This window comes from Gasterosteus aculeatus, chromosome 7 (assembly GCF_964276395.1).
Source record: "Gasterosteus aculeatus chromosome 7, fGasAcu3.hap1.1, whole genome shotgun sequence".
Lineage (NCBI taxonomy): Eukaryota > Metazoa > Chordata > Actinopteri > Perciformes > Gasterosteidae > Gasterosteus > Gasterosteus aculeatus.
The window spans coordinates 29875610-29936557 of NC_135694.1; the positions used below are offsets into that span (position 1 = coordinate 29875610).

General features: G+C 47.2%; 1 protein-coding gene across 4 annotated transcripts; it reads right to left on the minus strand.

The window, feature by feature from the left end:
- Nucleotides 1-26547: 26547 nt before the first annotated feature.
- Nucleotides 26548-58288, minus strand: LOC120822435 (polypeptide N-acetylgalactosaminyltransferase 10). 4 transcript variants are annotated; one of them, XM_040182130.2, is made up of 14 exons: nt 58052-58288; nt 50829-50931; nt 48773-48911; nt 46797-46963; nt 37723-37974; nt 36960-37143; nt 34337-34454; nt 31849-31956; nt 31098-31319; nt 29910-30026; nt 29308-29457; nt 28761-29016; nt 28557-28671; nt 26914-28468 (listed from the first exon to the last, which is right to left on the minus strand). In XM_040182130.2, the coding sequence occupies exons 1-12, from the start codon at nt 58214-58216 to the stop codon at nt 28852-28854; spliced, it is 1890 nt and encodes a 629-aa protein (XP_040038064.1). In that variant the 5' UTR covers nt 58217-58288; the 3' UTR covers nt 26914-28468; nt 28557-28671; nt 28761-28851. The 4 variants fall into 4 exon arrangements, with proteins under 4 accessions (XP_040038065.1, XP_040038063.1, XP_040038064.1 ...); XM_078106904.1 differs by having other exon boundaries at nt 37789-37974; nt 58052-58282; XM_040182131.2 differs by having other exon boundaries at nt 26548-28468; nt 28557-29016; nt 37789-37974; nt 58052-58282.
- Nucleotides 58289-60948: the final 2660 nt, after the last annotated feature.

A 60948-nucleotide genomic window follows, 5' to 3' on the forward strand; every position in this document is an offset into this window, starting at 1 on the left:
AAGCAGATCTAGCTGTGGGAGTGGACCTATTTATGATCTATTAATGTTTTCATATCACATATCACAGAATGAGTTGCCAATTTATTAGATCCAGCTGGCTTTTCATGTCCGTGCTCCCTACTCGGTGGCATCAGTCTCTCTAAGATGTGATTCCCTCTCACATATTAGCATCAGTAAAACAGATAAAAGGGCGCAGACTGATTCTTTGGGCCCCATTTTCTTTATTAATAGATCATAAATGGGCTGCATTTGTTTGGCTCCTCCGCGGCCGTCACCAGCCAAATCATTTGCGATTAGCCTCTCGTTCAGACTTGGACCTTGATTGCGACGGTGGCGCCAAAAAAACTGAATCCAAAAACTAGTTTTACCCACTAAATGCAGCGTGTTGGGGCGCTGGTTTTGTGGTCTTTTTTTGTGAATTTGTATCTGTGCCCACACACACACACACACACACACACACACACACAGAGGAGGCCACTTATCCTCCCGTGCTTCTGTATTATATTCAGACATTCTACATTAAAAGAATTTCAAAAAAGGCTTTCGAATTCAATTCAATCTCTTTCCTGATTTTCAGCAAAGCCCTTTGTCACATCGTCCTCCTGCCCGAGTGGCCGGCGTGCGCTGCTGAGGGCGGCGAGTTTGCACAAAGAAAACGCCCGCTTTCTATTTCGCGCTCGGCGGCACTGAAGAGAATGTCGACGCTGCGGCGACGCGAGGCCTCTGCGACGGCGTGCGCGCCGCTCCCGCGTTATCTGTCCGCTCAGCGGACGGAACAGGAAAAGTGCAGACGCGGCCATTTTCTTTGACTAAATTACGCGTGTTTCAGCCGGCGCTACGGTGGCGCGCGACGCAATGCAGAAATAATCGCGGCGCGTGTCAGAGGATGCAATTAGTGCAATCGATAAGATTGAAATCAGCTTAAACTCCTAATCGCTACGAGTGGAACAATATGAACAATATAAACACAAGCGGCAGGAGTAATTTTACTAAGTCCATTAATTATTAATCGAGCCGTCGGCTCGCAGGCGTTAAATAACGAAGCCGGTCGCCGCAGAAAAAACAGTTGAGTGGGATCACAGCACAGATCTCACACAAACGCACACACGTGGACACAATAAGGGGAGAGACCAATAATTCAGAACAGACGACACCATGAAACTTCCCCAGTAGGTGACCGTTAATGAGATGCATCTGTTTTCGGCGCAGATATCTGAGCATTGGATGAAGACGAAGGTGCATAATTCTTGTTTTATTTGCTTGTAATAGTCAGATTACTTTAAGCAAGACTGATATCTGACATTAGATCAAACCGGAGGGATGAAGGCAGCCTGTCACTGACGCTCACTGATGGATGATATTTAACACTGTAAGAGTATTTAAAGGTGGATTTTATTCCCTTTAAGTAGCCACCAGCCTTTGAGTGTAATTACAACAATTGATGTTGTGCTGACCGACTGTCCACTGAGTCCAGAGGACGTGTTTGCAGCCAATGGAACGATTCTTCTCCTTCGGTTTCCCACTGCACAATTGGTGTGGAAGTGCTGCATTGTGGGACGCGGCGTGGTGCAATTCGGGCATAATCACAACTGATCTGCTGCTCCGCTGGAGGCACTAAATCGTTCTTTTCCACCTTCTTAACATTCAAGGTGCACAAACACGCCATTTGCAAAAAGCCACGCAACTTATTTAGTCTCTTTATCAACTCGATAACAAGCGTCAGGAGAAGCTTCTTAAACCAAGAAGTTAGTCCTGTTGAAACCAAAGAGCAGCTGAGAGGAACAATGAACATCTGGAGGACAGAAATAATTGTAACAATAGACAATCTTTTATTTCAATAGTCGACTCCTGTGAACGTTGCTGCTTCCAATTGAATTCCTGTTTGGGTCCAATTTTTAGTATAAAACAAAAATCAGTTTAAAGTTTCTTGTGGTTTATTGGGAACTAAACATTAAAACCATTTATATAAATCATTTTTTTTCGAGATATGCTCAATGTGTGCTTTTTAAATAATAGTGTATTGTATGATACTGAAACATGCAACACTTCCTCTTGTATTGAGAGAATAGTAACTGGATGCACGTAAAAGATCATGAGTTAGTTCTTAAAATCAATCTTAATCAATCTTTAACTTAAAAGAACTAAATACGCAGAGGACTCATTCAATCAACACTAAATTCAAATTACTCAATCGGTCTTAAACTTGTGTTTGACCCTCTTGGAATGAGAAATTATAAAGCTGATGAAATGCTGACCATATATTTTGCAACCTAAACTAAGTCACTGGGCTCAGTGAGACGACGTCAAGCCAGACGTCTCCTCAGTTTGGTTTCATCTGGTTCCTGACACCGGCTAATGTCAATGTGGAAATTGATTTCCCTGCTGGATCTCTACCTTTTGATAGTTGAACATCGGTGCTGTATAAATAGCTCTGGCTCCAAAAGCTGACATTTATAGATGAAAAACGTCCCGTTATCCAAACTCATTGAGGCTGAAATATAATATGTAAGTTGCTTGAAATCAAATCGGATGTTTTTCCTTCATTCATCCCTTTTCCCCTTTGGGCTGTCTTTTTATTACTGCACACTTCAGTCCTTGGAGGATATTATTTGATATATTGTGAATCACAGCTTATTTGTGCACCATTTGTGTTGTTTGCGTGGATCGTGCGTCGTCCTCAGAGTGTCTTCCAACCGATTTTTGTTCCACAGATATTCAGTTAATCGTGACACAGGTTGAATGCAGAAGTATGTTAAGTACTCCAAATACGATCAGTCCAGCTGCAGGATTTATTTCAAACCTCGCTGGTGAGTTTGAACCTTTCTTCTAGTTTGAGTGGGCGAAGCAGGTGAGCAGATAACAGCAATGAGGTTGAAGCTTACTGTCCCGTCGCTGTTGGAGTCCAATCCGACAGATAAGAAGCGTCGTCTCTCTCGTGTTTTGAGAAATGTGGTGTCAGGAGCCCGTAAGTGTTTTTCCATTAAGTTGAGCGAGTGTCGGGAACTTCTCTGGATCGGAACGGCTACAACCAAACCTGAACGAGTTATTATATTTTCTAACTTAATAAGCTACCTTCCAGATGTTAATGCAGGCGACATTCCTAAAAGATTTTAACAGGTTGGGCTTCATGTAAGTGTTGTATGGCACAACCATGATAAAAAGTCTAATTACAATGGAACTACTTTGTCTATTTGTGATGTCTTTTTAAGCCGAAATGAAGAATTTTGTGAAAGATCCTTTATTAAAGTGAAAGTCTAAAGGATCACGAGTTGTAAAAGGGTCCCGGCCTGGATGTCGGGATCCATTTCTTGGATGTACTGATCCGCAGGATCTGCGACTGTGACAGTCTTTTGACACAATTCTGTGTGATTTACCCTCTAAATAGAAAATGTAGCCACAGTCCTTCTGGTCTCTGTGTTACTGAACCACTGCGGGTCCCATTGTATTTGTCTGTTAACCTGTTGCCTCAGGCAGGAAGCAGCCGGATTAGAAGGCCTGCGTACAACATCAGCGAGGATTGAGAGGAATCGGGAAAAAAAGGCCTTTGGGTTTCTGCATTACAGAGAAGACGCTGATAATAAAAAGACTATATTAAGATGAAATAGTATGAAACATTTGAAACAGTAGCACAAAATAAATTGTGAGATATTACCAAGGTGTCGTAACTTCAGAGAGGTTCCTGCTTTTAAACACTGCAGCGTCGCTGCGTTGATCCAACGCAAGTTTCTGTTCAAACCATAAAATCAAGATTGGGTTTCATTATTAAGCCATTAATTAAAAATCATTTCCCTGCCAAACATCTGACATTTAATTAAGTTGAATTCAGGTTTTTAAAGCAATTCATCTTTCTCTTTGTGCGTGAAGACAGACTGCGGCTGAGGAGTAATCGATGTCACGTTTGATGAATGGGATTCAGTCTACAGAAGAGCCACTTAGGGGGGGGGGGGCGAGGTGGGGCAGGGACCCTTTGTACCCCACTGTTATGAAGTAATGCATATCTGGTCCATCCGTATTTAAGCTTCATATCTGCTTTGAGAAGACGCCCCCTGAACCGATGGATTCCTTTCAGGTTCTGCTGAAGCAGGTATTCAATGATCAACCCGTCGCTCCCTCTGCAGACCGTTGGCCGCGGTTCACTAACAGAAAACTGGGCTTCCACGTTCTCCAGATCATTATCTTCACCTTTCATTTCTCCCCGATCTCCATTTTGTTTCTCTCCCTCTCGTATTACCCCGACCCATCGGCAGCCAGCTCTTATTCATTGATCTCTTAACGGTTCAGACCTGTTGTTCCAGCTGAGGACCTGTGGTCCAGGTCCGTGGCTGCCGGACGGATGGTCGAAGTCGGCTGAGCTGAATCCATCAACGTGGCGTCTGTCGGAGCACAGACATGTTGGAGGAAACCACGGGCCAGAGTTTACTCCGGCCATACAAGACGTCTTCTGCTTCACGGGTTGCTATTCAATGATACGTGTGGAAAAACTAAAACGGTATATTTCCTTTTTTTTGTTTAACGTACGGCCTGCAACAAGCATGAGCCGTTAACGTCTGCATCCCTTCCCAAAGGCGCGTGCATGCGCTCGCTAGCGCTTCGGTTCTTCAGTCCGTGCCTCTCTCTCCTCCCGAGCCTTGTTATCCCGGCCTTTGGTCAGCGGAGGACGTCGGAGGCCCAGAGTGAGAGACTGGGAATAGATCGCCTGTTAACCCTGACTTCAAAACAAACTAACAAGCAACACAATGGAGGCCCAGTGAAATATGAAAGCCTGCTTACTGTGTGGGGGGGGGCAGCAGTCCAGTGACTCATATTTTAATGAGCCGGGGTGGGGGGTTGAATAAAGAAGGAGCTATTGATTTTATTATTCACGCTGACGATGCAATAAACGATTCGCGTTAACCGATAGTCAGTTTGATTCCAGCGATCACAAAGCCTTTGGAGAGAAATAATGAGGCAAAAGTGTTGCTTTATAAGAATCCTCAGAACTCTACATCAAACAAAGTCGATGTACGCGGCTGAATGCGCAATGTTATCATTAGCAACGGCTACACCTCAACTAAAGACTTACTCGTTATGCGGAAGCTCGGGAGGAAGGTGGCCGCCACATGATGAGGATTCCGTGAAAGGTTAACGGGAGAATAGAGGCTGTGTTTCGCCGGCGTTGTTGGTTCACACCAAATCACTGCGGCTCATTGTGCGATGACTGAGCCGGCGCGTTCCCGTCGGCGTTTCTGAAAAGTGTGAATAAAAGCGACGGCGAGAACGTTACGTGAAGTTGGAAAAGGCAACAGCGGGGAAGCAGACAGGGTGAAATTGGCGGCGGGAAAAAAGCCGGTTGGCGTCTTGAGCCATTAGAGTGACGTGGAAGAGATTGCAGGGAGTCACCGGAATGAATCGCTGCTTTTAGCCTTTAAATGTTGCCATTTCTTTTCTTCTTGTCTCGGGTTTTGGAGCTGATGTTGTTTCGTGTTTGTAGAACAACGTTCCGGAACATCTGGGCTTGTTGCATGCACCTGTTTGTTTAATTGGGATTTTCCTTTTCACACGATGGACCAAGTTGACTTCTCTGCGCAGCAGATAAAGGTTAAAGGTTAAGGTCAGGCGCTGGTGTCACCGTGGTCCAACAAATAGACAACAATTGGACCAAACTGTAAAGTAAAATATGTTGCTATACAGAGTATAACACCTGCTAAGCATCAGCTGACTACTTGTGCCACTAGGCGATGCAGTAAGTGGAACATCTGGAGGCTAAAGAGGGTTGGAGGGAACAAACTACTTCAAATAAGTCAAGCATGGATACTTGTAATATTGAGTCACACACACACACACACAGACACACACTGCCCTGACTACAAGGCTTTGCAGTGATCCCCCCCACCCCCACCCTAAATCAGCTCATTTGAATGCAAAGCCAGAGTTTTCTTTCCAATTACACACTTGCACCAGAGCAAAGTAAATCTGGGAATGGTTTTAGAAATTACAGTTATTAGATTATGAAGAGCAAAGTTCGGTTGAAAGGCTTAAGCCTCTGCAGCTTGCACGAGAAAGGAAGAGCTCCCCGCAGCACTCGCCATGCGCTTCAGCCAGAAGCACGTGTAATCCCTGCGTGCAGCGCGCGCTGCAAGGCTCGCAGTGGCTCGCGGCATCACCTGCTTTCTGCACGTGCTCTACGGCCACAAAGTACCATTGAGACGCAAAAGGAAATGTATCAAAGTGTCACCAGGAAATAGGAAATGTTTCGTCGCGTCTTCAAATATGTTGATTCACATCTAAATAAAGCACAATCTACAGTTTTCTGTTATCTCGATGACCGCGGTGACAGGTTTGTGGTGCACTTGGGAAACGTGTACTTCCTGCACGTTCTTGGTGGGTGTTTTTGTTCCGTCCGACCTTTTCAGAGGCTGCAGCTTTCATCCTCTGTCTTCTCTTCTGACTGTTTCTTCTTGTGCAGCCCTGCATCATATGACACTTTGATTTCTGCGTGCTGCACGGCTGCTGTTTTACAAGCGGCTTCGTTTTCTTTTGGGTTCTGATCGTTGGCATCCTAACGGAGGACTGTGGTTCCGGGAAGCTGGCGTAAAACAACCCCGGGGGGGCCGGCGTTGCTGATCCGTAAATCGCAGGTGTGACACCCCGGATTCAACCATCACTCAAGTGTAGTTAAGCAAAGCGCTGGATCCAAAGCACTTTGTTCTAAACTGGCTGCACAAATGTAGTCCTTTTATTCTCAATGCTTCTGAGTGGATGGAAACAAGCAGAATGGATGAATTCACACGTTGTTCTCCAAAAAGTGGCTGTAATTGGCACCAGGCAGTCAGAGGTGTCACACTCGTCTCCATCTCCTCCATTATTGCCCCGTTTAAGGATCATTTGCGCGGGTCATGAATCCAGACAAGATGGATTTTTGCAAGCCAGCCGTTTGACATCCAACAAATAAACACGCATTTGGATAAATTGGGCTTTTTACCGCCACACGCATCGCTGTAATTGTGTCACACAATGCATTTGAAGGATAAAAGTGTTGCCACTCCTTACGCCATCCTGTCCTCCACGCACGCTAACAACTACCACTCTCCCCGCCCTCCTACCCGTCCAGCGCTCTGTGCAGCCTGCGTCCACTCGACCATCCGTCCATCAGCCTCCTCCTTTGTCTGCTGCGGTCCCTGCAGATGCTGGTCGCTGCCTCGGGGAGAGATGCTGTCTTTGTGTTGTTTTTTTTCTTCCCTCTTTCCAGTTTGACAGTTCAGAAGACAGAGTGCCCTCGAGGCCGACAGCAGGCCGGTCAGATAGGAACAGGTAAGTGGCACCTTCTGTTCATCGCTGGCAGCAGAGAGCAGGCGGCGAGCACTCTCTCCGCTGCCCGGGATCCTCCGGGCCGCCTCGCTGCGCGGCGGCAATCAGAGGACGGAATGACGCCCCGCCGTCTCCTCCCGTCTCCTGCGTCTCGCCAGGAGACGACCCCTCCTCCCGGCTGTGAGATTCGAGACACTTCAAACGCCGCCTGTCCTCGTGCAGCAGTTCGTGTGAATCGTTTTAATCACATTGTTTACTGGGAAAACTAGCAATTCATGTCACCTTTTGGCACTTCGTGTGCATAATGTTTTTTTTCCAGAATAAACCTCACATCCTGAAACAATGCTGAAAGAAACACTTCGTGATGCTGTTACGGACCTCGATGCGTGTTTTTTGCCGTATCTCTTGAGTTGTGGAGACAACCATGCGGCCAAGCTGGTCACCTATCCAGCTACATGTATTTAATTATCAATTAAATAGTCAATAAACAACCTGACATTTCAGTGTAAGGATGTGGTGTGGATGGAAAAAGGAAGGAAGTAGGAGACTGAGTAAAGTGTGCGACACACAGGGTGCGTTCGAATGGTTACGGTCGAACAAACGCAGGACTTTCCTCCAAGACGCCGCCGTTTGTGTCAATTTCGGCACGTTTCATCCAAATAGGAATAAGTGAAAGTGTGCAGACCTCTTTAATCAGGACGCATTCCTTCTCTCCTTCCCGCCGCATCCCGGACGTCTCGGAACTCGACATGGGCCGCTCTCTCGTGACGCCGAGCTCAGCCGGGCTCAGCTCGTTGGGCCTTTTCTCTCATTTTCAGAGGCCATTCCCTCGCCATCGGCGCCTTAATCAGCCTCCAGGTAGCCGTGATGGCTGCAGCAGATGGTGCTGCTGTCTGAGGATCCTCAGCCTCAATCTCGACCTCAGGTGATTCGCTGAGAGGAACCGCTTCACTAACCGTCTCAGCATCATCAACCGCACAGTATGCACATAGCCGTTGTTTAATTATCTGTGAAAATATAACAACTGATGACGTGTTCTTTTCCACATGCTAGAATAGACGTTTTGGTAATTTGTAGTCACCGTTATTTAGTAGACAAATGCTTGTTTATGTACTGGGTCAATGTTTCAATGATTATTTTACAATAAAAGGCGCCATGCGCGTATTGGAGTCCGTGCAAAGCGTCATTGTGTTGCAGCAGCCACAACCTTTTTTTGATCAATGACTCGGCGCTCGCTGTCCTCGTGGCAGCGGCTCCTCCTCCAGATGAACGAGGAGGCAGAAAAACGCTGAAAAAACGCTATCTTACAATTTAAGAAAATAAAATCAATGGCCGAATTCACCTGCAGGTGGATCATAGACCCCTTAGCTTGTGACGGCGGGTTCAAGCCTTCTGGATGATGTCCAATTCCTGAATGTTTTTTAAATGGATGAAAAATATATGAATGCACTGGCTCCCCCTCCGGAGACCCGGACCGCCCATCCGTAATGCTTTTTCCTGCTTGTGCTGATGCAGGGAATTGGACTTTTCCCTCGGAGGCCTTTCTTCAGGCTATCAGCCTGTGCAAACATCAGCCCGGGGTGATTAATTATGCCCCGCATAGAGACGCAGAGGAACGGGGGGGGGGGGGGAATGGAGAAGAGAAGGGGAATGATATAGATTAGAGTCCCGCGTGTCCTTGACCCCGGCTCTCTTGTGCTGCCTGCTTGTCTTTACAATAGGAGGAGGTATAAATATTTCAAGTCAAATAGAAAGCAGTATAAACTCAGTTTTCATCTTTTATTCATCAAAGCCGAGGGATGTGGATGCACATCCACCAGCCTGACTGCCTGCCGGCAGTGAGCGCGCGTGCGAGCGCACAACTTTGTATGAAGGAAAACTTTGAATGATGAAGGATGAACTCAAGCCTTTTGTCCAGCTGCAGACGTCAGGTGACAGCGTGGATGCTGCGCGCGGTAGAGAACGATAGCACTTATCCTTGGAGCTAAAGGCTGAGGAGACGTGAAACGCTTTCCTGGTGTGAAAGGACGAGGCCGGCGGTATTGTTTTTCTGAGTGGCAACAAATCCTGACCTGAAAAGTGCGGCGTATTCATCCGCTCGCTCAATACTTCATGACTTCTGTACTCAAACACACGGCTGCTACTCAAGTCTTTGAACGCGCCTCACAAATGAACGGACGAATGAAGCTCATCATAGAGGCGTTTGATACCAGGCAGTAATAGAGGATCATCTCATCTCATCTTACTCTGACGAGGCTTCATCATCACACGTATTCCGTTGGTACCAAACACTTGTTTTCTCTTTCACTGGCTTTTTCTTTTGATACAATTAGATGTCGGCACAGTGTTTGAATCAGCTGTGTTATTGTTATTGACATAGTATACTATTCAGAGATGTATATCATCAGGCCAAGTTTCCACATTTTCTATTACTTCCAGGCTGTGTGAAGGAGCAGGTCCTTCCTTCCGTCCTGCTGCTGTCAGGCTGGACATTAAAGCACCGAGACCACCGAAGAACACTAAAATATACGTGCAATAAAGATGACAACGTGCCATAACCACTATGAGCACACATATTTATTTAGTTCCTGGTATATTTAGTTAATGTGGTTTTCTGTCTTGATGTTTTTTCACCGTGTGTCTTGTGTTCACTTTGCTGACGCGATCCTGTGAATTTCTCCATTATGGGAAAAGAATATCTCATCTTATCTTCAGTCTAACACGAGGGTAACATGTCGGTCATTCTACGACGATGACAGGAATAAGAAATTCAAATCAACGTGCATTATGGACTATTATGGAATGTCTTTTCATTATTCGAAATTTCTACTTTCTACATTCAGAGAATAACGAACCCGACACGAGATAACATTGTGGAATATAGATTTAACATTAAACCCTGCGATATGAATATGAAGTGAGTGAGTCACGACTTTTTCACCCTGTTTAAGCTCAAACATCTACTGGAGAGATGATTCGAAATGTTTGAAAAGAATAAACCTCTGCTAGTTTTACGCTGTCAAACTTGCAGGATGTTCAGTGGGCTGCGGTCATCGAAACGAAGCCTGCTGTGCATCCAGCGCGCAGCGTGCAGACACAATCCCACCAGCTGCTCCCAGCGGCCGTCATGTGATATGACCCTCCAAAGAGAACACGCGTGGACTCATGAATAAGTCATTTGTTTTCAGGGCCCAGTGAGTGTGGAGAAAAACGTGATCGCCTTTAGTAAGATCAGACCATCTAATGACCAGTGTGCCTCTCAGCTGGAATATTAACTATTTAACTATCAGTTAATTAAGAGCAATTAACCATTTTGAGTCATTTGCATTTAACATGTAATGTTGCATTCAAAGAACTGTCGCATTCCTCATTTCAATGGACACAAGAAGTAACCAGTAACCAATAATAACCAAATCTAAGAAGGAAATCTGTGCCAGTTTTACACATAATCTCAACACGTTTACCAAGTTAAGAGCTGACTTTAAACAACCCGAAGCATCAGGGGGGGCGATTAATGATTCCTCATTTAAATTTCAAGAGATAGTCAGAGACGTTATTTTTCTTCATAACTTAAAAGCTGGATGAGGTCAAATACTGAAGCTTGGGAAGAGAGCTGGAAGGCAAAAGTCCTCATGTGAATTCACGTTTGTGCAATTTTGCAATATACAATTTTTTACACGTCGATTTCTTTTAAGAATTCATTAACAATGAAGACAATGCAGATAATGCAACAGGCTAAATCTTCAAATTATTATTATTATCATTATGACCCATTGGCTACTTTGATAAGGACGAATTCTGCCAATATGAAACGTAGATGTTTCCCTCGCCTTATTCGGAACAGATGGAATAGGATGCAGCGTAGTTTGTGGAGAGTTTGATCTACGTATTGAATTCTAAAGTTGTTTTTACAAAGTTTCACTTGAACGGAGCGCATCCATCACCGCAGTTTACGCAACCTGAGGCATTTTTTCTGAGCTGTCCGTGTACATAAAGTCAAGAGTAATGCGTTAAGAGGTGTGATGGGACGGAAGCAGCAAACGGTACCAGATCAGCACGGAGGGCGACGCGTTAAAGAACAGCTCTTCTGATGAAAGGAGGCAGAATTAGATATTGATCCTGCGTGGTGTTACAATGAGAAATAGATAACAACACACCTCTCCTTAAAAATAATGGCGCAAGGGTCAAAATACAGAGAAACACAAGGATGAGAATAGATGAGATATGTGCAGTAGGGCCAGTGAGCAGAAACATGGAACAGGACGATTGTGATGATTCAACAATGAGTATTTGTCCAACATTATGGAGCTCATAATTAAAATGCATTCAAAAAACATGAAACTGAAATGATGAGCTCTAAACAAAGAGTAATCAGCTGGTGGTGGAGAGGGCTTCAACGCAGGTCTCCAGGGTTTAGCCGGGTCCGACACGTCAGCCTTCCCTTCTTCATCACTCGCTGTGAAAGCAAAGAGCTCTGAACAGCAGCCATCTTCTCCCAACAGGTGTCTCTGTGCTTTGATCCCTTCAAACTGTTACACTTCTCCTCCAAACGGCTTCAGTCTTTGACCACCTCGCCTTGCATTTATACATGCAAAAATAAAACAGTTATTTTGAATGCATTTTTTATGCATGCGGGTCAGCGTGTGAGCGTCCCGCTCATTGGCAGTGACGCAAACAGAGCTGGGCGCCGCCATGTTGCTACAACCTGTTAGCTCCCGTAAGTTTCTCTACGCAAAATCCCACGTTGAAATGTCTTTTTAGTCTGTGCGGGAGTGAACGGGGTCGACGGCGCCCCGGCTGACGTGGGAAGAGGTGCGCGCGAGCTTTCAAGTCGTCCTCAGTCAGCAGCCTCCGCTCGACGCGGAGCGGCGTGCGTGGGTTCAATGAGCTGCACGCGCGCATGTGGGATCTCAATGACATCGTGGCGTTCTGCCGAAAGAACCGAGCGCAGTGCAGAGGGAGGAACCACGGTAAAAAACGCCAGGTTTGGATCTGTGGATTTTGAAAGAAGATATCAAACACAGACGCCTCATTAGCTCTAGAAGTTGTTTTTTTTCTATAATCGGGTTCTTACATACTTATTTCCTCAATGCTACTTGGACTTAAAGTAAAAAAAAGTAAAGAAACGGCATTTAAATCAAGCAATGTAAAATGTCATTGTAAAAACAGAAACAATACTGCGTTGAGTCTGCGTGGGCGATAAACAGTTAATAATTAAGGAAAAATGTTTAATGAGAGATGATGGTGTCTGTTTTCCTCCTGCAGGTCGCTTTATTAATGTTGACTGACTGACCGCACACAGCGACCCCCCCAGACATCGATACCAGTCCCCAAGAGGACAGAGGGACGCTGGAAGCAACTAGAAGGACTTCATCTTCTTCTGTTTTTCCCTTTTGACTATAAGATTTACCTTCATGCGGGAGACATTTTTAATAACTTGGTATTTCAGACTGCAGTTCGTAATCCAATGTTTCGACTTCTGCTCTGAAAACCCAACTGCATGAAGCCTCGTAATATATGTGCTTCAAAAGAATTCTATTGGTTACACACATGTTTTCAGCCTTAAAGGATTCATCGTTTCAAGTCAGTTTACAAAGTTAAGCTTTGAGAAATAGAAGAAAGACATTATACCTCCGAGAGCATTAGGGTGTAATCACCAGACCGCACACTGCTTTTAATCCCTTTCATTATATTACTGTTCTGGCTTCCGGGACAAAAATAGAAATATTTAAATTCCAAATAAACACTTATTGGCGTAGCTGTCGTTTCCTATCTGCGGGGCTGCAGGTGGGCTGCAGGGGGGGGGGGGGGGGGTCGCCCGGCTCTGTCGGTGGGCACGTGGGCAGCCGCCGTCCTCTGGCTGTCTTTTCGATTGAGTCGAATGTGAAGCGATTCCTTAAGCGACGCTGACTGTTGCACTTTGCGCCGATCTCATCCACGCAAACAGATGCCCGTTAGCCGCGTTGGCATTTTTTCCGTTTTTCCACAAAAACAAGACGACGATGCGAGGAGTGAGTCTGAAGGATCGGAACGCCCTGAAAAGGGCCTGCGCGTTGTGCACATATAACCGGCGTGGGAAGCCTGTGCGGTGCAGGTTCGGTATCCCGAGTGCTTTACCGCCGTGTCATTACACTCCATGCATTTTTAACAGGGAGCGAGCCAGCGGGCCTGCAGCTTTTAACCCTCATCATGGACGAGGAGGACGCAGGACGGAGGCGGATATTCAGTGCAGAAAATATGTCTGCGATGCCTCTTCTGTTCCTGTGTAAAAGTGAGCTTTGTAAATGGAGAGTGACAGGGGAACCGCCTGGGAATCCACGATGCATAATCAGCAACGCGTACAGGTGAGATTGGAACGGATCCTGCTGGCCCCTCGTATGTGGGATTTAAATGCAGCTCAGGTAAAATATCCTGAGGTTTTTGCACCGTACTCACAGAATACGGTGTGAAACATTGAGATGTTTTCAGTGTACATCCAGCACGGTTCCTCGTTGTGTTCAGGAACAGCCCAATAAAACGTGCGGCTCATTTTCCGCCTGGTTTCCGTGACAACAGTTAAACAGGATGGACACCCTGCGAGGAAGGTAAAATGTCAAAAGGAGGAAACAAACAAACAAACGGTGCTACCCCCGGTTTAGTCTGGAGCCAGTGCTGGGAGTTAACCGGATAAAGTGCTATCCGTTTATTGATCAGTGATTTATGCAGCTAACGGCTCGCAGGCCCCGGACAATCTGCACGCGGCGCCTTGCTGCGGAAAGACGATTCAAGTTCAAACAACTGATCTTTTCCACTTTGATTTTCATCACATCAAACCAGCGTCTGATTTGTTTTCTGGCTGATATTTTATTATTGTTGAATATTGATCATACTACTTTTCTACATGACTTCGTGTTGTCTAGCAGTGTGTAATGTCTACAGATGAGTCTCCATTATCGCTACAGTGGATTTCGGGCTCCCTGTCTTCCTCTATACTGAATTCCTAAAGCAATAAAAGCAAAAGCTACAGTGACGTCTGTCGACCTGTAATGTTTAAGACAGTTATTGGTATTGGACCAGAACCAACTGACACCCGGAGTGGAGGCTTTAGAGTCGGTATCTGGAGAACTCGCGTCTAATCCGAGCATCTTGAGCCCCCATTTGCTCAGACGGAGTTGCTCATCGCCGAGCAGACGGAGACTTTGGCTCAACTAAGCAGATCTCCGGGTGTGAGCGTGACTACGTCGAGCAGCCCGCTGCCGAGGAACCGCATCTATAATACGCTGTAAGTACTCTACCCGGGCAGATAAAGGTTAAAAGGAATTTAAAGCCAGCAGCTGCCGGCCAATGGATCTTGAACATGTCCAACGTGCTCGGAGGTAATAGAACAAGCTCTCAGAGCTCCCCAGACTGTGAAATTACCATCAGTGAATGTAGCTTAAGCTATTCTGTCATCTCCACTCAGTCAGGAAGGGAGCACATCTCCTTTCTGCAACGTTACCGACTCTCTTCACGCAGACTTTTCCCTCCGACTCCAAAACTTTTCATAAGACCTTAAAAAAAGCACACTGATTAGCTGCATGTTTAGAGAAGGAGAAAAGCAAACCTAGCTGGTGGAACATCTATAAATAAGCACGATGTAGGTTGCTTTTAAATTTAGGCATCGCAGAATATGATGTAATGCCACTGAAGCGAAAAGGTAACTCCTCTGAAAGGGAGAAAAATGACAATAATAAATAACATTACGTCTTATTTAAAAAAAAAAGCTAAAATAAAAAGGTGATGAACTTGGGAGAAATATAAATAAACTTATTTACGGTAACAGTTATGTCCTGAATCAGCATTCCACATCACAGACGTTAACATGTGTTTCCTTCCGTGTTGTGGAGCATGTATGTTGTACGTCAGGAACGTGTGTATGTATGTGAGTTACAAATACCTCAACATAAAGCTGCAATACAACAGGTCAGAAAGCCCCACAGTGTATCTTTAATTGCAATGGAGGGTGACATTTACAGAATGCACGTTACGCTAATAGGTCGACTGTGGTCAGTGCACATTATTGCCAAGAAAAGTTGCAAAAATATGACTTTCTACTAAATCTGCTAAAAGCAGAAATGAAAAAGAATATTCATTGAAGCTTCTGAACGATGCAAAATAAGGGGGATGAAGCATACCTTTCATTTCATTAAACGGGATATAATTCAGTTTTTACCATCGGTGGTGAACTGAGCCAGCTGAAACAGAGAATCTAACATCTGTGCGTCTTTAATGACGCCATGCGTGATGTCAAGAGAGGATCGAGAGGATGCAGGTTGTCATTCCATTTAATCAAGCACTCTGAAAACGTCCCTAATTGGATCCTCGCTCTCTGGCAGAAGTCGTGCTAATCAGCGGGAGCAACCTGTTTGTCTTAGTTTGAAAGGAAAAGCTGCATGCAGCACATTTTAATAAGTTCGCCTTGGGTACGTATTCAAAATGTAGATCCCACTTTAAATGCAACGCCAATTACAGGACTCATTACAGCGCAGCAGCCTGCGCCGTTCACCCTCTCTGCTCCTTTAATCGCAGTTTAACCGGCAAAGACCCTGGAGGGTCGCGACCTGCGGGGAGGCCCTTTAGGCGGGGGGGAGGTCATTTGTGCAGAGGGCTCGATCTCTGGCGCGCTGGGATGAAACAGCACCTCTCAAACAGTAATGATAATAGTCTGCAGCTCGCAGCCGGGGATGAAATGGAATAAAAGCAGAGAAAAGGAGGAGGAACGCAGGAGGAACGCGGAGCGGCGTGCGCTGCAGCTCTGATGTCCAGCAGATGTTCCCCGACCGCGCGGCGTTCATTTCAAACGCTGTTTGAGCCGTGCAGCTCATTATTGACATCATCTCTCTCTTTCCACCGGTGGGATGCTGCGTGATGACGCCTGCGTTGGTCGAAGCTGCAGAATGATTCTGTGCATTTGAATTAAATTCACTTAACATTTTTCATTATTTCTCTGTTGTGGTTTCTGAAATGCTGCTGTGTTTGGATCCTCATCGACGCCGTAATGTAGGAAAAAAAGATGAATTACGGCTTCAGCTTCTTTATTGTTTTACCAATAGTCCAAAACCCAAATGATGCCATAACATAAAGCAGTAAATCCACACAGAATTGCATTAGTACCACGATACAATGCGCTTGTGTCTACACAATGTAGCTCACAAATATCTGCTTGGTTATTTCTGTACTCGTTTACACGGATCCCGTTAAAGCTGAGATTACACTACATTGTCTTTGCATTGTCAAACAACTACTAATATAAAATATAAAGTACCAGTCAAAAGTTTAAACACACTTTGTGACTGAACTGAATGAGTAAACGTGTCCAGACCTGAATAAACGTAGAATAGATTGTGTTGGAAACAATGTGACACATTTTCAGATCGTGTTAAAATGGATTTGTTATCCCTCACTGACTGCAGTGCAAACAGAAACAATTCCACCTTCCATTGTTGGCAAAATTAAACATTCCAGTCAGAAAGAAACATCTGTTTACTTCAGCGCCCTGAACGCTGGACTTTTTATTTTCTCATTAAGCATCTTGGAACGATCCCAGAGGACGTGAGAGAAAAAATCTTTCCATTTCTCCGGCTGTTGAAACTGTTTTCTAGAGGTTTCTTTTTCCTTTCCGGAGGTATCGGGATACTACAAAGAGTCAGACAACGCGGGAGGAACTTAACTTGATCAACCAGAGGCTTCCCGTCGCAGCGGGAGATGATGGATCTCCCGGTGGCACAGCGGCCCGGTCCTGTAACCGGATTATTACATTACATTCCTAACACAGGTTCTGCTGGGTCCTGATATACACACAGAGCGTCTGTGTGTGTGTGTGTGTGTGTGTGGGGGGGGGCTCAGGTGTAGATCCTCCAGAGACACAATTCCTTTGAAGATAGATAGCGTGTTTGCACTCGCTGCGCTCCAATCGACGGTCGAGATGCGGCGTGACGTGTAGGAAACCGCCTCAAATAACGGTTTGAACTGCGTGTGTTTCTCTCGACGATCGACTGGAAAGCTCTGTATTTAAAAGGACTCTTCCCTGAGATCACTTTTCAAAGCAATTTACGGAATAATTTGCTTTTGTCGAGCAGATGTGACGACGTTAAGACTCAAGGCTTCCTGCAGGAACACGTGTGTTGCTTCTTGTTACCGCGTTTTAAAATATCCCGGACATAACGACGCGCTGCGTCGCCTAGCAACAGAAAGACGCCTCCAGAGTAGACCGGCGTCAGAGCCGAGAGGCCTCGCGGTGAGCCGCCCAGTTTCACTTTGCCCCGACGTTGGTTTCGAGCGCTTAAGGTCGCCGTTTGGGGTCGCCGCCATTTTGTTTGTGTTCTGCAACCAGAGCAGCACATCCTCCCTGCAGAGGGCCGCGCCTTCTTTTCATCAACCCGGTGGAGCTGCCGACCACAAAGTGGAGAAACTAATGACGGCAAGTCCAGCATGCACGCCAGTATCTCCGTGATAAAGGGCTCCGGAGCAGGAACGTTGCATCCATGAGAACATCTCACAGAGGACGAGCAGAGCTGCAGCTCCGCCCGGAGCAGCGGAGGGATCCGTTCCTCTGGAGCTCTGAGATTCGCTTGTTTCACTGTGGTTAAATCAGCGGGGTTAACAAGCACCCCGGGGGTGCCGCTGGAGGACAGGGTGGGGGGCGGGGGGAGGGATCGATAATCTGATAGAAGGGCTTTCAGGGCGAGACAAGGTGTCCTCCGGCTGCGGTGCGGCCGAGCTGATCGAATCCGACATGTTTTATTACGAGTCCCGGCGTGCTGCTTGGTGGTTTACCGCCAATTAAGGCCAGCGGCCCGCTCGCCCCCTCTCGCCTCTGCAGGATGAACACGCTGATTAACGCGGCGGCCTGCATCTGAATGGAGGCGCCGGCGATCGCAGCCCCCCCCCCTCCCCCCGTGCCGTTAAATCCGAGGCTGGGAAAAGCTTGTGGATGGTTTTAGACGTCTCGGAGAAATAATTGTATTTGTAGGAATTTCAATCCCCCGGCCAGCCTGAAAGTGCGTGAACAAGATAATTCAATTTCCACAAACTCTCCACTTGATTTAGATCTGGGTTTGTTTTTAATTGGGTGGAAGTCGGTTGTTTCCTGGCTGTCCTCTGCTGTGAGCCAAAATACATCTAAAGTATTTACTTTTGCTATTCCACTAAAGAATGTCTGAGCAACCTCCTTCGAATTACAGGATGTAAAAGGAATGCGACTGGCATATTTCTCCCATATAGATGAACACGTAGTGATCGTTTTACTCGACTGGAGAGAAAACACCGAGCAGCCATCAAGTTTCTCTGAAAACTCTTCAGGAAATGTTGCTTAAGTAGTTTGACCAAGCCAGGTTGACCAACGGCGATTATTTTTAATTGGACTAAAACATTTCTCATGAGCTGATTTTCACCAACCACTGAATTGTGTACGTTGATACGATGACGTCTGATTTTGAGGAAACCCCGAACGTTTAAACATAAACCGCAGAGCTCATCCGCTCTGCTGCGACCTTCATTATGAATTTGACATTTCAAAATGTATGAAATATTTTTTTTTTTGTGCTGTTCAACTGGTCAGTCTGAATTTAGAGTGAACAAATGTCACACCCTTTGAAACTCCCATCCTGGCATTCTGCAGCGGATGGAGGGCAGAGGCCTCGTTTCGGGCCGCGCTCCTTGATTAATGCGCGCCCTCTTTTACGCATCGGGAATTCTGATGAGACGATCATATTTCCACTGTTACGTTATTCCTGCAGCACGATGAATGAATGCACTTTTCGTGGGGCCCCTTGTTTTAATGATGGATTGCGTGCTGCATCTCGGGAGAATTTCAATACATTAGGGATCAAGTTTCAACGGGAATCATGGGAGTTTTGCAAGCTCTGCTCTTTCGCCAATCTGATGAACGGTGCCAAACCAACGCCGAGCCGACCCGCAGAACCGGACGCTGATATCTGCTTGCTTCTCCTCTGCTGAGGACTCGAGCAGCATCCGCTTCGTGCCACTCACGCGGATCCTCATCAGCTCGGGAAAGAGAGTGACTGAGTCAACTGAGCGGCGGAGTTTGATTAATGAAACTCAGATTCCAGTTGCTGTAAGTTGCACAGAACCTTTCATGCAGGTTGAATCGTAAACCCGCTTGAGGTACGTTTAGTACGTCAGAATGAACTCACGTTCTGAGTGTCGATTACATCCGTTCATCTTTTTTTTATACAATTAGGTTAGTTGATCAAACGTTCATTAAAAAATCTCTGTGCAAATAAATTATTTTATTTCCCCAAACACTCACTGAGAGCTTGTGAAATGAAACACGTCTGCCATCGGATGTGCAGGAAGGGAGTTCTGGATTGAATTCAACGGATGATAAAGTACCGGAGCCTCGGACGTGTTCTCCTCTGTCCTTTGTCCTCCGATCGATGACCAAATATCTTAATTCTCGTTGGGCGTTTTCAGCATTAGAATCGCTTACGTTGTTGGCAAAATTAGCGCTTGTTCTTTTATCATGAAGTCTAATTGATCACACCAATGCTGTTAGTTTGTATGATTAGACGCATGATTGTGCAGACGCACAAAACGCACGAAAGGGCCGGACGCCACCCAAACCCCCACTGTGACCTTTCCGACCTCTGTGTGTTTGCACCACGTGCACACACAGTGAGCATGGAGCGCGATGAGGCTGCGTCGGTCGGCCCCGGAGGCTCCTGCTGCTGCTGCTGCCAGGATTTCTTACTGTAATGTAAATTACTTTCTTCTTCGCCTTCTTCTCTCAGCAGGAGAAAAAAACGATGTTGTATAGAAGCTCGTGCTGCTTCATCACACCACTTCCTGCGGAGGGAGAACAGAAGTCACACAGGCAGATGATCAATGGACTCGGCTGCAAGGTGATTAACTACTTTTTGGGACATTTTCTTTAATATTATTTCACACTCACTCCAGTTGACCTTTTATGTTCATGGTAATTGCCGTGTATCCGTTTTCAATAATGCATTTTCCCGTAAACGTGGTTTTATGTACTTTTTTTTGCAAACTCTATTTTTGGGGGGGGTGTGTGCACAGGTTCCTGATGAGGACAGAATGACTCATATCTTAGGAGGTGTTGGGGAGAGAAAAGTTAGTCGCACAGTGCTTCACAGTGGGAAAGAAAAACATCTTTAATCCGCGATGTTTTCTTCACCGGCGCGATGCACAGGGTCGCGTCTCCCCGCTTCTAACATCGTATTTCTGAATCAAGACTCACTGGAATGTGAAGCATCCGCGTAACTCCACTTGGAAAAACAAGAAGCCTTTCCTCATTTATTATTTAGCCACTTCTCCTCCTCGCTCGCAGCTCGTCTTCAAGTTTAGCAAAACTGGCAGGCGGTGTTTGCGTTCAGCTCCGGTGTTTTATTTATGCAAGTAATCGTCAGCGTGCATGAGCGGAGTGCAGAGGAGTAAAACATGTACATATTTTCATATGTGAAATCTATGTGGAAAAGTAGCAGAAACCCCTCTGCATCCACACGCGTAATATCTTTGCTGTTGGGGTGCGAGACTGAGGCCCGCTGCTCTGCATCAGAATCCAGTGCTTCTGTTGAAAAGTCCTTCCTCAAAATAAAAATCCACTAATTCCCTTTTCGGAGCGGATTGAACGCGCCAGGCGGAGCCCGACGGAGCAGAGGAGAGCCGACAGACGGCTTGATGTGACACTGATTCTCGTCAGCCTGCAGAGGAAGGACCGTACCTGTGAGGTGTCACACCCGTACCCGTGAGGTGTCACACCCGTACCTGTGAGGTGTCACACCCGTACCTGTGAGGTGTCACACCCGTACCCGTGTCAGCGTGACTGCAGACGCTTTTATTCTGTTCACACGTGGACGCTGGCTGAGCTGAGGGCTCCTCTTTGCGTTGGATTGTCTCAAAGAACGAGCTTTCTTTGTTTCTCATCGTGTGTGTTTGTTTTTGCAGTTTGCAGTAAGAAAGAAAAGAAATGACACTGATATTGATTTATTTCCTGTTTTTACTCCCTGATTCCTTTTAGAGTTAATGAACTATAGAAAGTGTTAGTAGCAGAATGGCAAAGAAGCATTTACATTTTACATAAAGTTCATAGGTGAGGAGTTCTGAAGACAAAGGAGTTTGCATCTTGAATTAAAGCAACAGATTTCAAAGTAGTCGCAGTGAAATATTTTAGTGTAATAATCCATAAAATAATTAACTTCCATAAACCTTTTGTTTTCTTCAGGTTGACGCGTCACATCAAGATGAAACTTGAATGAGCTGGCGTGAAAAGTCTTCCAGGTTGCCAAAGGAGGGAAGAGGCCTTTCATCAGCACCGGTTGATGGAATAATCCACTTCTGAATGGTTGCACAGCTTATTATGGGAAATGCAGACCTCCGTAGCCAGGGAGACGTTAATGTAGGTGAAGTGATGTGATGGTTTAGAGTCAACAACACGGAGGCTCCGGAGGGCGGTTGGTACATGTGGAGTGTGGAGAAGCAACCTGTCAATCACACTAACCCCGCCCTAGAGCGTGCTGTATGGTCTAAACGACTCAAATTGGAGCGTAATTTATGGAATGAACATCACGCTGTATTGAAGGAGACTTTGAATTAGAGACATTTTTACAATGTTTACTGAGGCAATAAATCAAGTGAGAAGTGAGTCATTTATTTTAATTGACTTGCATGCATTCAGACTTCATGTTTGCAACCAGAGGTCACCAGAGAGAATGTAAGACGCCTCCTCGGCTTCACTTGTGTGCTTCTCTCCGCCCCGTTTTTCTCTTTTCTTCATGAAATGAGAGTGACGAAGGTGGGCGATGGAGGTGCGGGTAAAATGTTGTGTCGTAGCAGGCATCCATCGCACATCGCCGACAAGCCTCGGAGGCGATGTTGTGCAGTCTGGCACACGTTGATTTGATGGAATCTCATCCAATCAGCTGCAGCGGTTGAAAAAGCCAACGGTTATTTTTCCACGGCGGTCGTCCTCCACTCGAAGATGGACGGTGAAGACATGTCTCCTGCAGTCACTGAGGCCTGACTGTAAAATGCACAATTCAGCCAATAATTGGTGATTTCTGTTCTTTTCTTTCTGACTGAATATCTTGACACAAAGATGTCTTTCTTTCTGTAACGAGAACATCTCCCCTCTGACAGAGCGTGAACGACACGCACATAAATACTTCTTCATTCATATTACCGAGAATATCTGAACTGTTTTGACATATATTTCATTTTGTTCAAAGACGAGAACACCGGGGCAGAGAATGGGTCCACGAGGACGCGTTACGTCCCCGTCCCTCGTCCCCCCCCTGGCTACACTTTGATTGGCATAGCGACAACGAATGATGTCATGGGCTTCGTGAGCAGGACTCACACGTCGCCTGGATCGGGTCACAGTAAACGATCCCTCCCTGCGTCCCGCCCACACCGCCGCCGCCAGAAACCATCGTGAAATTCCAGAGGACCAGTGCTAATTCTTCATGTTTCACAGTTCAACCAAAAGCAGAAGACAGCTTGTGCTGCGAGCTGTTTGTGTGCGTGCAACACTTGCAGCTGATGGAAAGAAAAGCCTGCACGGGAAAGATTATTTAGAGAAAAAAAACGAATCAGTCAGCTGTCGTGAGATAAAGATCTATTTGCATCCAGAAGATCCCCCAGAAACGCTGAGAAAACGCACGCATTTCCTCCCATTCACCCCGGCGCAGGCAGCGAGGTCACAGGTCATGTGTGGTGGCGGAAATGCGGCGTTAATGAACAGAACCCATTTCTGCCAAATTAAAATCCATTTGCGTGAGGCTTAAGTGCATCTGGCGGATACATTTCCATAAGCCAGCCGGGGCTTAAGGGGCAGCACTCGAGGCGTTACTGTGCTCGTAATAACTGAATTAGAATTTTATTAAGAGCAGCTAATTTCAAGTGAAGAAAATCACTCCGACAAGTGGCGGCGTTTCCGGGGGCCGCTGAGTGGAGGCGAGTGACACGCCGGCGAAGACGCAGCTCCCGAGTTCCTGAAGGTCGCTCGGTGTGCACGTGTTCTTTTTCTTCCTTCATGCCCCATGAAGGATTAATGCATTTTTCTGGCCTGGATGGAACTGAACTAAGTAGGTCATGTTTACAAAGTAAAGCGTGAAGATTTAAACGGACAACGTTTTGAACACACACACACACACACACACGCGCATTTAAGTTTGCACACAGAGCAAACTTAAATGCACGTAATGACATAACACCTGAAGACACAGAGACTTCTCGTCTGGTTTGAATCATGGTTTTATTTTCCTCCCACATTTGCTCCTCGGTTCAACTCTCAGCTTCGGTCCTTTGAGCTGTGGTGCGGGGGATCGCTTTCCTCCTCTCGGGGTCTGCAGCGAGCGCGTTCTGAATAAACCCAGTGGTGAATGGGTTTGTTTTTCCTGCAGCTGCGTTTAATTTAAGGAGAAGGCAATATAATACAAAGCCGTTATGGCAGACAAAGCGGTCAGTTCATCCCTGCCAAAACCCATTTGAAGCTGCAGGGTATAATTGTATCTTGTCACAAACCTTATTTCTCAGCAGGAGCTGCCCCCCCCCCCCCCCCCCGATGTTCGATGTGCGCTCCAGGATAATTTACTGTTCTTCTCTTAGCTGTCTAGGCTCATGTGGATCGTCTGGTGATGCAGATCCAGGCAGGTGTCAGCATAATATAAAAGAAGGGGTACCTAATTATCATCCCAACCAACCCGACATTTGAAGATGCAGCAGATGCTTCTGGTGATCTGCTGACCTTTGAGCTGGTACCACTGTTGCACCAAACATTGATCCCATTGATCTAAACGTTGGTCCATCTGAGGTCACTGACCAGGTTTTCATGCATTTTTCTGTTTAAAACGCATGACTGCCAGTGGAACGATGCTCATTGATTTGACCTCAGCCCCTATGTATGACATAATCACGAAGCCCTGCGGGAAATATATACGATGTGTCGATTGATCAACATTGGCTTGCGGTTGCCATGGTTACGGCACGTGTAAACGTCACATTGTACACTAAGGACATAAAAAAAAAGAGGAAGGCCTTTTTATTTTACACATATAGGAAGCCTCTCACACAGCGGGAGCAGGGTGCTGCCGTCGAGGCGCCCGGGGAGCAGTTAGGGGTCAGATGTCTTGCACAGGGACACTGAGGACACGGGACATGGAGCGGCCGGGGTTTCGAACCACCGACCCTGCGGTTCCCGGTGCACCAATCATCAAAAAATGATTTTAAAAAAGGAGGAAGTAAAAGGAGGCTCATGCATAGACTTACTTATAAAGTTGTTCCATATTTTAAATGAAATGTTAAATAATATGCATTTACTGCAGTGCAATAGTGATAAACAAACAGGATTACCTTATTTATGCCGTCATCACACTTGTCTGTGGTAATGCGCGTTGCTGAAAGCATTATCATCCATATTTCATGCGTTCCTCTGCTCCTCCTTCCATGTAAAATCTGTCAGTTACCTGAAGAATGGAAGCGCATTCTTCTTTTCCTTTTGCTTTTTTGGCAGACCGGCCTCTGAAGATTTCATTGCTCCTAAAAGTACGTTTCTCCATTTCACACTCATGTAAAATACCTTTTTTTGAAGACTATAAGTACTAGTTGTATGTTGAAACTGAACAAAAAAAAAAAACCCCCCCCCCCCCCCCCCCCCCGGAGTCTGCACTGTGTACCACCAAAATAAAAGCGTGAGACAAAACACCACATGGCACCGGTGGTATTTTAAGATGAGGGACTCCACGATGACGACGTCGACTTTTACCACAAAAATCTTCGAGTCATGCACTCAAATAAATGCTGAAACATGCTTCTTCCTTCCCTTTCTGCAGTCTTACATGTGTCTGTAAATCTCTGCACACTTTGCAAATACATTTGAGCAGTGGACATTGTGTCAAATCCATCTGCACTTCAAACCCCCCCCCCCCCCCCCCCCCGCCTGCAGCGGGAGCATCATTTCGATCTGACGATAAGCGGCACAGAGCATGACTGACTTCGGGCCCTTGCGCTGTGAAACAACCAGGCGACGTTCTTTCTGAAGCTGAAGAGCGGTTTGGCTCGTGCACTCGTTTGGACGTGAGCCCGCTGCAGGCAGCCAGGCGACAGAACACACAGCACGCCGCGTAAATCCGCTCAAAGGCGCAGGTGACAGCAGCGAGCGGCTGACTGCAGGACAATGAGCTGCGGGTTGTTGTACTACGGCCGGATGGGTTTATGTAAATACAACTCTTCTCCCGAGGCAACAAAAAAAACAGGGTTTCACAATATGGGATGAGATGCTGTGTTGAATATCTATTTTTATGTAAGATGTCATACCAACCGTTAGATGAACGTACCTTCAGATCACGTGACATTTCTTCGGCTTCATGTCGCCTCGTTCCAAAGGCCAAATTAGTGGGAACTTTGAGAGCGTGATTGACTCCCGACAAAACGTTTAATACCACAAAGAGAAAAAGCAAAACTTCCAGTTGAAGGACGCTTTGGGAGAAATATCCCTCGTGCAGCCTCCAGGCCCGGTGAGTGGGAGGGCCGGGGCCAGCAGGGCCAGCAGGGCCACAGAGAGCCACTGAAAATAAATTGTGAGGGTAAATATAGCTTTGGTTAGAACACATGGCGTTTTGGCAGCAGTGGAATAGATGATTAGAAACGAGGCCCGAACGAAGTCACGTTTTCATCCGGAGGACTTGCAAGACATTTATTTCAATGCTCCGCTTCAAAGTTGGAGGCTTTAATTTCCCCACGCTTCGTTTCTTTCAGTGTCACCTGTTTTATGAACTAGTAAAATCATTCCACGTGCATTCATCTCCGTCGTCCAGACCGAAGAAGGAGCACCAAGGTCACGAAAACCCTGTTTGGAGAACATCTGCAATCTCCCTTTTCAAACAGCGATAAAGGATTTGACCCGAATCCGTCCGCCCGGGTCCTCGCCGACTACTCCCCCCGCCACGGCGCCACGGCCCGTGATTTCCCATTAGTGCATGACAGCGGGGCCGTTAATAGCGGCGGGGCCCTGCGGAGAGGCAGGTTGGCTGTAATTACTCAGCGGAGAGGTCGTGTGCAGAGCAGGCCTGTCACACCTCCCCCGCCTTCCTGCACGGGGCGAATTAAAGGCAACGTTGGGGGTTTGGTAATTAGTCAAACTAGACAGAGAGAGAAGCTGCGCTTTGAGGACTCAAATGGGATTCTGACATTCTGATTAACACATATGCGAATAAAAAATAAAAATGTATTTTTTGGGCTGAATAAACTTTCTGAAGACAAATGTTGAGCGAGAAGAAGAAAAAAAGGATTTATTTTTCAGTCAGAACTGGAATCAATGACTTCAGTTTTTTGTCTCCGGCTCGCATCCATCTTTCCATCTCACGCCGTCTGATGTTCATATTGCACGTCATCAAAACGATGGCGCACAATTTGCAGGGTCGTAATAACACAGAGGCAAATGTGTAGAAATGGAATTAAAGTGACAGCTGTGGGGCTCTTGCCCTTTGTAAAATGCACTCGACACGCTGCACTACGGAGTCAGCCGCGATTACCCAACATTCACTTCTGATCTTCTCTGGGTGAGACGTCGGCGCTTTAATCACTCGTCTTTGCAGAAACAGAAGGGAAATCACAGTGACGGGCAGAAAGTGGAGGGAAAAATTCAGTTTAATGGAAACGTCACGTCAAAGTCATTTCACTTGAAGGCCACGCTGCTTCCAACATAACTTCATACTTCCTTTAATCATACATTTATTGTATCACATTATTATTAAATGTGATTTCAGACATGTTGGTTTGTATTAATAGTTCATATTAGTGATCATTAAAACATACGAAGCCGGCAGACTTTTCCCTTTTTATCAACAGTGCTTCAATACAAAATTGCAGAAATGTGTATTTTAGTAAAAACTGCTGAAACAGAAAACTATGAGAATTTGTAGTGGAGACGTTCCTCTTTGTATTGATGTTGCTCGTGTCTCACTCATGACTAAAGCCGCCTGGTCTTAACTGTCACATACTGTCTGATAATAAGCAGGGACTTTGGATTCAGTAAATTTGCAATATGAAGCACTGACAATAATGTGGCCAGATTACAAACCAAATACATGTGCGTTATATGTTGTCATTGATGGGTCCATTTTTGAAACATATTTTAAAATGATGAAGTTTTTATTCAGCGTTAACCAACTCAGGAAAGGTTCTTTTGGTTCACTTTTGTTTATTTCAGATTTAGCAGCTTTTTTTTTTACTTGCAATCACAATATATTGAGATGTTTAGTGAGAAAACTACTTGTGGAATTCAATCTCTGTGGCAAAGGTGGATGATGAGTTTGCGTCCCCCGGGGTTTTAATCAGAAATGCATTGAAACAGTTTGGCTCGTTTACAGGAGTCGAGGATCCATGAGGTCAAATCATTTTGCGAACGCTTTCTAAATCTCTGCACAGACGATTGGCAAAGCCAAAATAATGGTGATTGGTCAGCGACCGGAGACCAAACCGCAAATAATGAACACTGAGAAAACATCTTAGTGGCAATCATTAAAGAGCATACAACATTATCTGGTTGAAACCCCCCCCCTCGTCCCCCCGGTATCCTCTCTTTCTTCTGTGAAGCTGTAGCGCGTAGTTCACCGGTTACTAATCAACAATCAGCGGGTAGATTGTTGCAGGCTTCTCCTCACTGCTCGAGCACCTGAGCTGTGATTACATGGCAGATAAACTCAGCAGAGAGAGTGAACCATGACGGCAAAGTGATGGGAAACAGTTGCTGTAGTAATTTGTAAGGATTTAAATTGGATAAATAGTAGAAATTGACACCATTTCTTGCATGATTACCCAGTAAAAAAAAAAAAAAAAAAAACAGTTGCACCTTGAATGTAAGAGTCTGTACGAGGGGAAAAGAGTTCATCTGCACACTGCAGGAATAATAGTTTCAACTTGTTCGGATTTCCTTAAGAGTTTCGGTTTGCAAAAGTCCCACATGTGTCCTCACATGCGGTTTTGATCCTCCGGAGGAAAATGTAGCAAGAAACTTCCCACGTCTGGAATTAAGGCAACGGTTAAAATGGACGAGGCAGAAGAATAGACGATCCCTCGCGTCCGGCACAGTTTGTGTTTCGGTCTCTTGGAAACAATAAAAGGGTGCGGACTTCAGTCTGCAGGAGCGCCGCGTTGCCGCGTTGCCTCGCCGCGGTCCTCCCGCCTGTGGAAGAACAAAACAAACAGGGAATTTCACCTTTCAAGATGAGTTTTGACCAAGCGGGAACGGCGAATGCCAACTCGCTCTTTACCTCCATCCTCATCACGAGCTCGTGCTGCGCGATCGACCCGCTGGCGGGCGCTCAGCCGGCACGCCCGGATCTGCAGCGGCGCGTCGTCCACGCGGCGCGTAGCCTCCATTAACATCTGTCCGACAGTAAAGAGAGACGACGTCGTCATTTTCCTCGACCCGGATGAGAGCGCCGCGTCGGTCCGGGGAGAAGGAACTCCGTCACCTGATCGGACGGGAGCCGTCGCCTCGCGGCCTTCTTCTGCAGAGGACGCCTCGTCTCAGCGCGCCCTCCCCCCACCCCCCCCCCGAGGGCCTCAGTTAGCGGCCCTGTTGAAGAGCTCCAGCACGGTGGCGTTGGTCCGCTCGAACATCCACTGCTGACTGAGGGAAGAGGCGTCGCAGGTGTTCATGAAGACGCGGCGCTCGCTGGGGCTGCTGTCGATGCAGCTGTTGCTGACGGGGTGATACAGGCTTTTGTCCTGGAGGGAACAGAAAGGGATGCTGTTCATTCAGGCCGATGTATCCCCCTCTTGATGGGATTCCCGGGGGCATTTTGGCGAGTACACTGTAACGTTTGTGCTCAAAATAATGACTCTCGCCCCAAACCTGTTGCTGATACAGAACGTCATCGGTTCTTTTCTCAAACACAAATTACGATGAACAAATTCTTCAGCATTGTCATGTTTTTCTAGCTGCTACGTGACAGAAGTGTAACCAAAGAAGGCCGCAAAAACTACAACTACAAAGTGTCCCCCTTTCCCTCCCCGCACCTCTCTGTAGCGCCACAGCTGGTTGCCCCTCATGCCGTGGCAGTCGTACAGGGTGACGGGGCTGCTGTGGGACACGGCGTCGAAGCAGACCTTCCTCGTGTGAACGGGGTCGCCCACCCGGATGTCCTCCCTCCACCCGAACGTCAACACCTGAGGGTAACACATCTCAACTGCGATGAAAACATCACACCCGTTCACCACCCCGATGCGCTTCCCGAGGTGTCGGTTTAAAATATTGGAGGGCGCTCAACTTCCATCTGAATCAAGCCTGCGATTACAGGCTACAGAGTTTTGTTTCATCCAGATCATCGCTGCAGCTCCGAGTGCAGCAGAAGGTGAAAGAGGCTCGTGAGGAGCACACATGCAGTTATGTGTTCAGTGATATTTGGCATTTTTAACTCGCTCTTCTCATTTTAAAAGCGGGTGTTTCACCGAGAGAGCGGCCAAATGTGCCCAAACGAATTAACAAGGACACGCAAGGTCACCTGCTCATTAACCCCCCCTCCCACCCGCATGTGCTCCCATGAAAACCTCCCGCGGCCCGGAGGACCCCCCCGGGGGGAAGGCGTTTCACTGGAGGAAGCGTAACCAATGACCCTCACCTGTCCGTGACTCCAGGCCACCTCCCCGCGGCCTTTCACGCAGCTCTCCAGGCGGACGGGGCTCCCCGACACAAAGTGTTTGATCTCCATGCACATGCCGCTGCCCACGTTCCGGATCTACAAAACACGGGCAGATGTACCCACGTTCAGGGGGACTGTGTAACATTCGGGAGGGCCCAACCTTTGGGCCGCCCCCCCCGGTGCTGTAGCATGCAGGAAGAGTGGACGCCCTCCTGAGTTATTGCAAACATCTTTCATCACCGTTTCATATGTGTTGGTTACCGCCTGGGAGTTTTTCTATCTCCACGCCCGTCGGAAACCTCCCAGAAGTATTAGACTGCAGCCGAGTCCAAAAACGTGTGTGGAATTGAACAGGATATTTATCCCACGACCTTTCCAGCAGCATGCGGCCTTTGATTGAGATCTCTGCGCGCACTGCACAGATATACGTGTAAGTCTGCTCCGGTGCGCCTGCGTGCGTCCACCGACCTCAGCTGAACTAGGTATGAACAACAGAATCCATGGCGATCGACAAAGGGTGTGGACTAAACAAGTAATGCACACGTGTGCAAAACATTGTACTTCCATCACCTGCATATAAATTTCTAAATGATGAATGAATTAGTGGAAGTTAGACAGCTGATATTTGCCCACCAAATGGATAAAAACCCTGTTTTGACTTTGCTTTTAGCTCTGGAGCCTTTTGTACCCATTTCCTTGTTCCTTTAATATCGGTACTTTTGTCTCTGCGGGTCAGTTTTTATTTCTAAAATTAAAAAAGAAGATGTCATGTACAAACTTTAAATAACTGTGCCAGTGCTGACAGTGAGTGGGAGCTAATTGCCTTATTATTATCCCCCCCGGGAGATTATCTATTAGCCTGAGTGAGTGTGTGTGAGTGTGTGTGTCTTCCCACGGCTAATCCCACTCTGCTGCTGGACCCGTCAGCCTTACTTTTCTGTGCTGTAACAAATCATGTGTGTGTGTGTGTGTGTGTGTGTGTTTAGAAGGTTTACAGCATCATTGACTTCTTGCAGAACGGATTCCGTATTGTTTCTCCCTTGATTGGGCCGAGACGATTGCACGTATGCGCGTCAGGCGATGGCCGATGGGAGGAGGGGAACAGTCAGGTGTGCGTCACAGCACGCTGAAAATAAAGAAAGCAAAGAAGCAGGAGACGGTGGTTACCTCCCCCCAGGCGGCGGCAGGAGGCTCCACCATCGGGTAGTGTTTGGGTAAATCCCAGGCCACCTCGCTCATGAACCACTTGAAGGTCTTGCAGTTGAGCCGGTTCCTCAGCTCCTTCTGGGCCGTCATGTCTCCCGCCGACAGGTGGCGGTACTCCGGCCGACGCTGGTACACGTATTCCCCGTATTCGTCCATCCACACCTCCGCCACGCGTTTGAGGTTCTGAAATGGAATCAGAGAGGAGAGAGAAAGGCGGATGCGTTCATTCACCGAGCGGCCTACCGCCAGAATGTCTGTGAGCCTCCCACAAATGAGCAGCGAGTCCCTCGTTCCCCGGCAGCGCGGAGGATCTGGTGGAAGCACATTGGGACTGTTTTGTGAACATAACTGTTCTCTGGGAGTCTGCTGCGACGGCGGCATCCATTTATTGACTCTGCAACAAAGAGCTGCTCTGCTGCGGCTTTTTAAAAAGAGCAATTTGGGCCCACCGAATTACAGCCGACCGTGTACGTTGGTGTCAACGACTGCAGTTTAAGTCGAACGACGAAAAGTACTTCATGCAAATTCAGGACCGTCAGTTTCCCCCCACTCCCCCGAGGCTGCTGGTGGATACCGGACAGACCTTGGTCAGAAGAGACGACGGTGAACGTATGAATTGGAGTGGAGTGACGTGTCGGCGCCGACACCGTACCGCTGTGTCGGACCCTCCCGGAATGCAGAACATCTGATCTCCTGGATCAAAGTCTCTTACCTTCGCCAAGCTGATCCCACCGGGGACTTTGTAGGGGACGTACTTCCTGTAGATGTGTCCTACCCGGGAGCAGGGGATGTCCTCCATGCGGCCGCCACACATCCACACCTGCAGAGACGCACACACGAGGGGAAGAATCCCTTTCATCAGATGGATCCCTTTTGTGCACGGAAGCTTTGTCCGTCTTAAATTGCAAAGACAGCAGGCCGTGGAAAGGTAGGAGGAAGGTGAAGGAAGGAGACGATCAAGGAAATGAAGAGGAGAGTGATGGCTAAGCGTAAAAGAGGCGCAGTGATTCTAACAGGTTCATGAGTCCTGGGAGGAGAGAAGACGCCTAAAGCTGATTATGATGGTGACCTGAAATCAGCAGGGTCAGATTGGAGGAACTCACCGGCAGAGTGTACGAGGTTTAAAATGAGCAGATGAGGGAGAGACGACGGACACTGGAAACAAAAGGGCTCTCCAGGGAAACCACGCATGCAGTCTCTTTGAAATATTGTAGTCGTACGATAACATTTCATCCTTTTAAGCACCTTGATGTGCTATTTTTAATTAAAAACCTTCCTTTTAATGTTGTTTCATCTTGTTTATTTTGCTTTCTCTTGTCAATCTCCGATAACCGGCTCCTCGTTTTAATCCCAAGACTACGACGAAGAAAACAGCAACGACAACTTGTCACGTCCTTTAACAAGACGTGAGCTATTTGAAGGTTAGAGGCGGGCTCCAACTGCCGGGAGTTTGAGAACATTGAAAGGAAAAATGCAACGCGAGCGTCTTTTATATGTGATTTCGAGGTGTGCGGCCGTGCAGAGTTCACAGGGGGTGTGAAGGGATTCGTCAAAGTCCCGTCAACCGGCAATCATCTCACTTCACTTTGACTTCAGTGCATTTTCAGGTGTCCCGCCCACTTTGTTCATACTGTACATTTACTATTGAAATGACAGCGAAAAACAACAGCTCAGATCCGTATAAAAATAGAAAGGAAGGAAGAAAAAACAAGTACGTTTTGGTATTTTTCTATTATTTTATTTTCTACTTCATTAAAAACTTTTATCAATACGACTTCTCCGAACATATCGCTGCCGGACAAAACCCAGCAAGGACTAAAACGGCAAGTAAAACTTGAGTTGCCTCTGTTGGTCTGTTTTGAATAAATAAAATAGTAGATGCCGTATGTCAGTGGCTCCTGTGTTCCGTTTGCTTCCACCTTCCACTACTTGAATAGTAATGGCCGAACCAAAGCTGGCGGCAATGCAGGAAAACTCAGGCAGAAGAACAGGAATGTAATGCGTCAAGCTCAACGACTGACTTTAAAGTGCACTTTAGATTAGAACCGATTACAGATTAAGGTCCCTCTTTGTGTCCCCAGGCCGGTTGGTCGTGAGCATATGAAGCAAAACACTGAGCAAGACGTGAAACTTTCAAAAAAAATCATGCGATTTATTTTTCTTTCTTTCCTTCCTCACGGAATATCTACTTTGTGTAGCTCCACTGATGGATGTTCAATTATTTCTGCCTCCAGTGACAACACGCGTTAACATAAGTGAGACTACATCCTGCACTGCACCCACAGTGCACGCCTCGCTCCATCACCTTGCTTGGCGTGTGAGGTCGTGTGAGGTCGCGACCTCAGCAGCGGTTTCACATGTGGCCCCGGCTGTGCGCTTGTAAGGATCGGCGTTGTTACCGTTACGGAGGAGACGGGCCGTCTCTTCTGTATCAGCTGATGGGGATCTTGGTGAAAAAAGAAGGCAAATTGAATATCGGCGTGCATGGAGGAGGGTAAAGAGGCACAGCCACGTCCTGATAGCTCAATTTAACGCCGGTTTGGGAAGTTATCTCAGCCACTATCTAAATGAGGTGAAAAGCTTCAAAACTAAATTTAATTGTAAGGGCTCAGCCCTGAGTCAGCTTTAAATAGAGGGAATCCTCACCTTGGAAACCACCGAAGGTCACGGTTATCCTTTATATTCTAAGGTTAAAGTGGATTTATCCTTTTCACTGCACAGTGGTCAAGGTGCTTTTGGGAGATGTGGGAATTCATTTATATTTGGGATTTCAAATGTTTAAACTACGCCCAACATCACACGAGGAAGAAAGAGGCCGTGGGTTTCTTTCCGCCGCTGTTGGAAATGCGTTTGCAAGATCCCAAAATACGCGAAAAAGACTCCTTAGCCGTTCTTCGGCTAACTTGAAGAGGTGCGTGCTGTCAACAACCCCCAACTTCTAAAAGGGCGACGGTAAAATATGTTAAAGCAGATCTGATCTGATCAAAAGGACACCGTCAGATGTCTCGTGCAAGACCAGAAACAAAGATGTGATGGACATAAAACAGGATGGTTGCATTCAACGTGTCTTATTATGAATACATGTGTGACCCTGATGCAATGACAACAGGCAAAATTATGATTGTCTAGAGGAGTAAATTCCCCCAAATATCCTCTTCAAACGAGGACAACATGAGCATTTAAGATTTCATCACTTTTACCTTGAAGGAGATCTCGTACTGTTCTCCTCCCCAGATCTCCAGACCCGTGTCGTATCCTCCGAGCTCCCAGAACCACTTCCTGTCTATAGCAAAAAGTCCACCTGCCATCACGGGGGACCTGAAGGACGCGCAAAACACACACACACCACTTGCAGTACATTTTGTACAAAAGCTGAACCCAAAACTAAAGAGTTTTACACACTTTCCACTTCACAACTGACAGAAAAACAGCTCAGAAAAGAGGCCCCTCGCCTCCAGACGCTCATTACATGGTTAATATAATATAATCGTTGTGAAATTAAAAGGAATTATTTGCGGAAAATGATACTTGAAACAATCCGTCAAAGAGAAAAGATTTAGAAAAGTCTGTTTGCTATTCAAAAGGAGAAGGAAATAATTGGCGTGATGTTTTGTTTGAATAAAGACGGTGAGCTATGAGGAGAAATTATGTCCAATTTCTTCTTGTCCAATTTGCTGGCTTCACCAGAGTGCAGATCTCATTATGTACCAAATCCAACTCAAAAGCAAACAGCTAATACAACCGTTGCATCAGAGGTAGCTACACATGGCAAAAAAGGGTCAAGATATGTGAATAAAGGGCTGAATAGAATCAATGTTAATATGTTCACTGGATGACGCATGCGCGATATATTGGCGAAGCAATAAGAACAAGCCGAGCATATAAACGGCGGGCAGAAGAGTAGACTGCACTGAAGTTGTTAATTATGGACATTATTGTGTTTCTTGCCAACACTGGTTCTCACAGTAACGGCTCTAAATCCACAATGTGGGCGAAACCTTCCGGCCTTCGTCGTTAAAAACGACAACGACGAAAAGAGTCGGAATAGTCAAGAGTTCCTGTGTTTCTCAGCAGGTAATGAAGATGCACAGACGAGCGCAGGAACCAATTAACCCCCTCGGAGCACCGCGGCTTTCCTTCTCCAGTGACGTGCCCGCTGAGTGCGGCGCTCGTTAGCGCGTCCCCCGATTGTAGCCGCCGCGCACCTGAGGCAGACAAATTGGGGCGGCAGGTGCAGCGACACGGCTACATTTGATTTCCTCGCTAATAGGCCCGGCGTGCCTTTCTCTAAACCCCCATGTCACGTCACACCGATATTAATCAGATCAAAAACTCGTGAAGCCCACCTTTGACCCAGACGTATCGCGATAAGCGGCTTGCTGGATGCACCAGGTTGTCATAGTTACAAGCTTTTCCCATCAAGCAGAGGGCGGGGGAGGCGGGGGGGGGGAAAGCCGGCAGGTCGCCCGCCGTCGCCGGAGGTCGTCCCCTGAGGAGGATCGGTTAAACGGCTCCTTTACCCCCCCCCCCCCTCCCCCCTCCTCCCGCTCCGGGGGGGCCCCCCCCACGCCTCACGAGCTGTGAGCGCAGACACGAGTTCCCGTGGCGATAACAGCCGGGCTTCAGAGGCTTTTGCCTCTCTGAGGGCGGGAAAGGATGACAGGAATCCGCTGGCAGCGGTAACGGTGCAAACACCCGCGTACGTCCCTGCGAGATTCTCCTTTGGCTTTTTGTCTTTCAACGCGTTTGTGTCGCTCAGTCCAAACGACGCTGCCACGTTTTCTCGATGTAATGGAGGTATCAACAGTTTGGAGTTGGGGAAATGGTTATTTTTGGGCGGGTCTCTTGGATGCAGTGCTGAACTATTGCCTTCGTTTGCCGAGTAATGAACCGGTTATCATTTCCAATTACGTCACGTGTCATTTTGTCCAAAGCGACTTACAATAAGTGCATTTCAACCAATTACAGGTTTGCATGTTTACATGCTGGCCATGAGATACCGAAATGTACCAACTTCCTTAAGCAACAAGTCAAACGTTTTTAGCCCAGTGAACTATCCATGTTTCATGCTTTGCTTTTGTCCTGCATAACACGACCAGCTTTCAGTTCCATCAGAGGAAACAAAATGAGATTTATTACAAATGTAAGTGTGTGCAGTGAGCTTGATTCTCATTGGCTGGGTTCTGCAGTCAGGTTTTGGATTTTGCATAAATTGCAAAGGAGTACAACCAGCCTCGGGAACTGGCTTTTGTGTGTCGTGTTAATTAAGAAATCTGATATTGCAGTTACAAAAACAGACCTATTGTGAGGCTTTAATCACTGTAATTAAAATGTCATTTCCAACCAATTGCTCAACTGGTGATACTTTGTTTTCCCCCCCGAGTAAGTCCGGCCTGCACTTCTTCCTCCATTCAACCCTCCCACAGACGCCCTTGACCAGAGGCGACAGGGGGGAGGGTCAGGTGGTTTAATTGGCCGTCTGCAGCATTGCGTCGGCCCAGCGTCACTGACCTTAAGTCTACCGCATGCAGGTTTATACATGTTTATGTATAAAGAGAATCGCAAATGGACCTTCGGCTCCTGTAAGGGGATGTGGTACAACAGTGTGGCTGTAAGCAGGAGAACCACTGCGCCCCGATGTTTAATTCATCTGTTGACACAGTGTCTACAGTTGGAGGAGCACTGCAGCGCGGGCTGCTTGGGGGGGGGACACGATCCCGTGTACGTCCAAACTCATTTCCAAGAATTTGCAACAATCGTGCCGGTTTAAGGGGCGAAGTGGAAGATCGGGAGCATCGTAGAAAGTGCAGCGCAGTGACTCACTCGAAAGGCTCGCTGGGATCGTCACTCTGCAGCTCCGGAGGGATGGGTATCCGCTTGTAGTACATCTCCCAGTCGAACGCCCCCCGCATGGCGTCCCCCGCCTGCGTGTCGTAGCCGAAGTTGTCGTGGTCGATCACGTCGATCATCGGACACACGATGGTCTTCCTGTTCTGGGCGATGCGGTCTGAGAGGCACGGACACGAGCGCATAGTTCGGTCCCAGAAAATGCGTATTTTTACAGTGGTGATGGAGGAAGTCAATGGGCGCCCAAGAAGAAAGAGTGTAAGTGTGCGCTCGTGTGTTTTTGTGCACAATGCCCTTCTTCCACCGCCACAAAAGGGTGTCGACTCAATAACACTGTATGAAAAGTACAGCTCTAAAACTCTTTGAATCATTTATTTCTGGTAGAGTTTCTGAGCTCAACGTGTGAATATTTTCCCGGTAAGGGACGTCTGCTTAAAAGCATTTTTCTTTTTCCCGGCTTTGCTTTTAAAATTCTATACCATTAATTATTACACGCTTGTCATTTCAATGCCACCCATCGATTTGTCAGGGCCTCCTTTAAAGTGGTAAAGTGCTGTGACTGAACCCAAATGGCGACGCGCAGCGCCGGAAGTTTGAAGCTCCCTGTGGAGGCGCGAACCGAACCGAAAAGGTAATTTACGCCACGTTCTTTTCTGCCAATCAACCTATCGAACCCCCCCCCCCCCCCCCCGCCCCCGATGGCCAGTGACGCATTAGTTGAGGAAAGCTCAATTGTTACCTAACGGATGTACGGCTGATGCGGGCAATGCCGAAGTTGTGGGCGGGCGGTTTTGGCGTCGCTCACCCAGCAGCGGAGGCAGCCAGTTGGCGTTGGCCTCACAGTGGGAGTCCAGGAAGGTGATGACTTCCCCTTTGGCGGCGGCGGCCCCCAGCAGGCGCGTCCTGATGAGCCCCTCCCTCTTCCTGGTCCTCAGGACGCGAACCTTCGGCATCCGCGTCATGTACTCCTCCAGGGCCCCCTTCAGGTGCTCTGCAGGGGAGAAGGGAGGGGAAGGGAGGGGGGTTTGTCAGTGTCATGTTTGGTGCCGTCAAGGACCGTTCAGTTAAGTGGTATCATTTGCGTTCCCTCAGCCTGAGACATCGACAGCAGTAATTTACTTGGTTTCTTAGAATGCTTTTGGAAAGATAACAGGGAGGGTGGAGAGGGGGGGTTGAGTCAACCGCTGGGACATGAAAATTGCCTTTCACGAGCACAAAGCTTTGTCGTTTATTGAATCTGTTGACGGTGAACTTCGCTTTGCTTGTTTAATGCCGATCGGTGGCTGTTTGGATGCTCCAGATGCAACACAGTTTATCCCATTTTAAACCGACTCACAGCAGCCATCATGGACGATGACAACACCCTTCTGTCTAAGTCATGGATCACTATTCTCACTTCAGCTTGGTAATATTTGGTCGAAGGATCATTGAGGATTTGAGCTGTGAGGGTGTGTTTTTTGTTAAGAGACACAATTCTCCGACGAACTCTTTGAAACAACTTATTTTTGAACTCGTTTCTCTATTGTGTATTTGGAATGTTTGCCTTAAAAGCCAAAGTAGGGTTTGTGTGTAGGGGATGAGGCTCCAAGCGTTTTTCTTTTTTTTACCACTCATCTAATATCAGAGGATAAGAGCCTTTAGTGTTTAAATAGTAATAATCCCAAAGGAGGTTAAAACATAGACACGAGTTTGTTTTTTTCCTTTCATCATACCTTTTGTTTTGTGCAGAGTAACAAAAACAAAAAAAAAATTACAAATTGATAGAAAGACACTAAAACGTCAACGTGCAAGCAGGGATGTGGAAGCAAAACCATTTGCCAACATTGCGAGCTTCCTGCGAGAGAAGGTCAAGCACTTCAGGAGACTACTCACAAATCCATACGTCCTCTGAAAGGTCTCTAGGTTGTGAAGTCTCGTCACGCGGCGATCATCGTCAAGGTTACAGCTCACTGTTACGTCCGTTCTAGTTTCACAGGAAATGTTGGAATGCGGAGGGATCTTTTACACGAGGGCAACGGGAAAGATGTGGCAGGACTCGTTCCCCCTCTCGCTTCTCTGTAGTGCAGTAGACGCGGTGACATCCAAGCCTCCATCTTCCCTTTCATTGAAACTGTGCTCTCTTCTCCCGGTGGCTCATTTCTCTCTCTCCCTTCTCCAGTTAAACACCCGCACATGATGCCGTTTTCCCTCATTTCATTACTTCCTCTGTATCGAACCCCAGTTACGATCCCTCCACCGTGGAGGCCCTCTGGGCCCCGAAGGTCAGCCATCTTTATGCTCCAATACCGTGTTTATTGCGCCGCCGACCCGCCCGCCGTGACGTGTGACATTGCGACGAGGGCGCGCGAAAGGTCGGCGCCCAACTGTGCGGAAAAAGGCGAGCGCCTCCCGCAGTAAATCAACCCATTAAGAAACTGACCATTACGGGCCCCGAGCCGCCCCTCACGCCACCCCGCTAACGACCGGAACGCGGCGCAAACTCAATCGAGCGGGCGCTCAACCCCCGCGTGCGAAGGGAGGTGAGAGGGGGGAGGGGGGGGGGAGAGATCGCAGCGTTTAATTATGATTGGTTAATTTTCGCTGAATAAATTGGAATACCGCTCGAGATGTTTACCAAGAGCAAAAGGAGGCAATTAATCAGGCTAATGAGAGCGAGCTGATGTCGGCAAACACGTTGGTCTTTATTAGAATTTGGAGCAGAGGAGATCGGAGGGTTGAGGCGTCGCGGGTGTCGGGGGGTCGGGGGGGGGGGTCACGTCTCCGGCGTGGACCAGGGTGAGTCGCTCTCCGTGCAGCAGGATGGTGATTAAAAATTGAACTATATACACACACACGCACGCGCTCTCATGCTCCATCTGAATTCCCCAGTAACCCATCCGCCACTTTCTTTCTTCCGCACGCCTGCAGTACGTTGCTCACTCATTTCCTCCAGCGGACGCCGCGGCGCGCTTTCATCTGCCGCGGCGGCGGCGTACTCAGACCTGAATTAGCGTTTGGCGGATGAAAGGGAAGGCAGCTCGCCTCTGGCCCTCGTCAAAATGTCTGTGTTCATTAAAGACGTCATTTGATCAGATGTTATTTTTAGTTTACGATGTGGTCTTTTACCACATGGCAGCCACTTTAATACCGAAAGCATGTTAGTCTCCCCCGTCGATTAAAGGGATTTCTACCAGCCTCCCGACCATATTTACAGGCGCAGGTCACTGCTTCCTGGGATTGGCACGTTCCATGACATTGGGGATTGGTTATGAAAGAAAAACTGTGTTTTTTTCTCCTCATCCCATAATGACGTCTTTTGTGCTGACACAGCGCTGCAGAGACCTTGAATTGAATACCATTGTTACATATTCCAATCTTTAAATAACCCTTTAAATGGGCCAGTGCATGAAATTCTTTAAGCTTCATGAACGAAGGTCAAAACAAACTCACGCACTATAAAACGGGTAAATCTCCACCACGAATAAACCGCATCCACCCAAATGCTTTAAGACAAATCATCCGCATCGGCTCAGTGTGCCGTGTGGCGGCCCCCCGTCTTTTGTTTTTCCAGGGCGGTGGATTAATCCAAATGATGCTCTGGCACGCCACCAACGACTGGAGCCGCTCGCTTATTCCCTCGGCTAAATATTCAAATGCCCCCGTGAACTCCATTACACGCCGTCAATTCCTGCAGCCGCTCGCATTTTGATTGGTTTAAAATCAGGGGAGTGACTGGGCTCCTTGTAGGTCAGTGTTTGCGGCATTGTGAGGCGACAGCGTACACGGGCCGCTTGCTGTCATTTGGTCCGTTCCTTTACCGTGACGGTGCGACGACATTCCATTACTGCAGATGTTGGCAGTGATCAGTCTCGCTTCTCACCCATTCGGTCGGAAACCGAGGCCCCCGGGAGAGACATTCACACGCGCCCGGAGGTGGCAAAGACGGCAAAAAACCACATCATCTGCAGATCCGGAGGTCAACGAAGCAAACATCCCCTTGACATTAATCTCCCCAGAATTTGTAGAAAAATGGGGGGAAAACCAACAAAGAAACAACGGGACACGGGAGACATTTCAAGGGCACAACTCATGACGGTGTACAATGAGATGAGGCCGTCTGGTCCACTGGTTCGGTGGGCGTCGAAAGCTCTTGAAGACGTGAGGTTCCAGCTCTGTTTGAAAGGTCTGCAGTCACAGCCCTTCGCTTTTCTACCTCACGCTCACTCACAGGGAGGTTCTAGTGTGTCCTGCCCGTGGAGGCAGAGGGTCAGATCCAGAGGGTTCTCCTCTTTGAGAAGGTTTCCACTGAGCTCTTCTGATGTGTGAGGTGCACATGTTGTGCCACCTGGAAAGTGTCTTACACCTACAAACAAGGAGGTGCCCGTCCCTCAATACCCCGAGAATAGCAGCTCCGTCACAGAGTGTGCATCTTACTTTAGACTGGCAGTGATCATTAAATCCCCTTATAAATATAAGCTTTTTCCAAAACTGCACAAGAAATAAATATGCATGACCAAAAGAATGGACAAAGTGACGAAGAAAAGAATACAAATGAATTAACATATTGTAGGGGGGGAAAAAATGGTTGCTAACTATATTACAACTGACTGAGTGAAACCTGAAACCTTTGTGATTCATGTAAATCTCTCTGGTGAAATCTGGGTACAACCGCATCGAACCATCAAGATCAAAAGTGAAGGTTTGCAACAAAAATCTTGTGGCAGTACTGACTCACGTCAATCCTCTACAACTGCACTGCAGCGCAGGTAATAAATGAAACATCAGTCCCAAACCACACAGCTGTTTAAATTGTTTGCAACATCTGTTGTTCGTCTTGTAATCGGATAAAACCTCAAGATGCCCCCCAGAGTGTCCGGCCTTTGCCTCTCCAGCGTGTGTTTACTGTCGACGCTCACAAAGCGTGATCGGTCTCTCTGATTTCCCCTTTTGGAAGCGCAGCATCCAAAAGGCGTCGAGGGAATATCCTCTTTGCCTTTTTGGGAGAGGCATCGAGGAGCACCACGCGAACCCGCTCCGTCTCGCTTTCCACCTCCCCTTAAGATGCACGTTAGTTGCTGTTGTAATAGCGCTTTCCATCCTGAACCCAGAGCCAAGATTATTAGCCAGTAACAAATGCATTAAAAAAAGCAAAAAAACGGGAATTTGCTCGTTGGCTTTTAAATGAAGCTCAATGGCGACGTTTTTCTAGTTCACGGCTTAAAGCGGAGGCCAGTAAACGCATCGCCATGGCTACAGAAGACAACTTTGAGTTGGGATCGATCAGCTCCCACTGACGGCTCAACGTCTCTAAATAGGGAACACTTAATTAGCTCCTTTTGTCCTCCGTCGTCTGTCTCCCTCTCAACCTCCCTCTTCATATCGCTCTCTCCCTCGTCTCTCCGTCACACTTCACCCAGCGCCATTATCTCATTATCTCCCTGCAGCCGTAGTCACATACAACACACACACACACACACACAGAATGAATGAATAAACATGCTGAACTTTGTTCAGTCTCGCTCTGCATTGCTTTCCTCTTCCATCGTATTCCGTTCCACAAATTGTCCCGCCATCTTCTCGTAAACGGCGCATTCTCCCTGAACCGATCCATCACGCAGACGTTAAGGCCGTCGGTGTCGATAAGACTTTTTAAAGTAGCTCTGTGCTGCTGACAGACAATCCCCCAGGCAGCCGGAGCGGCTCGATCATCATTACAACTTTCTTGAAATTAAATCAGCATTAGGTACCAATTAGAAACGTGTGAACGGTACCTTTTTTCTTTTCTTTTTTTTTTAAACAGCAGATGCCACCGTTTTTTTCCCCAGCTAATGGGCTGAGATAGTGATGTGACTTGGTCAAGAGTCCTGTCTGTCAGGCTGTCCATCAATAACAGACGCTTCGCTGCAGCGCTAGATTCTCACCGCGAGGCGGATTGCTTTGACATTTGCTGCATTTGAATATTCATTCATCACTGCGGATTTAAAGGTTTCCTTCACGAGGTATCATGAGAAATGTACATTAGACTAAATATTATTATTCCCCTGAAGATGCATACTTAAACATTTAGTCACTCCATCGGCTTCCCACTAAAGCAAATGTCAAAATTTGCTCGTGGTATTCATTCATTTAGCTGCAGAAACGACGTTAGCTTCGCCATCAGTAAACAGGAGCACGTATTCAATCCACCATTCTCTTTTGAAACGACACAGTGGAAATCTTTCTGCCTCCAGAATGCGAGACCCTTATTTCTGCACAATTAGCAGCGGACCCCGTGGTCGCGTCGGGTTCGGGGGGGGGGCCGTGCAAACACCTGCCGGGAGCCGCGCTCGCCCAACGCCAAGAGGGATCTACGTCGGCCTGGAAATACATCAGAGGTCCCTGTGCATAATAGCAGTGTGCAGACCCCCTCTTTATTTGAGATGAAGTGGGGCAGCCATTTGCCCGACTGATCCCGATGGGGAGCTGGAAATAGGAAAGCAATAAATCAAGCTGCCACAGGCGAGTTTACACTACAGCGGCGGCTACCGGAGTGAGCCGACCAGGAGGCTGCTGGCTACGATTTTGGGGAAAAAAATCAACGGAAAAAATCCAAATGATCGCGCGTACAGACGGGGGATTAATTTGTTTTAACTTGGAATTGGGGGAGGGGGGCTTATACATTACAAAACATGGGTACAGCGTTGTGGTGATTAACGTCTCCCAAGGACACATTGGCTGTTATTTAGAAACAGCTTTTGCAAATATATTCATTGTTCACTTGCACATCAGGGAATGTTTTCGATCTCCACGCTTCTCGTGTTCAAATTTAAAAAAGGAAAGTTAAGTCCGGTCAAATTGTCAGAGCGGCCTCGTCCTGTCGAACGACATCACTTTGCTTTGGAACAAGAAGAAAGACAACGTGCCCCGTGAGCAGAATGGAGCTTCTAACAGCGTGCGAACGCACCACAGGCCGACGCCAACTGTCAGCGACATCACAAAGCCTGCAGTCAACAACGCAAAGCAATTTCGGGCGAAGATGGGACGACGATTGTAGGAGAGATCAGTGCAATCCGAAGAATGACAAAACAAAACTGTGAACTCGTGTTTAAATGAGAATAGGCGCTTTAACACAAACACGGTCCTTTGGAACTCATCCGTGGCTCGCGTGAAAGAGACGGAGTCGGTGCACATCTCCTGAGCGCCGCTCGGACGTTTGCTTTATCCTTCGGAAAACAGAAAACTTTGGCGGACCGGGTTGCCGTAGCGTTCTCTTTTAATTAATGTCACCTCCAACATCCAGCGAACACGTGTGAAGGAGTGAAATATGCTGTCATTCAACAACACCGTCTGGATCCTCTCGGACCACATTAACACAAGAAAAGGGAGGTCATTTTATTTAATTACAACATGTGTAACGTAACCTCGTGCTGTTTAAACGAGGTCCTCGTAATGACTTCCGGTGTAACTGGCGCGTGACGTGTGCAGCCGAGCGCAGCGAGCTGAACCGGGCGTCAGGAGGGCCGAGGAAAGGAGAAGGAGAACCAGCTGAGTCGGGCGCCTCCCCTTGTTGATCCAAAAAGGATGAAATGCACACAATCCATCGTTTTGAATGATCCATCTGGACGTTTCCCTCACACATGGACATATTTGGGCGATTGTCAAACGATGGGACAAACGTGAACGTACTTAAAAATATGGAATTCATGCTAAACGAACCACCTGGTTAGGAACATGTTGTAGTTCCCGTAATGTTGGACGTAAAATGTTCCTTAAAGGGGGACACAAACTGGGTGAATGTCTCGCGTTGGCGGCCAGTTGACGTAGATGTTTAAGTGATGTTTTGTTTCTCAAAATGAAGTACGCACGAATAGAAACACACAGGCAAACTCTTCCTTCTCCTCTTTTCATTGTCCTACAGGGAATTATTTATTTTAAATCAATGTGTGCACTATAAATGAAGCCCACTTAAACCACACTTCATAATAAATGACTTCCCCACTCCTCCGTAATGCACTCGCTCCCTAATTTACTACCCGAGGGTTCAATGCTCAACGTGGATTTGTCGTCCTCTGCACAGAAAAGCCGTCCCGCACTATTCCCCTCCGACACTCCACCGGAGACCGGAAACCAACCCGAGGTGGACTTTGTCCTCGCGTCTCCGACGGCTTGATTGAAGCCGGACTCATTCCTTTCGTTTCGGAGGGCGGCGCCAACGGGGGACGCGAGGCGGCAGAGGAAAAACAGGAAAAACGAAGGTTTCTTCTTCCTCTGGATTCGTGGACACAACAGCTTGCGTTTGAAGAATGAGGTTGGCGGGTTAATGGTGCGTCTTCTGGGACCCATTGATTGGACGCTTGCTCAAGCCGCTTCCCCCCCCCCCCCCCCCCCCCCGTGCACATCCCTAATTTCCTTTTCCTTCGGTAGACTTCTAACTGGTGGAAAACACCATTAATACGACACAACTAAAAGGGAGCTGTGATTCCGTGTGGATTCTTCGCTTTGTATCCGGCCTCGCTGGCAGAAAGCTGCGGCTCCGTCCTCTCTGTCCTCCGAGCCGCGATGGGCGCCAAACCTCTAAGCGAGTCCGGGGGCGGCGGGAACGTCTCATTACCGTCCGGACAGCGGGGGGGGCCGTGACGGAGAGAGCTGGTAAAATGCAGAGTGAGAGACAAAGAAAAACGCACACAAAGAGACGCACAACAATGCCGCGGAGAAACAAAAGGCCCGCGGGGCTGCACGGATCGGACCGGAACGGTACACAAACAAAAAAACAGAAGTCTTTTTGTTTGGCAAGATGCGATTATACCTCCGTACAAAGCGGCAACTACCTCGTCTGCTCAATGCAGACTGATGGCACGAAGAGGTTTGTTGGGGTACTGAGACGCAGCAACACACACACACACACACAAATAAACTGCTCTCCAATCTTGAATCATTTCTGAAGAATGAGTCCATGTTCTACTCCGTTTTCAGGTTCACAGGTCAAGACGCGATTCATGAAAAGACACACGTGTCATTCTAATGCAGTTTAGCCTCAAGTGGATGAGAACACTATTTTTATCTTAAGCAGCTTTAAAGGTAGAATAGGACCGAGGTGGAGGATCGAGTCGCCCGTCACAGGGCTCAATGGGCCCAATGACACGTGAAAACATCACATGAGAACCTTTCATACTCTCAGACAACCTTTGGCTCATTTCTCACTGTATGAACCGATTATAATAAAACATGAAGGTTTTCTTTTGGAGTAAATGAGAGATCATCACTGGGAATAATCCGAGGCACAATGAGAGCCTTTCCGCTTCGACCAAAGCGTGTTTTTGATTAAACGAAGACAGAAATATACATTCGGATCGCAGGAAGAGGCTTCATTTCAATAATCTTCAAATTGAGTAGTTTAAATTATTCTTCACATGCTTTTGAAAGACGATTCTGCTTTCCAGTTGCCGGGTAACAGTGAGTTCTTTGAGGAGGTTTACACAGGCCGGCTTTAGGAGGCCAAGTGTGAAGAGGTCTGAGATCAGCTCATCATTCCTCAATAACCTCTTTACAGTTTTCGCAAGTGAAGAAACAAGAGGACATTTGCACAGCATCAGGTGTCTGAAATCCTCTCCAATTGGTCTCACCCACAACCGGAGATGTGTGCATTCAAAACAATCGACCAAAATGATCTTTTAAAAGTAAACCACTGTCGTTCAGGCCCACTTTACCGATGTCATTTATATAAATGCAACTAAACGGTATGGATATTTTTTTTTAAATGATATGTGTATGTATTGTATATGCATCGAAATGCCACTACAGGATTTAGAAATTGAGGGAAGCAACACACACTCGGAGGTGCGCGTCGTCGTGCACCTTTGTCGCTGAAGTCGTCGACCAGGATGACCTCGGCGAGGAGCTGCGGCGGCGAGCGGTTGAGCACGCTGTGGACGGTCCTCAGCAGCGAGGACCAGCCCTCGTTGTGGAACGGGATGATGATGCTGGTGTTGGGCAGCTTCTCCGCGTACAGCTTCCGTTTGCAGCTGCAGAAAAAAGGGAAAAAGGAAGTACGCAAATAAAACCCCTAACGCGTGTTTCCCCGAAAGCACCATTCAAGCCATTTCATCTGATGGTTTTGCAGAGAAAACTGCATTTCAGAGAGAAAAACAAAGGCTGTTCTAAACAGGCCTTCACATTTCATACATAAATCTCTTTGGTTTTGATGCCAAACTGTCTTGCATAAAAATAACAATAATAATTAAAAAAAAACACAGATGATCACATTCTTCAAAACATGCTGTTTTCAGTGAAACGCTCTGAATATTGCTGGCGGGGTGAAGTGAAAATGCAAAGGACGTTTTAGCACTACACCCACATAACTCTGCATGGCAGCTAATCACGGCCCGCTCGCTGATGGAGAGCGACGCATGGTGGGGGGGTGGGGGGGGCGGAGCCGGGTGTAGCGAGCCGTGTCAGTCCATCAGCGCCCGTGTTGAACATCGGCCCGCCTGTTACTCATTCAAATGTGAACGCTGTGAGACGGTCCGGGTGATCGGTGAGGCAGTCGACTGGTGACTCTTAACAAACCTTGTCCAATTCCTCTGTGTGTGTGTGTGTGTGTGTGTGTTTTATTTAAATCTTGTCAGCGTGCAGAAATCAAATGTGTCGGTCGTGGGCGTGCGACCGGCTGCCTCTGAGGCCCCGGCAGCACGCCAATCACCAGGTGGGAGACGCTGCCCCCGGCGCTCACAATCAATATTCAACAATGTACAATGTACTTAATGTTGAATTAAGTACATGATTAAATCTATTTTTGCATTTTGCTCTGTGGAATAAATATTTCATCTCATTTAATCATATTGTATCAACTGCAAGTGCAAAATAAATAGAACCAAAGTTAAATTAAAAAGAAATAAGAAATGCGCACAGACAGATATAAGTATGGATATAAGATAAATAGACAACAGAATTGTTTATCACGATATGTTCCAAACAGTCTCGTATTGCTTTATATCTGAAATGTTCTTTTTATTGTGGTATTGATATGCTGAGTCATTGCATTGATCTGCATCCAAAAGGCTTGATGAAGATGGACCCAAAGGAACTCCAGACTTGACTAATAATTGTGCCTTTTCTGAGCTTCTTAAAAGAACTGCCGTTTGCGCGAAGGTTTCAAATGAATGACTGGATTCGATCGGGCATCGGGCAGCGGACTGTCGACTAGTACCTGGTTACTTCCAGGCGTTCCGGAGTAATTATTCCCATCGGCGCAGGCGGGTCACAGCAAAGAGATGTGTACGGGTCAAGGAAGTAAATGCTTTCAAAGGCGTCGGTTTGGACAAGAAAAGAAACCAATCCTTGTGGGCGAACTGGCGGTGGGAAAGCGTTCGAAGCGGCTTTCCACACAAAGAAAGGGAAGGTTCAAGAGTCAGACGAGAGCTCGCCAGGCCGCCAAAAGAAAAACTGGGACTTAAGGCCTTCTACAATACCACTATTGAAATGTCCCTGCTCTCTAAATTATATAAAAAGGGTCTTTTTGTCCCTATTTTGTGATGCAGCTGTAATTATCGATGAATGAAGCCCATGTAGACAAATGCACAGGTGGCAGTCAGGGGCTTTAATATCCACATTTTACTGAAATGTTTTTTCCACCAGATCCGGATCGAACGGTTCAAGGCAATGAAACGGTCTCAATCCGGGCCTTTCACACACACGGCAGGACCGACGGACACAAAGTCCTCTTTCTATACATTTTCAGGACATCACATTTATTCACACTGACACGCCCGGTTGTGAGATTTAAGGTCCCCGGAGGACGCACACAAACACCGGCGTACCCACGCGGGACTCACTTTGCGTGCCGGATGTCGGGGACGGAGCGATTGAGGGAGATCTGGTTGCTGATGTAGATGTTGAAGCCGTTCTCCCTGTAGGCCTGGTCCGCCCGGTCACTTTCCGACAGAGGAAACGGTTTCCCCTGCTCACCGTTGCCTGCAACACACACACACACACACACACACACACACGGGTCAGTGGCGCTCCATTAACCCTGAATCCATCTCAGAAACATGCATGTGGACCCAAACACTGTACATCAGTCTGTATTTAAATATGCCGATTGTTCACCTCGCTGATTGTGAACCCCGAGAGGACAAAAGGACGGAGGCTTCCAGGTGTTTGTGCAGAAATGTCAGGTAAGGGTATTATGATATTCTGATACCTTTATGATACTTTCTCTCTGGCAGACGAAAACACCAAACTATACACGCTAAGTCATTTTAAGGCTTAATCTGCTGGTGGTTTTCCTGATTAAACTGTCAATCGTCAGGAAATAGTAAAAAGAAAATGTTTTCCGAATCCAAAGTGGCTTTTTTTGTCCAACAGCCAAACCAATTTAGTTTAAGATCATTTAAAAAAGCAAGAAAATATTCCAATTCAAGGCTGGAACGAGCTGGTGAAAAATCACTTTAAGGGAAAATAAACCAATAAGCTTCCAGTTAATCAACCAATCATCTGCGATCAGGACTGAGACAGATTATACACACACACACACACACACACACACACACACACCTGTCCATGTGCTGTGTGGCACTGTCTAGATGTGAGACACGTACACACAAGCACGCACGTAATCACTCCAACGCTCCTCCAAACGCACAAACAATCCAACTCATTTCAGCAGTGCATCAAATTACACCGGGCCGCGTGTTTCATTAACCGCTCATCAACGCTCGCCACACAAACGCACAAAGGCGCGCGGAGGCTTATCTACAGTCAGGGAGCGTCACATTGAAGTGAGCCGCCTGGTTTCATTAGAGATGATCTTTCCACATTCCTGGAGGTACCAACTGTACAAAAAAAATAACGCTCTTCAGAGATAAACTCGAATAATAAACCCACATATTTTGCTTATTTTGTTCCTCGTGGTTGTTCAAACCTGAACCGTAAGAGAGATTTCAAAGCCATCCAACCATAAGATTTGTTTCTGAGTGAATTACAGATTATTTTGTTTTTTTCCTGCGGACTGAAATCGACCAAGTGTTTTCATTTGCACGGTGCGCACGTTCCTCCTGCCGGCATGTGAAGAGCTCCAGGCAGGTTTGGTTGTTGACCGTCTCCCACTTTGCCTTCCACCATTACTGCATGCTGGGACATTCTCGCCCCAGCTGTGTCCCACATTCATACCACATATTGCTCTGCAGCTCCTGTGTCTCAAAGCCCGACGCGCGCGCTTTTCTCATTGCCGCTTGGCAAGAAAAAGTGAATTTTGTAGTCCCACTTTCTTAAAATCAGAAAATACAAAACTTTATTTTACAGCAGGAGGTGAAAAAATCCAGGGGTCTCACAAGCCCGGGTGGAGATGTGAGACCAGGTGCTTTGTGATGCTCATTCCCAGGAACTAAACACCTCTGCTCCATCGATAGAAGAGTGGGTTTGTGTCCCCGTTTCCTTTTTATTAATCTAAAGTCACTTTCTCTTTGAGCAGCGTGTTTTCTCGCTATCATTTTTGAATATAGGCCATTCTGTACCTTTAAAACCGCCCCTGCAGAACAGCTGCAGCTGCTTACATCCAAACCTAAAACGCAGTTCGCGCAATTCAATCCGCTGTTAAGAGGTTGTCTGCACAGCCTAAAAGCCTCAATGGTTCTTGTGCGCACCATGAAAAATGATCTTCATATGAATTAATAAAAAGGCAAATTCAGTAGCGCTTGTGAAAGAAAAACAGACAAGGGTTTGTTTCCCACTCAAAGGCGTGAGGCCGAATCGAAGCCTTGAGTAGCAGATCGACTGAGTGTATCTACAAACCGCTGGAATGAACTCAGCATGGATTCGCACCTCTTTTCAAAGGGAGACGATTCCACCCGGAGGGAACGAGTTGTGGCTCAGCAAAGAGCGAGGACCCACCTGAGCGAGCGGCGTCTCTCCTCATCGCTTCGTAGTCGTGCCAGTCCGTCCGCCGCACGCCGTCCGGTCCCACGTGGGCGACCTTCCTCGCCTGGTTCGACCCCTGCAAGGGCACACAGGCACACGTTTAGGCCTCCGCCGTTTAAGCTGTCCGGAGACCACGAGTCGGATACACGAGATCTGCACATTCAAGATGCTTAAAATCAAGATAAATAATACAAATGTGATGCATAAGAAGCCATATAATCTAAGCCATGAATTGCAAATGCCAGAATAGAAGAAAAAAGAAAGAAAAAAAAAAAGAGCTGCAATTAATCTTTTACAACGAACACACAAACTTGTGCAGAATCCCACTTAACGTCACTTCATTTTCCTCTTGGCTGTGAGCCGAAAGCCGCACGGTTATGTTTTTCTCCTTAAAGTGCCCCGCTAACAGCCGGGGTTTTACACAAAGGGTGGAAAACCTCTTTCTATTTTTTATGACATTCAGCTCCACTGCTCCGACACACATGCACAGACGTACACGCCTCGCTGCACACCCTCATCAACAAAGCTATTATTCTCTACTCAGCATTTAAATTCAATACAGCCATTTATGAAATTTCCTCTGCTTTAAGAAATTACTTTCTGTGACTCGGAGGATATTATGGGATCACAGCACAATGATAAATCAATTAGCTCCATGGGAGGATGCAATTAGTAAATGCCGTTAATACAAACGGCGCGTCTGACTGCGTGGAATGCCATTAAGCCGGCTGTTAGCTGATGCCACGGCGCCGGCAAACAAGCAAGCGCGACGTGTGACGGGAGCACGCGCGTGTGTGTGTGCGCACACGGGTGAAATGTGTCGGCTGCCTCCGGTCACAATGCCGCTCGACTTTCCACAGGTATCCAAGGTAGCCTTTACTGTGTGAAACAGGATTTACCTTTGATAAAATCATCTCGGTTGTTTTTCCTGTGGATCTTTCTTAATTTGATTTAAATATAATGTATGTGGGACATGATGCATATTGTTTTATTTCAGTTTGATAGAATGCAGTTCACTTTGAACGTATTTCCACTCAGCATCACCCCCGCACTGAAAAGTCTAATAGAAGCAATCGCGAGTGCAGCAGTGTTTCGTATTGTGCTAAATTGTATTTTGGGGTCAGTCCCTCGGAATATGAAGGGGATGTTTGAGAGCCGCCTTTCTGCAACGAAAAAAGAAGAAAAAAATGTATCGAAGAGCCCAAAACGAATTTCTTCCTCCGAAGGCTAAAATAAAACATCGTATTCCAATTGTAAAGACTCACCGGTGAGAAGATGGAGACGGTAAAACTCCGTCATTCTCATCATTCTGCCCGCGTCCCTTCCTCACGCCTCACGCCTCCCTAACGGCCGTCGCCACGGACAACGGAGGCGTTTCCTGCCCCCGGCCACTTTTCAGCTCCATCAATATTCAAGGTGTGGCGTGAAAGTGGCTAATAGGGCGTGACGGGAGCTACGCCAGGAACCGCGCGGGCCGTGTTTCATCTCCATCAACTGCTCCGTCATTAATTACAAAGCGCTGTTTTCAGACACGCCGCGAAGGAATTCATACTTTATCAGCCAAAACATTCGGGCTGAACGCAGCGAGAGAGAGAGAGAGAGAGAACGACAGCGAGGGAGAGGGTGGCGTCCAATTTCACCTGAGTGATCACTAATTAACGTTCACGTAGCCTCCCCCAAAGACAAAGCCATCTATTCATCGAATGTTTGCAGCCTACAAAGCGTCGGCCCCCCTGGCGGCGGTAAAAATCCCGAGCTCTAACACACGTAGAACAAAGCAGCAGATCATTGGCGATCATTTACTGAATGAACATCAAGGTGTATTGAAGGAGACTTGAAACCAGCGGCCGAGACCAGAAACTCATGGTTACGATGCTTATTTGTGTCATGCAAGGATTTAAAGCTAACTAAGGCGGCGCCAAGCAATCATACACCTGCAGCTGCTTAGGAGAAGATGTCCTCCATCATTATTTACTGTTATCCTATTTCGCCCTCTCCCACTGGCTTCTGAAAAGGCCGTGCACGCCGCACCTGTCGCAGACTTGAAAAGGTCTTCAACACCTGAAAAAACCAATGAAAAGCTCAGCACAATGAAAGGAAATGCCAGGGCTAACCTTTGAGGCGTTATCTTTTTCGGAGTTACCTCAGCGGGCTTTGTTGCAGCGGCTTTATTCTTCAATGGATGTACGGTGTTATGGCACAAGAGGAGCTCTTCTTCGGAGAAAGATGTGACAGCAAAATCAGAAGAGAATGCCAGTGAAGTCTCCCTTGTGCCCGATGACCTTCCCATTAAAGCATACTGGTAAACCTGTGAGGTTTTTTGCACGTGTGGTGGAAGCCGTCCAGCCTCTGATGCTACGACTTTAGAGACTATATCAGAAAGGGGTTTGCGTTGCTCTCGCGCCGTATTCTGTGTATTTCATCGCTTTGCGCTGCATTACCGAGCATAGGGGGGACTAAGTCGACAAAAATGTAATGAAAAATTACAAAAATGTTCAAATATTTATCTTGATTTGTGTTGCAAATGTTCAAATTTAACATCGGCCTTGAAAGTAGTTTCCCTTTAAGCAGCCGCTTTTTCCCCCCCATTTTCCGCTGCTTCCAGGTCTGTTGTGCTGCACAAAGACGAGGCGTCACCACGGGCAGATCGGGGACTGCTGTTGGGCTCCTTTTCGCTTGGCACGGGGGGGGGGAAGCTGGCATTACCAGCAGAGCAGTAAGCCTGATAAGAACCGAGCGGCCCGTTTGTTCTCCGAGGAGGAGGAGGACGAGTCCGACCTCCTGGGGTCAACGCTTCTCTTTTCTGCTTCCTCTCACCGCGCTCACAGCCGACAGAAGCTCAGAGTGAGAAGAGAAGGCCTCTGTTTCATTCCCCCCCCTGCACCTCCCCTTCCTTCCTTCCTTCCTTCCTGTTCTCTCAGATCACAAACAGATCCACCTGGACCCCCCCAGAGACACAATTACCTGTCTTTCTCATCCCACCTCACCCTCTGCTCTTCCTCCTCCACCTTCAGCCCTTCAAGTCAAGCTCACCAATCCCCTGCGACCTCCTGTGAGAACATGAAACGCCCGCATCTTCTGACCGGGGAGATGCATGACCCACCGCTCATGACTCCCCCCCCCCCCCCCCTAAACAGAGCGGCATTATAGCACACGCCATTGAAATGCGCCGTTTGGGTTTTCTGTGATTCACATGCAAATGCCTCCAGACGTCCGCCCGACTGCGCTGTCAGAGCGAGACGTTAGCTGCGGCGATGCAGACCCCCCCCCCCTAGTCTCCCGAAAGGAGTCATTATCCAGAGTCCCGGCGAGCAGGAGGGACGGCAGGAAGGACGGTACCAGACGTTCCGCTCGCACACCGCCGGGTTGCTGTGGGAATACGAAGCGCTGGGGTCACCTGGACGGCAGAAGCTCCCGCCGCTGAATCAAAGCAAAGATTAACCAAAGGGTAAAGACCAGGAGGAGGGCGCCGGACTCTTTTTGAGAAAGTTTTCCCCAAAAATAAATACATTTCCACACCGAGCAGCTTTTCTTTGGCTTTTCAGTCGTGCTTTTTGATGTTATTTTTTTCTCAAACCAAATTACCGACAAGGACAAAGAGGACTTAACAACCCCCCCGGTGTGTAAAGGTCTAAATACATGAATAATTTGAACAATTTGTACATCTGCCTTAAGCAAAACGGAATAATTTAGTCATGGCTGGGAAGTAAAACATGAAAAAAATGGTAATAAGAAAATAACAGGGATCCAGGTTGCAACATATTGTGTAAAGAACGGAGGCTGTGCAGCACACGTATGTACACATGGTAAACAAACACCAACAGAACTGATACACACGTCAGTTGTGTACGTGCACAAATAAAAGGACTAGTGGGTAGACTCCAGACACAAGTGTGAACAAACACCTGCAGCAAAGAGCAGCGCCGCTGCAGAGGGCCTTAAAGTAGATTAATCACAACTGTTGAAGGATGCTGCTGGATTAAAGTATTTAATTACATAGAAAAAGGCCGACCCGGACGATCAAACTCAATGCTGCAGGGGTTGTTTGTGTCGCTGAGGCACTCTGGGATATTCAAAGCGGCACGAATGAGTTAATATTAACTTGCCCGGTCCTATTAAATATATCGAAATTGAATTTGGGTGCAGGGGCCGTTTCAGGCTTCCCTCCACAAAAGGACACACACACACACACACTAAAAGAGGGCGGTGTGGGTTTGGTCGTATACAGCTGTGTTGGTTCTGCCTCCTCTGGCTCCGGTCCAAACACATCTCAGCCGTTCCCATAAGCCGCGTATTATCAGAGGACGGACAGGGAATAACAGCACGGAGCCACCGAGCAGCCGGCCGTCAACTTCCCGGGCTTCCGGTTTCGTTGCCGGCCTGAGGCGAAGGCTACTAAAGGACCCCCCCCTTACTTGTACGGCTCCCCACGGGAGGCAGACCCACTCTGTGGACTCTGTCTGTGTGTGTGTGTGTGGGGGGGTCGAGCCCTCGGCCACCATGATCAATGCTCGCTGTGGTTAAGAGGCAGATGAATGGCTTCCACGCGCTGCACCAAATTCACTTTGAGTAACAGAAACTCACAGTGGAATTGAGAAATCGAACACCAACAACGGGTGTAACACTTGAACGGAAGCTGGCCTCAAGAGCGCGAGACCTTATCTGGCCGTTTAACATTTAACCCGTTCACCCCTCAGCCAACGGTTTGTGTTCCACAATGAGCGCTTTTCATTCGGCTAATTATTCGTGCCTCCTTCGCTCGTCCTGCAGCGGGACCCGCGAATCAATCGAGGCCCACAACCATCGCGAGGCAACGGATCATCTCCCAGCAGAGGAGGAGGAGCGAGGAGACAATCAAAGACAATCCGTCTAGTTGTTGGTGCGACCTGGCAGTAGAGCAAAAAAGGAGCCGCCGGCGATTGGACCCGTAACCACTACTGGAACGGCAGTCCGCACTTAATTATTTCCTCAGGTTTGAGGTCAGTGGAGATGCTGTGCGTCGTGATTAATTGCAGCTCCCTCATACGTGATGCCAGGACGCCTCGCTTAGAAAATACATCCCTGTTGGGCGTCGTTAAGACCCGAAGGGAGCGATGCGAATGAGAGACCTGGGAGGAGGCCACGTTTGCAAAGCGCCACTGCTTTAAGTGTCATTCTGATAAAGAATGCTTGATTGAACTCTAGCGGTATCCAGCCGCACGGATAGTTTGAGACATCCGTGAGGTCGCGAGGCCAACTACAATTTAGATATTTCTCCTCCTCAAATACTGAACGAAATTGCATTTGAAGAATTCCTCAGATACCTCCCGGGACCCCCGTGTGTCCCTTTCACTCTGGACCCAATCGTCTGGTTCAACAGCAGATTTATTTGAATGTAGTTCATTTGTATGTGAATGAGGCCGCAGCTCATTCTGATGGTTCAAGCGCCGCGTCGTCTCCAAGCGAAGCCGACAACAAAGGGGAAGGAAATATCCGCTACAGATGTCTCTAACAAGACTTATGTGGGAAAAGGCTGAATAAGGGTATTGATTTTTATCTACTTCAGTGAAGCCAAACCAGCCCAGAGGGAGCACTCAAACACAGAACACCAGCACAGATATTGGTCCTTCCTTTCCCCTCATTTGTCCTCTGATGCGGTTGCGGTTTGCCTATTAAGTTTCGCCAATAAGAAATTAAAAAAAATAGGAATGCTTGCAGCTCTCCAGCTGCGGAAAAGCTTCTGTGTTGTAGTAAAAGCCAAGAGACGCATGTTAGCGTTGCTTGATGTAAATCCGGCAGCCCGGAGTTCTCATTTCTGCAGAAATAATGACACATGGAGTCAGAGTCAAACCAGTTCCTCCGCCTTAAAACTACGATGACTCAGCGTGGAAGCAATTACATCACCATGTTCTATACTCACCAGACACCGTAGTGACGTAGAATCACCACAAAGTAAACCGATCTCTGATCACGTATTTCATCTTTAACCCACAGAACGGAATATTTCTCTGAGATTTTAAAGAGTTAGCACTTAAAAAAAAAAAAAAGTGTGCCTCCAATTCATCCAGTCGCACTATCACGTATACGGTGAGAGTCCTCCACCCTTTAAGTGTGGAGGCACCGGGATCAGGAGCCCATTGGGGTTCAGTCTCTGGCCCCCCGAGGGGCATTCAGACGTGAGGAGGAGAAGAGCTTCAATCACTCGCTCTTCCTCCTCCCAAATGTTTGGCAACCCACGACTGTGCCTCATCCGCCGTGAGGCTAACACCACGGAGGGACTTTAGTCACCGCGGGGCAGATGCTCGGGAGTCACCCTGGAACAATATAAACGTGACCGCGCTCTTTGATACAATTCCTAAATGAAGATAAATGATAGGATTCGCTTTAATGTTGTTGAATTCTGCAAACGAAATTAAAAGGAAATTTGAATGTTCCCTCAGGATGAGATCAATTATAGTAGATATCAATTTGTAGCACCTGAGAGTGATGCTTTAACTGCGTTACATTACGTTTATAAAGCGCACTCTCCCACAGAGGCGTGCTTGGGGATAAATGACTGAGGACTTTCCTCCAGGAAAGTCAAATAAAATCAATTGATAAGGTAAAACAAAGCAAATGTTTCTGATTCATGGGGATCTTTTCACTAACACTTTTCAGAATCCAAATTGAGTCGTGAATCATACTTCCGTTTCTCGTTATTCTCTTCATTCATCTTTGTGTTAATCAATACTGCATTCAGCCCCTGGCACGCTCACTCGTCCCCTGCAGCCGGCAAGAAGGACGAGAAGTTAAAGGGCAGCAGCATCAATTAAAACACAATCCCTTAATGAAACCGTCTCCAGTCGCTTCTCCAAAAGGAGCATCTGGAAAGCCACCGCTAAATGCAACACACCCGCCGGCCGCCGGTGTCATTAACACCGAGCGGCAAACGAGATAAGAAACCTGGAGCCGATCCTCAATGTGCACGAGATGCCTGCTCTGAATAATGCTCCAAAATGTGACCAACGCAACGGGAGTCTGCGCCGCGTGTTTCGCTCTGCGCGCTCCCCGCGGCGCTGAACCCAGGCGGCGCTCTCCAGGGTCCTGACTGCGCACCGCACGCGCGGGCTTTTATCAGAGAGTCGCCTTAACATCACCGAGGAGACAACCAGGATAACAAGATAATAAAAACAAAACACACACACACCGCGAGTGTTTCCTCGCCGAGATCCACTCACCTGCGTCCGGAGGACGGCGCCGCCCGGACCGCCGTCCGCCGCGTCGGGCGAGTTCTCGAACACCCGGTCCCGGTAGAGGGACCAGAGCCCGACGTTGGGCAGGAACAGGAGCGCCGCCACGAGCAGCCCGGCGACCTGCAGCAGCCGCTTCTCCTTCCGCCTCATCTCCTCTCTGCGGCCGGAAGAAAACTGGAGTCCCGAGCGGAGGCAACTTTCGCTCTGGCCGTCTGAAGGGGAGGGGCTGCTTTAATAATACCAAACAACGTACGCAACGTCCGGTCAGGACTTTCACAATAAAAATAACAAAAACAACTGGGGTCGCTTAGGATTTGCTGGAGTGGGGGGGCAGCTTGTTATATTCCCCGTTTAAAAACAGGAAATGTGGGGTTTCATCAATTCCCACATTGCAAATACGATGTAGTAAAATATGAAGGTTTGAATTGATCTTACATACGTGTTAGAAAGCTCCAACTGGCTGAATACATGACGTCCCAGACAATATTTGCCACTTAATATTAGATTCAAAAAGGCATATGAAATGCAGATAGACATATAAACAGCTATGCTTTTGTCAAATTATAGCTTTGTTAAGTTATTTAAACAAATCACCATTCTTGCTATTATTAATTAAAGTTTGAACAAATAAATCTGTAAAAAAAGATTCACACCTGAAGAATTCAGACGTACAACTAATTGATAAGAGAATATACAACATGCTAGGCCGCTTCAGAGCCACACGCTGCTATTTAGCTATTAGATATTAGATATTTAGCTATTTGGACTCCAGTGCAGCATGAACTCAGACTGCATGAACGTGTGTCTGCAGATTTGAACGGAACACACAGCTTCTACACGTCTCCCACGATGGATCCTGTTTGGAACTGACATCCAGGTCATCATATTGTTTTAAAGGTCCAGTTCGGCATATTTTAAAAGGTATGCTTTTGTTAACAACCACTAAAGTCTCAATATTCTATTTCCTACTACTTTGATTCATGTTATTCTGCACACTTGTTGGCGCTTCTTATCCCCCCCGTCTCTTGCGAAGGACGGCGTCGATGCTTTTGTTTTGAAGGGTAAATCACTTAACTTCCTGTATTTTTCTGACTCTGCTATCAAACTTGATCGCGTTCAAACTGGCCAAAAAAAGACACGTATGGATAATCCAAAGGATCCGCCTTCGACAAACTACTCTGAATTTAGTGCCTGAGACTGAACAAAAAGGAGAGAAAGGAAAGATGGGAACAGACTTAAGGTGAACAACGTTAAACTGGACTTCCTGCTGTAAACCAGATCATCCAAACAGAACACACACCCTCCATCATACTGGGCTCAGTCGTCCAAAGAGTTCTTTCCTACTATTAGTGAAGATCATGCATTGCAAGTGACATTTTCCTTTTGCAATGCTGTGCAGAACCTTTCCAATGAATCGAGGAAACGAGCATCAAGAACAGGAAGAACTTGACATGAACGTTGTTTTAAGTGTATTTTAAAAGCTGTGTTACTTTTGTTTTCCGCAGCAAAATCGCCTGCGTATTCCAGGACCCTCGGACGTTGCTGCTGGCTCTGATTTTTATTGACTAAAACTTCTGACCACACCACACAGAGACCGAAAAGAAGCAAAGAAACTAGAAGCTTCCAACCAGAGAGGGCAGTAAAACACTGCTTCCCAACCAGGAGTCAAGGGTCTCCTTAGAGGGGAACTGAAACAGACCTAGTGACAGTTATTTTGTGTTATTTCATTGCCGAATCAGAACTTTTGCAACGTTAAATCCCATCGGAATTACGTGGGCAAGGAACAGAGAGGATGTCAACTCAGCCGTGAGAACGTTCCCTCAACAACGTCAATAAAGTGGGGGTTTGCTTCATGACTCATCACAGACAGCAACATTTACAAATGAGCTTTTCATTAAAAAAAAATGACACCAAAATCCATCGCGTTCAGAATCAACACGTTCAATTTGTGTGGATCCTCATTTCGAGGAAATCTGGGCAGTTTGCAACGAAAAGTAGGTTTGTGAGTCAGGCGATTGAGCTCAATTTTAGACTAGAAGAGGTCTTTGTAGAGCTGTAGGTTTCCAAATGTCATAACGGGCAGGACTCAATCACAGCCTTTAACAAAATACTTCAAGTTTAATACAGAAATCAAAAATGCTTAGTGGCAAAACGGACACAAGGACCAGGAGACACACATGGTTTAAATACTCTGGGGATCGGACACAGGTGGAAACAGGGACACGGCAGACAATCACAGGGGAGGACAAGGCAGGAAGTGAAGGGACACAAGAGGCAGGAAACTACAAAATAAAACAAACCCACACCGTGACACCAAATAAATGCTGTGGTTCTGTTTTTTGGATCAGTTTGAACACATTAATAAATGCATATTTTCCCACGTCTGTCTTCACGCACGGCGTTCTTTGTGATTATTTCATCAATTCTGAGCAGATTTACGAGCTCAATTCATCCAAACAGAACGATGCTTAGGTAATGCTCATCCGGGGAAAGTCGTGGCGCGGCCTTTTCTCTGCTGCGCTTTCAGCACAGAGGAGTAAATCAGGGATTTGCCACCGCGGGATATTAATGCTGCCATTTCCTCCGCTTTGATTTACTGAGCATTACCTGGGTTTTTCTTGTTGTTTCCCCCCTTCCTGAACCTCTCTCAAGTCCACACTGAGCCGGTGACAGGAGCAGGAAGAGTCACAAAGCGTAAATCCCCACCACATCCACGGGTTGCAGGGTTCATCCATAATTCATGCGGGACGACGCCGAACAGATTGAATTGTCACAACTCGGGCCGGTGCGGATGGAGAGAACAAGAAAGCCGCCCTCTATCTGTCTGGAATGGAAGGAGCTGGATTAGCAGGGGGGGGGGGGAAGAGGCTCCGACACGTCGC

Excerpts from the sequence above, each read along its gene's own strand:
- LOC120822435 (XM_040182129.2), bottom strand. The coding sequence starts at position 58,216 with ATGAGGCGGAAGGAGAAGCGGCTGCTGCAGGTCGCCGGGCTGCTCGTG. Across the intron at positions 50,932-58,051 it reads GCGCCGTCCTCCGGACGCAG|GGGTCGAACCAGGCGAGGAA; the intron begins GTGAGTGGATCT and ends GTGCCCTTGCAG. Across the intron at positions 46,964-48,772 it reads CCCGACATCCGGCACGCAAA|CTGCAAACGGAAGCTGTACG; the intron begins GTGAGTCCCGCG and ends TTTTTTCTGCAG.